The 54,412-nt window shown below is 43.5% G+C and overlaps 3 protein-coding genes across 6 annotated transcripts; 2 read left to right on the forward strand and 1 right to left on the reverse strand.

The window, feature by feature from the left end:
- Positions 1-4,777: 4,777 nt before the first annotated feature.
- igf2bp3 (insulin-like growth factor 2 mRNA binding protein 3) lies at positions 4,778-25,780 on the forward strand. Of its 2 annotated transcripts, none has more exons than XM_086193693.1 (15): positions 4,778-5,440; positions 6,316-6,376; positions 11,380-11,428; positions 14,399-14,450; positions 15,184-15,247; positions 16,002-16,280; positions 16,379-16,513; positions 18,682-18,804; positions 18,898-19,033; positions 20,568-20,699; positions 21,784-21,903; positions 22,044-22,118; positions 22,266-22,397; positions 22,512-22,625; positions 22,867-25,780. In XM_086193693.1, exons 1-15 carry the CDS (start codon positions 5,266-5,268, stop codon positions 22,966-22,968), a joined length of 1,749 nt encoding a protein of 582 aa, XP_086049819.1. In that variant the 5' UTR covers positions 4,778-5,265; the 3' UTR covers positions 22,969-25,780. The 2 variants fall into 2 exon arrangements, with proteins under 2 accessions (XP_086049819.1, XP_086049817.1); XM_086193691.1 differs by having other exon boundaries at positions 4,779-5,440; positions 21,781-21,903.
- A 606-nt stretch (positions 25,781-26,386) lies between these two features.
- gpnmb (glycoprotein (transmembrane) nmb) lies at positions 26,387-32,827 on the reverse strand. 3 transcript variants are annotated; one of them, XM_086193099.1, is made up of 12 exons: positions 32,671-32,827; positions 31,053-31,208; positions 30,815-30,979; positions 30,538-30,711; positions 30,304-30,465; positions 29,903-30,226; positions 28,914-28,973; positions 28,549-28,764; positions 28,077-28,179; positions 27,770-27,990; positions 27,607-27,697; positions 26,387-27,129 (listed from the first exon to the last, which is right to left on the reverse strand). In XM_086193099.1, the coding sequence occupies exons 1-12, from the start codon at positions 32,738-32,740 to the stop codon at positions 26,976-26,978; spliced, it is 1,896 nt and encodes a 631-aa protein (XP_086049225.1). In that variant the 5' UTR covers positions 32,741-32,827; the 3' UTR covers positions 26,387-26,975. The 3 variants fall into 3 exon arrangements, with proteins under 3 accessions (XP_086049225.1, XP_086049226.1, XP_086049227.1); XM_086193100.1 differs by having other exon boundaries at positions 26,388-27,129; positions 30,836-30,979; XM_086193101.1 differs by having other exon boundaries at positions 26,388-27,129; positions 28,549-28,704.
- A 4,977-nt stretch (positions 32,828-37,804) lies between these two features.
- LOC147240921 (polypeptide N-acetylgalactosaminyltransferase 15-like) lies at positions 37,805-44,880 on the forward strand. Its single transcript, XM_086193072.1, has 10 exons — positions 37,805-38,504; positions 38,603-38,769; positions 38,840-39,044; positions 41,066-41,233; positions 41,562-41,679; positions 42,696-42,890; positions 42,970-43,101; positions 43,209-43,310; positions 43,387-43,530; positions 43,627-44,880. Exons 1-10 carry the CDS (start codon positions 37,981-37,983, stop codon positions 43,786-43,788), a joined length of 1,917 nt encoding a protein of 638 aa, XP_086049198.1. The 5' UTR covers positions 37,805-37,980; the 3' UTR covers positions 43,789-44,880.
- Positions 44,881-54,412: the final 9,532 nt, after the last annotated feature.

Consider the following 54,412-nt stretch of genomic DNA (forward strand, 5'->3'; position numbering starts at 1 on the left):
TTTGTATTTGTCACACATCAAGAAGGTAAATTGTCTACTTTGACCAAAAAGTAGCTGCATCATCAAAACCAGACACCTAGCGTGCATGCTGATCTTCCACAAACGTATGTTTTGCATGAATTTGATAGCAAGTTCGCTACATTTTTGATAAATCAAACCTGCCCAGAGTCAGGAGCAGGTGCCACCTGAAGCTGTAACGTCAGGTTTTTGTGATTAGATCAAAATTGGAGGCTGCACCCTTACAACACTAGACAGGACCTGGAGGTTTACTAGCTAACAGCCTGAGTTTACATTCTACATGTGAGGACTGGTGGGAGCTGTAGTCTGAGCGTAGCTACATGTGATCATGTGTCAGCTGAAAACACAAGCATCTGTATGGTGTAGCAAACATTAACCCTTCAATCAGCATCTGGTGATTATCTTATCTGACATGGTTTCATGATAATCTTGATTCATAAAAGTACGTTTTCTGAACCTTTTTGCATTTCTGTTGGGACCTCAGTGAGTTTTGTATGAATTAAAATACGGACAAAGATCTTCAGAAAAGCAGAAATCCTTAAATTGTTCAATTGGTTCCTTAAATGAAATATGTCTGTACTGATGTATAAAAGTTTTTCATCAAAATTTGTGATGATTTGTAGTTGTCCAGCTCAGGTTTTAATACCACTGAAGAATCCACACACAGCAGAAAAGTTAATTAATCTCACAAACTATTTCAAAAAGGTTGCTGGTTCAAAAACCAAGTTATTCCATACATCAAATAATTTCAATTTCTAAACCCAAATTATATACAAAATCAACTAGTTCAGGGCTATGAGCCCCCAACAATTTTAACTCAAACAAATAGTCATATAAAGAAAATAACAGTTTTAATTTTAACAAAAAATTGCAGAAACTTGTCCAACTGAGAGAATATTAATTCCACAATCAATAAATCACAAGATAAATAAATATAAAAAAGGTAAAAATAGATAATTGAAAAGCTGAGGCACAACAAGTCACATTTCTCTCTTATTTCAAGAAATAATTAATTAAGACATGAATTGTTTTTAGGGCTGTTTACAGAGAAACTCAAGCTACTTTCACAATACAAATTACAGTTTTGCAAATCAATATGTGGCAAACAGTGAACAAGAGCAGTGAGGAAAAAAAAGACAAAACTACAAGCTGTAACATGGCCTTGTGTAACTGCCATGTGTGACCAAGTCTGCAAATATTCCAGTGACTGTACGTGAAAACACACGTTCATCAGACTTAAGTGCTGCAAAAACCTGCTGTTTATTTGACCAAATACTCCAGAACAATAAAGAAAGAGCCACCTTCAGGTGACAAAAACACTAATCAACAGATGTTTCATACAAAAACTACATTTAAATTGAATTCATCCAGAAATAAAACAAAATACCAATTTCAAATTATTTCTATTCCACTATGTGCAACTTAGCAAACGTGCAAAATTTGATCAATTTACCTGCCATTTCACAAATATTCCATGTATAAATTACATTTGCTGTCACTTGTGCTAGAAATCATAAGCATGTGTTGCTATTTATAGATTTCCTGAGCTATTTTCAACAAAACAAAGGCCTCACTTATTTCCCTAAAAATATACTCACATTAAAACAATCTTTTTCGGTTACAATTGACCCAGATTGGGTCATAGCTTTCATATCAATGGTTACAATAGAATTTTGGCACCAAAAAACAGTACGAGTTACGAGAAAACAGTAAAAAAAAATGGCCTGCTTCTATCCAAGTAGAATTATTCTTTTTTTAAAAACAACAACAACAACACTATTACATTGGATACATTAATGCTTTCAAGTGTAGGTATTAACTAGTGATTTACTGTTAAAACAAAAGCTCCTGGCTTGTACTAGAGGGGGCTCAAACCGCCATTTTCTAATGAGATGAGGGGTGTCATCTCATAGGAGAATCTCAGGAGGGGGAAAAAAACTATTGTTTTTTTCCACACATATTTTGGGAGTCTTCGTGAATCCTGTTGATATCAACAGAAAGTTGTGTTTCGAGTCATTAGAGACTTGATCGATAAGGATTCAGTTCCATCCGTTACTTTAACTGTAAAGACTCCACATTCTCCTCAACATGGCGTTTACCGCCACACTGTCTGACTCTGTCCGAGGCGGTCAGCCAGGGGATTTACTGCTCACAAGAGGCAAGAAAACATAGTCAAAGATGCAAAAAAAATCGCCTGGCGATGAATAAAAATAGGTAAAGAAATCTCACCGGAAACAGAATCCACTGATTCAGCTAAAGGTGAAAGACCCTGGCGACGCAGACTAAGAGAGGCCAGCTGCAGCTCAAAAGTTGAACTATAAGCTGCGATTTACCTTAACAATCTCCTGTCCTCACTCTTTGCTATCTAGAGATATCCCAAACTGAGTCTAAACAGCTCGGTTCTGCTGGTTGTGGTCCTACACTGCCATTAAACCGCCGAGATCTCTCCCACATAGGAAGCAGTCTCGTCTGAAACTTTATGTCAGTTTTGCCCCTATGGAATTAGTCCATAGCGAGGAGTCCTGGTACTGGGGGGCGGGGAGACTTTCTGTACATTCCTCAGCGATACATTCACTCCTCCTGCAAAGCCACGCACACACACACACACACACACACACACACACACACACACACACACACACACACACACACACACAACCTCACGCACATACACACATGAGCTGCAGCCATGCATGATTTCATTGAAACCCACACAGCCAGAGGAGCTCTCACATGACTGCTTCGGCCGTCTCTATACGTCCTTCTATAAATGTATACACCAATAAAAACGAGTCTTTATTGCGTTTGCGGAAATCGCTTAAGTAAAAAAAAAAACAAAAAAACAACTTAAACCAAGAAAGCACGATAAAGATAATTATACTACAATCGAGAGGGATACATGGCTTTAATTAGCGACAAAAAGTTAGAAAAAAATAAAAACGTTTGGGATTTTAAATTTTAAACAATTTCTAAAGTGAATAAATTAACTTTTTAATCATTTTCCCCGCCTTGTTTTAACTATTTGTGTGTTCCACTCCTTAATTTTCATCACAAGCGAAACTTCTTGAAAAGTTGATAGCGCGACCTCGGACCTGATCGGTGACTGTCGTTTCGTTTCATGTGTAAGTTTCATGACAAAGCCCGGCCACAGCCGGGGGGACACGGGGAGACAGAGATGCATCATTGGCGCGCTGATTCATATAGAATAGTCGAGCACGGCAGCCAATGAATGAGCGCGTTTAGGCCGAGCCAGCAGCAGTAGTACGGAGCGAGTCTGCCGCGCTCTGATTGGTCAGCCGTCTCAACCAATCAGAGAGCTCGTTGTGTTTGTTCAGCAGCAGAGGAGTAAAAGCCACTGAGGCAGCCATGGCCCCGGTCTGATCCAGTAGCTGAAGGGCCCACTAAACCAACTCTGCCTTTGTAACCTGCTTAACATGAACGTGCAGACCAGGTCTAGCCTAACACACCATCATTCCAGCATTCAAGCTACTTATTAGCACCGGAAATGGTACGGCTGCAGTGGCTACACGTAGCTTCCCCTAATATTTGTCTTTTTTCCGTCAATTTAAAAAAGAAACTGCATGATGGAGCGAGAAATGTCACCAACAGGTTGTAATGACGAGGTACACTTAAGAGGAAATGAAATTAAAGCCAGTGCAACATTTTATAGCTCAGATGCAGCACAGTTGATCCTTAATTTAAGACAAAAAACTCATCAAAAAACCATAAGGACGAGATGGATAGACAAACAGAAAGCACGTATCACGTCTTCTTTTGAGACTCATTGAGAAGCGTTTTCATCTTCGTGTCCTCGCCGTCGAAATCTCACTCGGTGCTCCGCAGCTCTGGCCCTCGTCTGACATTTGCTAAATACGTTACGTTTTGCAATAATATTTTCAACAGTGTCCAAGTTTATACGCATTTCATATGTGGTTCTTTGAGGCTATACGTTACATAGGACACTAGGGGCACCTCTGCGTATAGGACCCCTCCCTCTTCCAGCAAATGCAAATCCATGCCGGCGGAGTAAAGCAGGGAGGATTCGCCATGTGCAGTTGACGCACATGGTCAAGTCTTCCTGGATGCGTCAAGCGGTCTGAAAGTTGCAGCAAAACTATAAATGTGACGGCACAGAAACGTAGCAGTAAATTTAGTGCGGCTATATGTGAGTCAGGCCTGCTGGTGGACCTTGAGTGGAGGATGGGGGGGGGGGGGAATGGCGCCAGCCTAGTTGGGGAAGATGGATGCCGTCACTTGGATAGTAATACGTGTCATTCCCACATTGCGCGATGGCCCAGAGAGAAGCACGTGGATCCTCCCTGGTCTACATCACCTCAAAGTGAATCCTGAATGTCCAGCGTACAATTTAACAATATAGAGCACCATCATTTATGAATGGCCACACCCCCTCTTCCTCCTACTGTGTCATCAGTACAGCGCACTTAGCACAGCCGTGCGCACAAGCCCCCGCAATATCAGCGTCTCCCTGCTATGGGCGTGCGTGCGCGCACTGCCGTTTTACTATTCCCCAACCGACCAATGAGAGTCGAGGCTTTGCAGAGAAAGGCATACGAATGTGATTCTAGTAAAGATACACTTGGTTCTCACGGAATCCCTTTACGCACATTGCTGGCCAGGTTCCCCCCCCCCCCCCCCAACACTAATCCACTCTTCCCCTCCTTTTTCTCCACTCCCCTCTGCTGTCCCCACCCCAGATTCCCGAGCAATTTTCCCCAATCCCAAACACTTAATTGAGCAATTGGGATTCCTCACGTGTGGGCTGATTTGTAGTTTGAACACGTGGCTCATTCAAAAAGCCGGAATAGCAGAGGATTTTTTTTCCTCCCCTTCTTCTTCTTCTTCTTCTTCTTATTCTAGGCTCTAGACTTAGAGGCGGGCGCCAGCCTTACCGTGTGTGACATTCTGTCTCTTTGCCAAAGGGTTTGGAGGAAGACACAAAGTAGTTTCTCCTCCTTTTTCATCTAGCCCGCCATCGTTTGGAGACACCAGATTAATAATTGAGCATTTATTTATTGCGCGATAGAGGCAGAGGGGCGAGGGAGCGCAAACGCACTGTGAGGCTGCCAGTTTAAATCTATCTGTGGCTTGAACGACCGGGAAGCACGCCACAGCCACTCCGTAGTAGTAAAGGCGATTTAGGCTACTCCAAACACTGCACATCCGTGAGGGCAAACAGCGAGCCTATCTCTCCCTCAGCGTAAAGATTGTTCCTTTTCGGCACAAAATATGAATAAGCTATACATCGGCAACGTGAGCGCAGAGGCGAGCGAGGAGGACTTCGAAACTATCTTTGAGCAGTGGAAGATTCCGCACAGTGGTCCATTTCTTGTCAAAACTGGCTATGCCTTTGTGGATTGTCCGGACGAGAAGGCTGCAATGAAGGCCATCGATGTTCTTTCAGGTGAGAGATTTTTTTGCTTAAAAGTGATATTTAGAAAGATTACCAAACTGCTACAATTGTGTAAAGATTGCCTTAGGCTACTTCAGGGCCCCTGCGAGAAAATGCATGTTGGGTGGGGGTGTATCCATGCGTTTCTTTCTCTCACACAACCTTTACTTGGCCTTTTGACACTGAGCTCCGAAGGGAAAAAAGCAGCTCGGGGTTTGAGTGAAATTCTGCTCTTGTAATCTCACTGAGTGTAGCTTGATAAAATGGTCGACTGAACACTAATCATGAGGATGAGAATACCAAGGCGTGCAGGTTATGTACCGTAGAGGGGGACGCCGTGAAGTGGGCTCCAACACACAGCCCACTAGGGCAAGATGAGGGTTAGAGGTCATAGTGTTGCTGCTTTTTTTTTTTTTTTTTTACCTGCTTCCATTTGAACTCACACTCTTGTACAGGTTACAAAGTCTAGGCTATCTCCTGTGGTCACAACTCGCTACGTTGTGAAGCCATTTTGCCCATGCTGACACACCAGGTGGTTTAATTGTGCTGGTCAAATGTAGGCCAACTAACCGAACACCCCTCTTGTGTATTCACCTCGTCTTCTTATATTTTTTAAAGCGAGGACACGTAAAATTTAGCTCAACACTTCTAATTTTACGACGTGTCTTCTTCACGTGTATCCTCGTGTTATTGGAAGCTCACCCACTTTTTTTAAAAGGGCCATTTTATCTTTCTAATATCACACTGCTTCATATATCACGCTGTCCATTAGCTATATTTTATTTCCTGTAACACTCGTCATAAATACACCTCCCTCCTCCTCCAAAGAGAGACGAGGCCTGTATAGGAGGTCAAAAGATTAATGCAATTAAATGTTTGTTTTCTAGGTAAAGTTGAACTTCATGGGAAAGTTCTGGAAGTGGAGCACTCTGTCCCTAAACGTCAAAGGTAGGTCGAGTTTTATTAAATAGTGCTTAGTTGGTTCAACTCGTGGGTGCTCCATTTTTTTCCTTCCCCCTCTCCCCCCTCAGCCATTTTTCTACAAGAAGCCTCGTATATTTTTCCTTGTGATAAATTAAGCGTAGCTGTTGACTACTGTGAAATTCAGGTGTTTTCCCTAAAAAAACAGGCTAAATGTAAATTTTTTCTCCCCCTGGGGTCAATGAAAGGGGCGTATGTTGCACTCCCTCCTTTCGCCATGACTGTTTAGCTCCTAAAAACCGTCGTTGCTTTTAAAGCAGCACATGCCTGCGCTAGTATTTCCTACACGAGCAAGTACTTGGTGATATTTGTGCTCCAAGCTCGGGGCGACGAGTGGAGCCCGAGTGTGCTGGGGCTGAAATGTGTGTTGAAGGAATGCAGGCTGGGTTTGAGGCGTACAGGCCTTTATGGAGTCGTCCATTTGAAAGCTGTGCCCGTCATTCTGCCTGCCTGCCCTGCGCTTCCGCCCTCCTCTTGTGCACATTGTGCTGCTGTTGCACGAGATGGACTCCTAAACGCGAGCGGAACGGCAGGTTTGGGGCCCAAGTCGTGAAAAACCAGTTACAGTTACACACACACATAAACGTAGCCATGCTTGTGTTACAATTAATGATTTTCATGAACCCCCTAGCTTTAGGTGCTGAAGACGTATAGTACTGTGGCTTCCTGGCGTCGCGTGCGTATTTGTTCTTTTAGGTGGTGACGTATTTAGGTTAATATGACCTTTTAGGTCTTAAATGTAAATATACTTTCAATTTTCATTTATTCTAACGATTTCTAAGAATAAATATGCTCGTGTGTGGTTTGATTCTGGTATTTTATGCCACGTAGTCATTTAAAAACAGAAAACACGTAATGTTTAAAACTACAAACGTGGCTTCAATTAGTCTGGGAAGTGTTTAGACATGAAAGGGAAGCAAGCGGGATTTTTTTTTGACGCATTCACATGAAATGTATTCTCTACCTGAACTTCAAACAAGCTAGTTGGTCTAAATGTCAGATTTAAAAAAAAAAACAAAAAAACGGATCAGGTGAACTAGTAATATTGCATCTGATATTATCCTGATCACGAATAAACTGGTGACGTTACTTTGTTTTTGCTATGGAAGGGTCTCAGCCACACTTGAGAAAAAAATAAATAAAGAAGTAAAAACGTGCCCTCCTTTTTTGTAACATGGAACATAACAGCAGTTGATGGGAAGAGAATTCACAGTATAGGCAACACACACACACACACACACACACACACACTTCTGTAATGGGGCCCCTCTTTGCATTCCAGCCTGCAAATATCAGCTGGGGGTTTGGCCAATCACTGTGGCTTAACCTTTGAACTCATCAGGAAAGGGAAGTGCTGGAACAGGCAGGGATCATGGTGGGATGGCTCCACTTTTGGGCTTCGTAAAGACACTTCTATGTGTGCATCATGTTCTCATCCATTCATCTGAGCATCATGTTCAAAATCCCACGTAAATGATCTCTACTGTGTCATCAAAATGTCTGCTGCAGCCTGCAGTGACTCCTGAAAATATATGAAGCGTCATTGATTTGGTAGGGGGGAAAAAAGTTCATAGCATTTAGTCCAGAGATCTTTTCTGTGATTAAATCTTTAAGATGTCCCGTAAACATTTACACATGACTGTCTTAATTTTGGAAAAAGCTTTTTTTTTTTTTTTTTTTTTTTAATGCGAGTATGACATGAGAATTTTACAAAAAAATCCAGATTAAATGTAATTTAATTGCATCTTTTTATTGCCACAGTTGTCAAAGCTGTTTAAATTAGTGATATTAACTTTGGCCCACCTTTTGTAAGATTTTCTGTTGGGGTAAATAAACTACATATTTAGTGCTATCTGTTTATCACTGAGCAGTTTTTTTCATATCTTTTAAAATATTTAAATTCACTGTGGAATTCTAAGCCAAAATCAGTGGCAACAGTGTCATGATTGCATACGGTTTGACTTAACTTCCAGGGTCACGTTTGTGTCTGTCTGAGGGGGGGAAAAGATCATAAAAATGTAGCTTGCCCATCCCCACAGACCCAGTCAGTCACATGCACAGGAAGGGAAAAAAAGATGGCTTTAAGAGGGGTGGCCCTGTGTGTGTGTGTGTGTGTGTGTGTGAGAGAGAGAGAGGAGGGAGGGAGGGGACTCTACACACTTTTATTTGTAGGTGTACAACTAGTGATTTTTTTTTAAATCACACATGCTCTTTTTAATTGCAGTGTGTGAAGTTGGAGTGATTTTTGTATGTAACTTTTAAATGCACGTCATGTATTTTAGAAATACTGCAAGACAACTGTGTGGATATTTTTATAAAAGTAGAAAGTGCTCCTGATTCTAAGAATTCTGGGTCATAGGTTCATCATGGGGCCCCACCTGCAAACCCCCCCCCCCCAAAAAAAACGGGGATTTGGAACAGAGACTTGGGGGGTGCCAGAATTATGAATGTGGCCCCTTGTTTTAGCTAGATTGCAGGCAAAAGGCTCCTCCGCTCTGCTCCAAGTCTCCCATCAACATGGCCATTGGGGTGGTAGTTTTTTTTTCTTCATACTTTATCACATTTTATTGTGAATGAAGTGGGGAGGTAAAGAGCGTGCAACTGTCCTGAGTCATTTCTAACTGTTGATATTCAACTCATTGGTTTGGAATTCCCTCAAAAGAATTCCAATCTGTCCAAACGCAGGGCTTGAACGTGTAGCGTATGGGGCTGTGTAGTCGAGGCCTGGGAGAAGGCAGTGGAAACCGGACTGTGGAGTTCAGTCATTCAGAACCTCTGCATACTGAATAGTCAATGGGTGGATGAGCGTTGAGCACAGATCTCATGTGTCCCACACCGTCCCTCTTAGTGTTGACGTTAGTGTGCCTCACTGTGTTTAGATGAGGGAGAGACAAAAATGGATGAATGCAGTTTTTTTGTTGCTTTATTAAAGCATTTGCATGCTTGCATATGTGTGTTTCACCCGCTTGAGTGAACACGTCCAGGCTGCAGACCCACTGGTCGCATCTGTGTGGCAAAGGATGTGTAGAATGTTGGTTCATTTTAAAAGTAAATAAGGAGCCGACCTGGTCTTGATCATCACATGACAAACCAACCCTAGTCACTCCTGGACACCCCACCCCCCCACCCCCCCACTTTTAGCCCTACTCTACATGTTCCTGTCAGTGGACTTGTCCGTGTCCATGGCAACAGGGCCCCACCCCCACAGGGCAGAGTGGGCCCTTGTTACCCTTGCCTGAAACACGACTAGTTCCCCCACCACCACCACACCCCAATGACCCCCCCCCCCCTTCCCCCAATCAAATACCGGGACTAGGGAATGTATACCACCCGCACACCACCCCACCCCAACCCTGGCTGACTTCTTCTGTCTGTGGAGCTATAGGTTGGTGCATTTGCACATTTCGCATGGCGTTCCCACCGCAATGCAGAGCATACAGAGTGTGTGTGTTTGGGGGGGGGAGTGGTGGTGGTGGATGGATCAGCCGGGAATGGCACAGCAGGCCGGAAAGGGCTGGAATTCTTCTTAGAAGTTATCTGTGAATTTTCTTTTAAATTTGCCAGTTTAGAAATGACCATGTGACATGATTGTGGTCATCAAGAAATCCTTGTTGCATGAGTAGTGTACTTCACTTCATAGAAGGGGGTGTGATTGATTTCTACATTGCGCTCTTTTTGAATTTTGAATGTCCCCCTCCAAGTTTAATCTGAATTAAGAGTTTATGGATGCTGCATCTCAGAATGTGTTATCTTCTACACTGGCAGATTACGAAACATTCATTTGCAGTGGAACACTTTCTAGAAGTGGATGAGCTACACTTTTCTCCTTTTTTTTTTTAAGTCTATGAACAGCTCAATGAAAGGATGAGATGTGTGTAATGTACATATTTTTTTCACAGAAGACAGAACTGTCTGCTCAGAATATAACTTGAATGTAGCTGCATTTATCAGGTATGTGCAAGAGCGGGGAGGGACTGGTTTGGTGTGTGTGTGTTCATGGGTCAGCTCCCAGCCATATGTACATTATGGTCCTTCAGATTTGCGCGTGTCAACAGGCAGTGGACTTTGGAGTGGCCTGTGCTTTTCTCACATTTTTATACCACATCCACATGCAGGGGAACACTTGTGAAACTGTGACTCATCTGTCCGCAACTTCTATTGTCTGCGTGACCTCCACACGTTGCTGCTCGTGCTGTACTTACAATGTACCCAAAATGCTTTAACATTTCTCTGCTGGTTTGTGCGTTGACGGAACCCTCCAACTAGTCTCCACTTGACTCTTTCTGAGCACAATTTGCATTCGTCCTGTTTGCTGTGACTCAGTGGAGATCCCCCCCCTACACACACACACACACTTTTTTGATACAACAGCTGGATGCTCCTGGTTAAGTGTCTGTTTTGGTTGAAAAGTGTGGGTCTGAGCCCTGCAGTGGTAGAACCCTCATGATTCAATGCTCCAGGCTACATGCTTGACTCAGTTCCTAGACATTTGGGTAGTGTATCATAGCTGCCTCCTCTTAATGCCTCTTTCTTTGTGGGTTTTTTTTTGTTATTTTTTACTCTCCTGCCCCTTCTTTTCTTATCTTTCATTCTCTGTGTGGCTCTAGGTGTGGTGCACTTAAGCTCTTTTTTTTTTTTAATTTGTAATTTTATTTTTGAGCATCCTTAACTCAAGTCAACCCCCCCACCCCCACAGTAGTGATTCCAAATCCCCATGTCACCTGATTTTTCTGCCATCACATCCTCCCAGGTGCACCTGCTGGGTTGGGAGTGGAATTAAAGTAAAGTTTAAATGTGCAGCTCTCTGCCTGGGTCTGTCTCACAAGATAGCAGAATGAGGACTATTTTTTTTTTGTTTTTAATATTCCATTTACTCTTATTTGTGTCATTGTGTTGCTGGTTACTAAATACCCCCCCCCCCCCCTTTGCCCTTCCTTCTCCATCCATCCCCCATCTTCCTCCCTCTCCAGGAGCTGTAAGCTGCAGATCAGGAACATCCCGCCTCACATGCAGTGGGAGGTGAGTGCTAACAGGCTGCTAAATGCTTCCAGGGTGGGGCACCATGGGGCAGCCCAACTGGGCTTTCATTCACTGGCCTTTGGAGTCATCTCGCCTCCCTTTCGATTTAGCACACGCACGATACGTTTGAACAAGGATGGTTAAACAAAACCATTGTGTTGTACTGTGACTTGCAGGTATTCTGATTTTTTTTTTTTGATTTGTACAGATGTGTAAGGTGACTGCAACAACTTTGGAAGGCCAGATTTGACTTAAAAAAAAAAAGGGACAATAAGGTTCTCAAACTGAATAGCTCATGTACATGCATCATTTTGTGATCTTTGGTTGCATGCCCACATGTGCCATCGCTACCTGCGAGATGTGAATATATAATCTACCCAAAAGACTTACTGTTATTTTTAATTCATTCTTTTATTTGGCTGAACAAGATTTTAAGTGTTTAAATGGGGAAATATGACTTGATTGTTATGTCGTGGTGTCTTTTGACACTGGTCACGTGCTAGTTTCAGTCACTCTCACCATGTGTGTTAAGAAAAAAAAATAGCTGTGGAGATTGAACTGTATTGTCTGAGAGCGTTGTGAAACAAGCGACGGGGTTTGAACTGCCATGTGTAGGATACCCCCCCCCCCCATACAGTCTCAATGCCATTTTGTAATTTTTGCTTCTCTTGTGTACAGTGCAACAATTGTGAATTTGATTAAGCTGTGTTCCTTGTTACAACAGGGGGACGGAATACAATTCCCACCTGTAAAATCCATTAAATTTTCCCTGAAAACGGATCAAATCAAGTTTCAACTGTACTTAGATTTAAGGATGTTTTAATTTAGAATTTACAGTTTTAATATGCAACTTATACATCTATTCATTAATGGCAATCCCAAAAAAATCTGAATTTGACAGGCGTTTAAACTCAAATCCTGAGTTTAAGGCTACAGCAAAAGGTGTGGTGTTATACATTTAGTCTCTTCAAATTTGAATAAAAAAAAGCCTAAAGTAGCACGTGCATTCGTAAAAAAACCTAATTTGTGTTGCTATGCATTTCCTACAAATTAAAGCTGTATGCACAGTAAAGCAAACATTACATGTAGTTGACGTAGTCTTGGTTGTTCATAGATTTCTACTGGGAATTGTACAAAAAATTTGCTGTAAAACTCACACTCAAGGTCAGACTTAAAAATAAAATGCTCAGCTTGTTTTGTTGCCTCATAAAGGGTTAACTTCTGAAAATGAGTATCACTAGAAACTATATGGTGAAGCAGAGCGTGGTCAGATTTCAAGGCCACTGCCTGATTAGTGAGAAACGTGTGTGTGAGAGAGCATTGAGCAACACTGTGTATGTGTGTGTGTGTGTGTGTGTGTCCGTGCTTGTTTCCCTTCTCTGCATGTAAAAAGCGTTAAATTTCAAGCTCTAGTCTTCAGTATTATTTGTGTACTACTAAAATTACACACTAATCTACTGGGCACTCCTAAACATTTTCTGAGCCTAAATTAGTTATAAAACTTGCATCAAGTGGTTTAATTTATTTAGGATAATTTTTGTGTGAACCTCAGGATCTCAACCTTAACCTCATCTGGAATCTCATGTCACGGCTATACATGACTCCCCCCCCCCCCCCCCCCCCCCCCCCCGGGTTGTAATGGCGTATGCTTGTATTCTTTTAAATTCTCTGCTCCATGAGGAAGTATGGTATTCATATTGAGTTGCATACTTGTGCAGCATTGTGTTAAAATCTAAGATGAATGCATGGATTTTAGATTTCAGCCTGATTCACTGGCTGTGATCAAATGGCTACGGTGGTACAGACTCGGTGTGTTTTGAAATGGTGGGTTTGCTTTGCCTACGCATGTTCCTCCAACTGCAGATCCACCCATGTTACAAGCATGTAGCGGGGGAGCTGTTTGCTTTCTCAAAAGGTGACATGGAGGTCTCTCCCCCTTGCTGAGGGGAGGGGTTAGAAGAATGGAGGCGTAGAATAAGCTAGGATCTTTTGATGTGAAGGCCTCATGTATGCTATCAGGTAGATAAGACGTACGTGTGTGTTTGTGTGTATATGTATGTTTGTAGCCCTACATCGAGAGAACGCTGGTGAGAATGGTGGCGTGTTCACAAGCTGTAGTGGGTGGGCCTGGAACGTTTCCCCTTCCCATGTGCTCCGATTCACAGAATGTGTAGCATGAACTCGCACCCCTCCCCCAGTCACTGCTTCCTGCTGGAATGTACCCCACCCTTTCCTGAATGGCCTGGATTCCCATTGGCCAGCCCTCCCAGATGGACAGGCAGCGCAGCCAGCCAGCAGCTAGCAACTCTTGGCTTCAGGGAACTCAAATCGGCGGAGGAGCAGCCTATGATTCAGAGTGGAAATGGCAGAGAGGCGGGAGGTTGCTTGGTTGGTGGGTTTGTGGGGGGGGGGGGGGTGCAGTCTTGTTGGCTGGAAAGTGGGGTTGAGCTCTTGGGGGGGTGTGGCCTCAGGTTCAACTGAGCATGGTCAAAGGTCTTCGCTTAGCTTACAACCCTCGCTCCCCCTCTCGCCCGCATCTGATCACATCTATGAATTAAAATCCGGTGGCCCCTAGATTTGGGCAGCTGGCCAGTGTGATGAGGCTGAATTACTTTAACATGCCTTAACTTCTGATGATGTGGTTCTTTCTTTTATGTACATGAATCATTTGTTGTCTAATAATAATTTGTGAGGGGAAACATTTGGTGCAACATGCAAAAGCAACCATTTTTATTAAGCTCATTTGAACTGCCCCTCAACACCTGGAGCACCATACAAGAGCATTAAAGGCAGAGTCAGGCTTTTACAAGAGGGCAGCAAATTTTCTCTCCACATAACTCAACATCCAAGTCTAATAATGGGCTCAGAGCTGTGCTGGTTCCCATGGATGAGCTTATGCTCACTAACAAAGGTTCTAGTCAAAGCTTTAAAAGTCTTAGTAATCATGGCTTTTCTGTTTCTTTCTCTCAGGTTTTGGATAGTATGCTTGCTCAGTATGGTGCTGTAGAGAGCTGTGAACAAGGTAAACACAGACTTTTTGCTTAAAGGGACAGCTCGCATCAAATTAAAACTCACATTCATCTGGAGTGCCGTTTATCCATCCACATCATCTTTGAGAGTTGCTGATTTCTGAGATATCGGCGGTAGAGATGTCTGCCTACTCTGGAGTACAACTGTGGTGCTCAAAGTGACAAAAAAGTACTTTCAGACCAATATCTCCTTCCTGAAATCATGGCCCGCTTCCTCAAGCCAATCCTGACCGGTTGATTAAAAAAAATAGTCCAACACGCTCACAGCACGAACTACAAACCTAAAATCTACATGTCCCTGCTCAGGTCTGCGGATTGTCTTGAGTCAGCGGGCCGTGAGACACTAATGTTGAGTTAGTAAAATGTGTATTTTTGGCATGTTCAGCTGCACCAGAAAAATGCCATCCAATTACATTTTATTTGAAAGGGGACAGATATAGATATAAGATGAATAAACTGCACAACTTTTTTTGGGGGGTGGTGTGAACTGTCCCTTTAATCTTCGTTGCTAGTTTGCTTCAAATATAATTCCCTTACCTCACCACATACCTTTTTTATTTTATAAAGTGCAATATCATAAGTGGATGAACTGAAGTTAATTTGTAAAATACACAATGCATCATTGAAGGTTAAACAATTGGAAATGAGCTTGAGTGTGAAAGAATCCCACAGTTATGTCACTTTCATTGAATGTGAGTGAATGACTGTGCTGTGTGTTCTCCACAGTAAACACTGACACAGAGACTGCAGTAGTCAATGTCCGATATGCAGCCAAGGACCAGGCCAGGCTGTGAGTGTACACACACACACACACACACACACACCACATCATTAAGCTCCAACTCATCTTTCTTGATTCTCATCTAGAAATCACATCAACATCGTCTGTCTTGTTTCTTAAAGTGGCACCTGATTTTTTTTTCTCCTCTCCAAAAGCCAGTCAAGTTTAATTTGAAATGCAATGATGACAGGAGGTGTTAGAGGGGGGAGGAAGAGGGGGGTTAAATTAGCCATATGGTGCCCCCTAGTGTACATGAAATACACTCACTGGTCAATTTATTAGGTACATGTACATCACAATGATACAACAACTGAGCTGTTGAGTGGGTTAATGAGCCGTTTCTGTCTCATCCATAACATCCCATTAATCTCAGTTTGGTTTTAACAAAAAAAAAAGGAACACCTAAGTATGACTTCGTTCTGCAGCATCAATGAAACATCACAATCCTCAGGATTTATCGACTGTATTCTGCATAAATTGGTGGATGTGTCATAAAGTCTTGAGGTATAATTGTTTTTAAATGTGCCTGTTACACAAAGCAGTTGAATGTGCAGCTATCTTGGGGTTGAAGTAGAAGTTCACGTGCACACATGAGAAGAGCCCTGGTCCTTAAGTCCGTTGGCCTTGTTTGGAGCTCGTTCCTCTGTGCTTGAGAAAAATGGTGTCACTTTGACTCTTCGCTCCATTGCTTCTGTCTAAAATCCTTCCTGTTTCGTGTCAATCAAGTTGCACCCAGAAACTGATTCGTTTCTCTACTCTCTAGGGCGATGGAAAAGCTGAACGGATCTATGATGGAGAACTATGCCTTGAAAGTGTCCTACATCCCAGATGAGACAGCTGCACCAGAGGGTCCCTCGCCAGGGGGTCGGAGAGGCTTCAATGCCCGCGGGCCCCCACGATCTGGCTCTCCAGGTCTAGGAGCCAGGCCCAAAGTACAGTCGGACATCCCGCTGCGCATGCTAGTTCCCACACAGTTCGTAGGCGCGATCATCGGTAAGGAAGGAGCCACCATCCGAAACGTCACCAAACAGACCCACTCAAAGTACGTACGATGAGGTCAGAAGTGATAGTGAGCTGTCTTTTCCTTCACTGTCCTGTGCAGCGTTACAACCCTTTAAAATCCACTCGTCTTCGCTGCAGGATTGACATTCATAGGAAAGAAAATGCAGGCGCGGCAGAGAAGCCCATCACCATTCACTCCACAGCTGAAGGTTGTTCGAACGCCTGCAGAACCATCATGGAGATCATGCAGAAGGAAGCGCTGGACACTAAGTTGTAAGTTTTGAGTAACTGTCACTTTTACACTTAAAACTAGACGGCCAGCACTCTTGGTTAGAATATTTAAAGTGTTGTATATTTTAAAAAATGCTGCTAGAGTATTTTTTTACTGATGCAGTCGGTCAACACAGGGGTGACGTTTGATTTTTAGAAGTGGGTTGTGACCGGTGACGAAGGCCATTGACTTGACAGTTTGTACATGGAAGCTTTAGAACTGGTGCATGATGAAATGACATTGGGTCTCATTCACCAACTGTCCATGAAGTGTCTTTAAAGTCACTTGCTCAGTATTGAGGAAGATCCCGACATTCTTCATTGGGTTAAATTTGGATTATGTGAACAGAATATACACACACTTCAGTGTGGTTGGTGATTGCATTTTCTTCAGAGCTGGAGATGCATTTAAATTTTTTTTATTATTTAACGTGTATTTAAATACATCTTTCACTTTTTTTGAAAATATGATTTATGACTAGTTGACATAGCGTTAAAGTTTATTAAAATTAATCAGTTCCCATCGGTGATGCTGATAGTTTGGGAAATGAGATGACTTGAGGAACCGTTGGACTCTTCAAAGTGTAACATCCACTACTGACCACTTGCTGCTGTTCACCTGCACTGCTGCTTCTCTGCTGATCATCTTTAAGTTCACTCTCCTCTTTCTTTGACTGTGTGTGTGTGTGTGTGTGTGTGTGTGTGTGTGTGTGTGTACACACATCCCCGTATATGAAGATTAATGGGGTGTTTACATATGCTAATTGGGTGTGGATGCACCGATTGTGAAATTCTGGGACTAAGTGTCATCCAGGGTATAGACATCAGTTGTCTTTTTAGTTTTTGTATGTCTTTATTCACCCTTTTATGGTTAGGGCTAAATTATCATCGACAATAACTAAAATATGCCTTTGAGCTTTCTATGAAACATTATTGGAGGACAAATTCATTGCTTCACATTTCAGAAACATTTGCTCAGATGTTTCACAATAATCACTGGCCACCGCCATCTGTCAATAGCGTTTATTAGCAAACCATGGCAGTGTAGTCGAGGGATGATATAGCTGTGCATTCCTATGAGGAACAACTGGAACTGAAGAGAACTGTGGGATTTTTTTTTGTTTTTTTATTGTGAGAACACATCGTGAATCTTGGGTAGAATTCCTTCAAAAAAATATTTTGAAGACTGCTGGAATCATCCTTTCAGAAAGATGTTTGTCAAAATGATCAAATTACTTGAATGGTCCTATTATTGAGCAGCTTTGTTTGGCAACTGTTGCATCGCACTCGTGCGTCCGCTACAGATGTTTGGGGTTTTTTTTGGTTTTGTTTTTCGCCACAAACCACACAATGGCAAGGGGATATTTTAGTATCAGTGTCTTACACCATCATGGAGAGCACCCCTGCAGAGATGTGGCTCGTTGACCAACTCCCAGCATCATTCTGATATCTGCTTATTTGTGGTATTGAGAGTTGTTGCGTTTATGCTGCCAAGCTAACACAACAACTTCAGCTGATAACCTGACCTCCACTCTGTCTGTAGCAGTCCCTCTGCTCGCAGAACTGCTTTTTTTTTTTTTTTTTTATTCTTAAGCTTTGTAGGGTTTCTCTTTTGACAGACAGCAGTCAATCCCGGTCAATATAATGGCTGCACAAGATGCAGCTGACAGTGTTTTCATTCTTGTGTTGCACAGGTGGTTACAACCCCCCCCTTCCAGGTTTTCAATGAAAACTTTGACAATTGCTCTGTGAGATTCTGCCTGTAGAGACTCACACACGTTTTGATACACAAGTCTGCTGATACTGACTCAGATGCCTGAGCGCTTTCTTTTCCCTTTTCTTCATAGATATCATATATCGATATCTCTCTCAATATATAAATGTGAATATTGCAGTACCAACACCAGCTTCTGATATTATCGATCAGATATCTCCTCTCCATCATGTTGCCTTCATTTTTATTGGTCAGCCATAAAGCACTCGTTGAATATTGTAACCACTCCTGTAGTTTTTGCCCCTATCCATTATTTTGTGGCTCAGGCTGAAGAAATATTTATATTATCCTTTTAAGAGCTTGAACACACTTTTGAGGTGAAATGTGCCTTCTCATCACAATGGGTCACATTGACTATTGCCCCAGTGTTAACTTGACATGTTTCCATCCTGTGCAGTACTGAGGAGATCCCCCTGAAGATACTTGCACACAACAACTTTGTAGGAAGACTAATTGGGAAGGAAGGACGCAACTTGAAGAAAATAGAGCAGGACACGGGGACCAAGATCACAATCTCACCGTAAGAGCCAACATGCTCAGTTCTTTGGTACTGGTTCTGAGGATACTTGTAGTGACTGTGCATTTACTTGTTATGGTTCTGTCTTTGTTCTAGTCTCCAGGATCTAACCCTGTACAACCCAGAGCGGACCATCACAGTAAAAGGCTCCATTGAGGCGTGTGCACGAGCAGAAGAGGAGGTGATGAAGAAGATCAGGGAATCGTACGAGAGCGACATGGCTGCTATGAACGTAAGGCTTCATTACGTTTTCCTCCATGAGGACTAAAAGTTCTCCAGGAAATGGGGGGGGGGGGGGGGGTGTAAAGATGCATATAGACACATTGACTTCTGAACGGTATGATTTCAGTCAGATCAGACTAACATACCTAAATAATGTGGTTTGGAAATTGATCTAGTCTGAAATGGATACACTTCAACTGGCCTGGTGTTCTGAGTGTGTTCCGTAGGTCTCGCTGAAATGTTTAACCTGGAATTCCAACAGTCGAGGGAGGATCATCATGGTGTCCCTGTATTTCTGGACAAACAAAGACAAAGTTGATGCTGTCTCAGCTTAAAGAGTTGCCCCCTTTATTCTTATTCCCTCTTTGAATTCAAAGCTAACTTGTTTGGCATGTGACACAGAAGGTGACCCGTGAACTCCCGTGAGTGAGAGGTGACTGTCTTCACTAGTGGACTATTACTGTAGGTGACTCTGAACAGCAAACATGGCTGCCCTTTGCAACACTTCCAGTACACACCTAAGGAAACTGTGGTTTTTCCAGTTTAAACTACAACTGAGGACAAAAAACTCTTACCTATAAACAAACCTTCCTCAGATTTCAGTGTACAGCGGCTGCTAAAGGAGGGTGTGTGTGTGTGTGTGTGTGTGTGTGAAGCTGTACCTGAGTGTTCTGAAAGAGGAGTGTTTTACACATTGTGGGCATGTTTATAAAGTGGGTGTATTAAATGTCTCAGTGAAAGAATGTGGAAGGATACGCTCACATTTAGATCCTCCAACTCTCCGTCTTTCAATCCTGCTGCTGTTCTATTCAATCTGAAGTTCTCATGTGTTAAATAAGCGTGATAGCGATCTTGTGGGGAGGTTTCCCTCCCCAAAATGGTCACCGTGGTTGACATTTTTATTTTTTTTATGAGTACGTGTCAAACTTTTCCCCAGCCATACTGTGTAATGAGCAGCTGTAAAACACCATGCATGACTCCTATAAAACCTGGATGGACATTTGATTGTATACTTAAATGTTGAGAGAACAAACTATAGATGTAACGGGACTAAATCCTTCAGTGAGATTTAATTTGGCTCTGAATTCTGCATGTAAATGTTTTGTTTATACAATATTCTGGATAAGAGGCGCTGCTCGGCCCCTGTAAAGGCTCAACGTTGGATATGGATGTTTGTCGGTTCTCGTTTCGGTTCTACTTGTGCAGTTCCTGCAAGCGTGTGGACATAGCGCTACCACCAGAAGTCATGAGGGCAGTGCTGGGCAGCGAAAGACGATTGCTCTAAAAATTTTCGAAGATTTTTTTCTTAAGGAGTTTGTGCAGATGTACAAAACTAGAAACCTATTTGATGCCTGCTCAGCTTTGGAGGCAACAAAACAGCTGGAAAGAGAGGACTTTTGACTGAACTGCCCCCTAGTGGACATACTGTTCAAATGCAAATGTAACAGCCACAGGGAAGTATAAAAGTAGTGGTGATGTCATTTGGGAAATGGTCGCATTCGTAGCATGAATGCTGATGACACTGTGCTTTTCTGTCCCACCAGCTGCAGTCCAACTTGATTCCAGGTTTGAACCTAAACGCTCTGGGTTTGTTTCCCAGTGGGACACCAGGCATGGGACCCTCCATGTCCAGCGTCCCCCCTCCTGGAGCCCACGCTGGATGCTCATCCTTCGGCGTAAGTCCCCTGTCTCCTCTTGTCACAGACTCTACAGTGGTTTTCCTGCTACACTGCCATTACATTATTAATTTGAACTCCCTTCAGCTCTTGGGTCAGGTCATTTAACTATTACAAAAACTCAGTCTTTAGCAACTCAGTTTCATGTTTGTTTTTTTCCTTTAGTGCAGTCCTTATGGGGGTGAGGGGCCATTTTGGGCCTCTATGCTGTCGGCGAGCAGCCAGCCCCTCCCTGTAAGTCACCCGTCCCAAAGTGCTTTGCACGGCTTGTGGCTGCTCGCTGCGGGATGACTTGGCGGGGTTTGCTGCATCTAACTACCTCTCTAGCTTCCCCCTTGAGCTCTTACTTCGGGGTGTAATCTGTGTGCCGTTGTCAGCCTGGTTGGCGGGCGGGCGGATGTAGTAACAGCTGCTTGGCTACTAGATGTATTTTAGCAGATTTCTACCTTTTCACTGACGGAAATGAGGCCGTTTTGGAGGGAAGGCGGCGAATGTTTGTGGAAAACTCAAACATTCTCAGCGCTACAAAGCCGCTCTCCTGATTTGGAGTCAGTCGAAGCAAGTTGTTAGTGTGCCCTCAGCTGACACATTGACTGGAATATTGGTCACAATCCAAAATCAATAGTGGTACTAGTGTTTGTGTGTGATTGACTGGAGCTCTGGAAAGAGGTGGTTGCATTGGGAAAGAGGAACAACAAGTGATGCTCTGTAGCATTTTACAACCTGGCATCTGTAAATTCCTGGACACTCCTGTGTGAATGGCTCGTACCTGAGGTTTGTTTCCTCTTTGTTTGATGTACACATGTAGCAACTACGTGTACTTTCTTTTCTTTAGAAATGAACCCAGTGGTGTATCAGCTTCACTCTGGACAGGATACAGATGATATAGCATCTTTTTACATTAGAGCCACACAGATATGCCAGCTGGGGATGTCAAGTGGATGGTTTGAGCTCCAGTGCAGCTTAAAGAAGTTAAAAGCTTTCCCAGTCTGCGTTGGCACATTGTTGGCTGGAGTTGGTCTGCGTTTCACTGTTTTGATTGCCCTGGTGGTCACGATGGTACTAATGTGTTTATACCCAGCAGGGACACCCAGAGTCGGAGACAGTTCACCTGTTCATCCCTGCACTGGCAGTGGGTGCAATCATCGGAAAACAGGGTCAACACATCAAACAGCTGTCGCACTTCGCCGGAGCCTCAATCAAGGTGAGTGACGGGACAGTCGCTGAAGTTGAGAATCTCCTGTGATTAAGGGCCGGCTGTCTTCCATCACTGTCACTTGACTGACGGGAAGTGAAGGCGTAAGGGAAGGTTGTAGTATAACACCGTCTGTCTGCTCTCCCCAGATTGCCCCTGCAGAAGGAATGGACCCCAAACAGAGGATGGTCATCATCGTTGGCCCTCCGGAGGCTCAGTTTAAGGTGCCACACGTTCATAAAGAACACTGTGATGGGCTGTTGTGCACTTTTGTCTGTACAGCCACTAATGTAATGGGACGTTTTATTCAGGAATAAAAGATTTCATATGAACAGCACAAGTAATTGCTATTCTAACTTGCTCGGCTGCAGGCTCAGTGTCGCATTTTTGGCAAGCTGAAAGAAGAGAACTTCTTCGGGCCCAAGGAGGAGGTGAAGTTGGAGGCACACATCAAGGTTCCCTCGTTCGCTGCTGGCAGAGTCATTGGAAAGGGTGGAAAAACGGTAAATACCTGCATGAAATCCAGGAAAGCTGTATAAGCACAAGCGTCCAGTTTGGTCAGATTCATGGAAAGTGATGCTGCAAGTTCCTGTCATGACCTGCGATTGTGCCTGCAGGTAAATGAGCTGCAAAACCTGACCTGTGCAGAGGTGGTGGTACCCAGGGACCAGACGCCTGACGAGAACGATCAGGTCATAGTCAAGATCAGTGGACACTTCTTTGCATGCCAGGTGGGTCTCAAATAAAAACCGTATTTAAGAAATGCCAAACCTGTGGGTCCAGTTTTCAGATGACCCAGAATGTGTTACCCAGCTAAGTCCAAATGTCTTGGAATAGATCTTTTTGAAATATTGGCTACTTGAATTTCAGAAGGCAGTTGCTCCTCTGAGAAGCGCTCTTTCTGGGGGTCTTTTCAAGGATTCCTGACGCTCTAATCAGATTTTTAAGGTGGTCTTCTCTGATGTTATCTAGCTGGCCCAAAGGAAGATTCAGGAGATCCTGGCCCAGGTGAGGAGGCAGCAGCAGCCAAAGCCCTCATCTGGAGCCCAACCTCCATTGCCCCGCAGGAAGTAAAGCTCCAGCGGACCTGGAGGAACGGTGACTGGATCTGTCAGGAGTCTAAGACAGTTGGACGGATGCAGCAGAGTCCAGGGGGAGAAGACAAGGTGTTAAAACGCTCATCTCAGGGGTCAAAGGTTAATTAGAAGCCTACCAAAACATCCACCCCTCCTTGTCTTACTTGAACTTCCAAGTGTGGCTATAGAGACCCTACGCCGCGGAACCTCCACCCACCTCACCTCTCTGCATCTCAGTGGGAATGTATCTCGGAGGGCTCCCAGCATCACCTGCCCTCACACGTACGCACCTCTCGACCGCTCTCCTCCTCCTCCCCCCACGGGTGTGTTAAATTATTTTTCTTTTTACACTAGAAACACAAAGAAGAAATAAGGATACCCCCACCCCCTCCCATCACCTCTTCAGTGTGGTACTTCAAACCTGACAAGATGTTTTTGGTTGACTTCAGATTTAGTTTAGATTTTTTTTTTTTCCTCAGTGTTTAATTGGTTGATGAAGCTTTCTCCTGAGTTTTCTGTGGAAAAGAAAAGGCATTGCTATCAAGGTCCTGGTCAGACCAACAGAGAGGTTTATTTGGGGGGAGGGTTGGCTCAGATTGGTCGGGCCACGTTTGGGGGAAAGATTCTTGTTTCAGGACAGGACCCCTGAGAGGGTGGATTGTACTGGGTGTCCTGCCCTTGTAATGATAGTGGCATTTTATAAATTCGGATGCATTTTATAGATAGACCTATATACATAGATGAATATATATAAATATATATTTAGAGGTGAGGGCAGCGCCGTGACCGACACTTGGGAAATGGTGCTGAACTGCTGCTGCCCAGGAAAACCAATTTAATATGCATTTTACTTAACTACCTCAGGATCTAGTACCTCAGAAGAGAAAAGAAAATGATTATATATATATGAAAAAATGTTCCTTTCTTTTTTATTTTGCTTTTGTGGTATTTTGTATACTTTATAAAGCTGATAGTCTTTGAACATTTTTATTTTTTTAAGAAAATTTAAAATTTGGTCAGCTGCCAACTGACCTTGCCTTCAACTCTGGTGCTTTAGGTGGCATTGTACATGTGTATGTGACTAAAGATGACCCTGTACATAAAGTCTATTTGTACATAGCGGCCCCGGAGCGAGAGTTGGTGCCCCCCTCAGCTGGCGGCTGACACGAGTATCCAGAGAAAATCGCCTCAGTTTTTCCCCTGAGGGTCCACCATCTTTTGAAACAAACATACAGAACAACTACGACATGCAAATAATGCCAACCGTATATTGCAGCAATGCCATTTAGTTTTGGGATTGACATTGTTATTGGTAATGGTACTTTAATTTGTCAAGAAAAGGATTCCTTTCTCGCCTTCCTAGGAGGGCTGTGGTCAAGGCGGCGTGCGGCGGATCGTCACGGTTCTCTGTCGCTGCCCTCGAGCTAGCAGAGCGTCTGTTTGTCCGTTCTGTTCCCAGGCCATCTGCCTCCATCTTGTGTCTGAGCAAGCCCGACTAGGTCTCTCTTCATCAAGCAAACTTTGTCAAGTCAATGGTATCATGTTAACGTCGATCACTGCATGGTGAGGGTAGGGGGAGTCGCACTGATGGATGCTTTTTTTTTTTTTCTTTTTGCTATAGCAAATTGATTTAAACATTCTCTGTGACCCACAAACTTGATATTTTCAATTTGTTGTTCGTACAGGGAAAATGAGCCCAAAAAGGTGCACAGAATAGTCAATGAACCCTCGCCGGGGTGAAGAAAATGAGAAATATACAATTTGAGTTCATTTGTCTCTTCATGCCGAATGTAAATATGTTGATTGTGGTAAAAGTGCTTGAGTGTATCCATGCTTCCACAGTAGAACGCCATCTACCTCAGCTGTGGGGGTGGGGGGTTGTTGTGTCACTAGGCACCCCCACCCCCCTGCCCCCACTGAGCGCCAGCGCGCACTGATACCTCAGTCCCCCCGAACACTTCTTTCTACATGGGCGCGCCATCTTAACATCGCGCTTAACTGAGTGGCACAAGTGATACTTAAATTTCTCCTGACACTCCTCCCCCCCAGCCCACCCTCACTCCTCTTGCTCCCTCTTCGCAGTTTGTTTTGATCTACCTCTTTAGACACGCATTTGAAGTAGAGGCATTCTATTTGTTAGGATTTAGCCCCCGCCCACCCCCTTCCTCCTCCTCCGTTTGTGCGTCCCCATGCTTCCCCAGATATGAATGAAACTTAAAATAAAATCACGTTACTCTTTAGAATTGAGATAATCGAAAGTGATCAAACTATATTCTTTTGCCAGTGTTTATATATACTCTTTTTGGCTTAATTGAAATCCTCAAATGATGGTTAATTCTTTCTGCTTTCTATTTTTGGTGGTGTGGCTTTACATGTATTTGAACTTTTGCTTGGGTTTTTTGTGAAAGGTCAAATCACGTGTTGATTTAGTATCCAATAGTAAATAAAATGAGAACATGGCTTTTTTTTTTTTTTTTTTTAAAGGGCCTACCTTTTTTTTCTGATTTGTAAGATGTCAAAATAGTTTTTTTTTTCTCCCCCCCTTTTTTTTTTCCTCTTTCATAAATGCTACTCACTTGCTGATTTGGTAGCTACTTTCTTCTGTTAGCATTTCTTGGCTGTGTAACATTCTCTTGGCATGGGACAGATTTCAGGGATTGGGGTCTCTGAGTTTTTGGAAAAGTGATCGAACTTCAGCATGATATTCCCTCCTCCCCTATCTGCAAACATGCTTGTGCCCCCTTCACCTGCCCCTCACACAGTTCCACTTGTCAGATGCCTCTGAATAAAGGAAAAAAAAAAATTTAAACTGTTGCAGCTGCTCCCTCATTGTTTTTTCGTCCCAGGATTTAAATTTTTTTTTTTTTTAATTTGTAAGTAGGTTGAATGATCTCTACTTGTTGGCCATCACTCTTAAAGTGGACAAACGTATTGTCTGAAATCTGGATTGAGACGTTTTGGTTCACCTCTTAAAGAAGTGATTTAAATAAATCCAATTTGTAACATTTTTCTTGACCAGAAACGTAAAGCGGCATTGTTTTGATGAAGGCGGTTGGAGAGAGAACGCCCTCCTCAGTATTGATCTACACTCTGAGGGCTAGCTGGGGTGCTACGCTAAAGCAGCCTTTCCCACACTTAAAATGGCGACGCAAACTCTCGTCATTTGGTTTTAAATTAGGAGCCTGCGAAAATGCAGTTCATTTTGTAAAAGAAATAAAGCTCAAATCTTCGATGAGGACCATATTCTTGTTTGACAAGGAAATATCCGAACCGACATTGATGTACTTGGGAACATTTTATATTTAATTTCAACTTTCACTTCAGAAAATGAAGGCTTTCTCTCTCCATCAGGGCACTTGCACTGCACTAGAGAGGTCTCGCCGTGGAAGTTCCTGTGTTAATAAGTTTACATTTCACATTTATTCAAGTTAAAGTTCAACGCCTGTAGGTCTGTTCAGACTGTGTATTTGGTGATTGATGGAAGATTCCTCCTAAAAGAAGGCCTTAAAGAGATGAGTGGTTAGTTCACAGCTTTTATTGAACGAGTTGTCAAGGGTCCATTTAGTTGCTTGACTTCAGTGTCCAATTCTTAGTTGGTGAATTTTCAATAGTCCACTTCACTGAGAGGGTTATATTGAGGAAGATGAGAGTGTGTGTGTGTGTGTTACTCCTGTGGGCATTATTATAACAGCACAATCTTGTATAACAGTTCTCAACTCACACAATCATAGCAACATCTTTGTTAATCTCCTAGCAACTAGATGAGCTACAAAAATATAAACAAAAAGAGCAGTCTCTCAGACATTTATCAACCTGTAGAATAAATCGTCTCTCTAGTGCTTCTACTGTAGTATTCGCTCTGCTTACAGCAGACAACACACGTAACTCAGAACACAAACATGGTTATTGTGTATATTTGCAAATGGCAAATTGTGCTTTGTCCTTCATGATGGTATTAAATGTAGAGAAGTAGCACTTTTATTTGGTGTAGAACCCACAGAGAGTCTAGAGAGTGCGTCTCTCAGTCAGCAGATGATGACTCTCCTCACTGGAGGGGAAGAGTGCCTCCCGCAGGCGCACTACACGACCTCCGGCCCCGGCGTGGCTGGAGGCGTCTTCCACCAGTGACCTACGTATGGGCCGGTACACCTTGTAGCGCCTGGGAGAGAAGAAACAGGAGTGTGAGTTCTTCCATATGAGCACCACACTGCTCAAACCTTGACTGGCCAAACTTAGACACAGGCAAAGTAAAACGTTGTGTTGGGAGAATGCCTGCATTTGAATGTTATTTAGGTTTATAGAGTTTAACGTGATATTGTATTTTCAGATGTACTTGTATTACATTGCAGGTCAATTTGAAAAAATCAGAACCAGGAGAACGCAAATGTACTCTAAGATTAGTGATCAACTTCAGCTTCAGCAGACAGATAAAATGCTGGTGGACCTGCATATTTGAAGTACATTCCTACCTCCACATTTTAAAAGTATCAAAGGTGATTTTTAACATTTTTTAGTTCTGTAGTTTATGGCTGGTCATTTTTAAAAATCATTTCATTCCATCTAGTCAAACTGAACCCTTCCAAGTTCTGGAAGAACATACAGTATGTCCTTGTGCATTGGGAAGTATGTTACTCACTTGTAGACGAGGTATGCAATAAAAGCAAAGACGGCACCCAGCACAGCACTAGCAGAAAGGACGACCTTCGCAGTGTGGGGGGTCTTGGACACTACAAGAAGAGAGTTAGTTAACCTCCAAAGCTGCAGGTAAACAGAGGCTTCGCCGTCAATGTGTCACAAACCAGGTGCATCTTGGGACTGGTTGATAGTGACGGTGGTGCTGGCCCGAGCCAGACTGCTGGAGTCTTCCAGAGTGATGTTGATGCAGTAGGTCCCAGGCTCCAGGAAGGTCCGCCTCAGATGCACCTCACACTCAGAGGACGGAGGCACGTCATCGCACATGATGCTGCGCACTTCGGTGCAGGTGGGGTCGGACACGACGGTGCAGGCTGAAGTAGGGATGCTGAGGATGACGGACGCGGAGATGAAATCTTTTTGCACATACAAACATTGTTTCCATTTATGAAAAATAAACTGTTCTTTCTCCACCTGCCCAGACATTTCACCAGGAAGCTGATATCAGTTTTGGTCACTCTGGCAGCCGACACGTCCACTATGCGACTGTTGGCCTGGCTGAGCGGGTGCTTGGGCTCTGTGGGTCACAGGTCAACGCTGCAATCATCTTTTTGTAGAATTAAAATGGTGACAACTCTGTTAAGGCTTGCACATTGTGTGTGTGTGTGTGTGTTTGTACAGGAACAGAATTAGGCTTGAAAGAATATTCACATTGTTATAAGTCATTTGAAAATCACTTTTTCTGGTTTGATAAGCAACAGAATTGTTTTCCTTTTTCCTCTTTTTAACATAACCTGAATTAGAATAATAAATTATTGATATGATCCTTATTACATATAGGTAAGGGCAGAATGATGATTCCAAAAACCACACACGCACACACAGAATTGCATCATCAAATACTTCTGATTCCACAGCGAAAAGGAAGCCGCAGCCTCCCACCTACCAATAATGGTGATGTTACCCACAAAGGTCCCATAGACGTAGCGGAAACATTCGTCGCTCTTGACTGGGCGCCTGCTGCGGAACCAGTCCAACATGGTTGGTTTGGACTCTGTCACCCTGGCTACAGTGGAGGGGAGGGGCTCAGTGGTGGGAAACCCTGTTGTCATGGCGACGGGAGGATAGGAGGAGGAGAGGGCTGAGCGGGTGCTGGGTAGCACTGACAGGAAACAAGTGGCAAGGCTTGAACTAACAGGTAAATTTTTTATATTCAAGTTAATTAACACTGAGCGAGCTTCTGTTGAGATACACACTCTTCCTTTGTCTGCACACACAAGCATACACACACTGTCAGCTGAGTGACCTCACCCTCGGTGGTCTCCATCCTAACAGTAACGGCATGAGTGGCTGGTGAAAGTGTGGGAGGCTCTGGAAGGAGAAACACACACCCACACACACACACACTTGTGACTTGTTCTCTCAAGGTCAGGATGCAGGACCCTTTTTTATAATGGATTTTGTCCAGTTCTGCTCCTGGTAATTAATCACCCAAATACTGCAGCGAAGAGCTTTTTAGCTTAGCTTAACTTAAAAACAGGAAATCGTTACAACTGCCAACATAAAAGCCTGCTAATTTCATTTAGTATACATTTTGTATGATTAAACAAATAAGAAACATAAAATGTAATTAAGGGAGATTTAAAGGTGCTGTTAGCACAAATCTTTGGACAAAGACAAGTTAGCTAGTAGTCTAGGCTGAGTTAAACTACAACTCCCATAGGAGGCTATATACTGCTGTTTAACACTTACCATCTCAGGTGGGTTTTTGCATGGCTTTTTAGCAACAAGATAACATGTTACTCAGAGAGGTTTAGAGGTGTTGCTTGGTAAAATCTTTGAACAGAGGCAGGGTTGCTATGCTACGCTAAACTTTATATTCTCTGGTTTTTGCCTTATATAGATAAGAGTGGTGTTGATATTCTTGGTTAGCCTGCTAATTGACACTTAAATGATGTCTCTTTTAGTCTCTTTAACTAGATTTTTAAATTAATTAAACTGACAACATGTCATTTAATTAGTTTTAGGGGTGCATTTAGGTAAAATCTTAGAACAAAACCAGGCTGTTTCCCCCAGCTACTTGTCTTTATGCTAAGCCAGGCTAAAGACACCTGGCTGTTACCTGCTATTTTTTTTTTTAATTTAATAGACAAATGTGAAAGCAGCATTGACCTTCTCTCCTCACTCTTGGCAAGAAAGGAAGTTAGTGCACGTCCCAAACCGTTAAAAGTCCCAATTTTAGTGTCTCGCTTTGGCGCCCCCCAGTGGTGGTACTTTGACATGGTTCAAACGTGCTGTACCTGTGGGAGGCGGTACTGTGACGCTGCCTGGAGTTGGTGTGGCAGCTGCAGGTGGACACTCAGCGGGAAATGCGGCCTCCACGATCAGCTTCACACTCATATTCCCCACCGTGCTGTAGGTGTGTGTGGTCACCTCGCGGTGTGTCACCAGCTGGTTGCCGTCTCTGAAGTCCCACACGTAGTCGATGGAGGCTGCTTTTTTGAGGTACCCGCTGGGGTCGTGAAGCTGGACTTTGAAGAGCACATCTTCACCCCGATAGAAAACGTTGTCAGATTCATTGACCGCGGCCTTCTGGGAGATGCTGACCGTCAGGGGGATCTTATCTGTGGGACGAATAATTCAGTGTTTCTGTATATTTGGCTGCACGTGTTAAGAGGTGAATGCGTGAGGTTTTCTCCACCTGTGATGAAGAAAACAGTACTGTCACTACTGAGGGGGCTGTACTTCCTACGCTCGCGCTTCCGGTAGACCATGACCTCCATGACCTCTCCCCCAACAGGGATACTGGACGTATTGAGGGTAATACTGGAGGAGGAGCCATCACACGTCTCATAATATTGACCTGGATAAGGAGAAGAGTCAGTCAGCTTCAGGAATGATTTTGTGTTTGTGTGTGTATGACCGATGGTCTCACCCATCGTGTGCCACACGTAGACGTAGCCCTTGCGTCTCCAGTCGTTACTCTGAGGGAAGGGCTTTCCGTCGGGGAACACGTTGCATTTTGTGGTGTCAGGACACTTCCCAAAGCCGTAGTCATCCAACCAGGACGTCCAGTTGAACACATAGCCAGAGCGCACTTGACCATTAGCTGCTCAGAGAAGAAAGAGAGTGTGTGAAAGTGTATTTACATGATGGTGCGGTGGAGTGTGATGTGTTCAGGGACGTGGCCTCGTCTGGCTATCTGGCAGCACCTGAGGCCTCCAGCTCCGTACCATCCTCACAGTGCTCATCCCATACAAGGTTCCCGCTGGCATCCTCCTTCTGGCAGGGAGGGTACTCCAGCTTGGCAGTGAAGGTGATGCAGGAGCCGTTGAGAGCCGGACTGTCACTGGTCAGACGAACGGTGGTTTTACCTTCTGCGGGGAGAACGTTGTAGATTAGCATCCTAACACACGTACTGGCAAGAATTCAGACGATGACTTGACTCACCTCTGTGGCGCGTGACGTCCTTTGGCTTTGGTTTTAGAGGAGGGTAGAGGAAATAATCCCACGGGTTGGTGTCAGGATCCCAGCCAGGGATTGGCGGGATGGGGAACGGAAACCTACCGGCCACTGAGTGCTTGTGAGGAAACATGTCACCGTACGCTGGAAAGAGAGACGGAGAAATGTAGTTGCCCATTCAGAAACCAGTTTATTTTCATTTCCTTCCATTGAGAAGATGTCACGGTAATTCCATCAAGAGATGTTTCGTTGACCGTAACCTCAAGAGACCTCTCTAGTGCAGCAGCAGCTTTTAAATCTTATTACCTCTGCCAAGGACGCATTCTCTCTCTCTCTGGTTTGTTAGTTTGATACCTTGAAAACTATCAGATGGATCTGGATGAAATTAGATGAAAAGATTGCTAATGTTACAAGAAACACTAGTTCACTGTTGAGGGTGAGCTGTACCTCCTCCCCGAGCCTCATCCATGAAATGTTCTTATGCATAAATTTGTGTGAATGCGCTTTAGGACTTTTTAAGCCCTCAGTTTTGTCTTACAGTCAGTAGACAGAGCCTGAAGATTATTTCCGACCCCTGACATCGACTGCGTGGCTCCTACACTTCTTACAAAGACTTAAACATTACGAGAACATTTCATGAATTCAGACCCCTGAGCTCTTTCTAGTTTTAAATTAATCTTTGTATATATTTCATCATTTTTCTTATGATGATCTCCTGACTATGTGAACAGTTATGAAGAAGAAAAAAAAATCAGCTCAAAACATAAGAAATATGATTTGACTCAGAAGTACAAGAATGCCTAAGACTGGAAGCAAGAATTTAAAGAACCAAGCGATCGAATGCTGGGATGAGCTCCAGAGTTTCTTTGCTGTTTGAAATCTTTTCGTTTTAAAAGGGAAACAACAACAACATCCGCAGACCAGAATCATGTTTTAGCAGTTTTATGAGTGAGGGAGAGACTGAAACCTCACAGGTGGTCAAATCCAGCCCCGTGGACTCGTGCGGTCTTATTGTCTAACAATAACTGTCCGCCAAATGTCTTTAAAGAGTCAGTAAAGTGCTTCTGTGTTTGTCTCCGCCTGGATAATCTGGAGGGTCGAACGTGGACGAGATGTGATTTGATTAAAGGGAAAAAAAACCCGCTGCAGTCGTGTAAATTCTAGACTATACCTGAATATGAAAACCTGCTTCTGTTTCAGGTGAAAGGTGTTTTTTTGTGTGTTCTTTTTACATTTTCAATTGGGATCTTGACACAATGCTGTACATTTAATATTTGTTGGCTTTTAAATGATAAGGATTATTCTATTTTTATGGATGTAAAAGGGTTTCATTTAAGTCTTCTGTTTACTGGGTTTAAGTCTGCTGTTGCTGACGGGACAGACGCCTTAATTAAACTCATGGGACTGTGACTGCAAACAGCTGAAAAAATATCACGTATCAGAAGTGTTTCAAGCTTCTTTCCCTTCATTACTTACAAAGCAGGTCTGTTTGGCGTCAGTGGGAAATTTAAGCAAGTAGTCTACATGTATTAAAACACAATTTTCAATTATTTCTACTTATTTGTATCCAAATATTATAACTGGGATTTCAGTCAGTTCTACTTACTTTTGCGGCCATCCGCTGCGTAAACAAAGCAGATACAAGCAAGAAGAAGAAGATACTGCCAGGCTTCCATTTCACCAAGAATAATTATTAAGAATAGAAGAAGCTCCCACAACAGGTCAAGTCTGCCCCGACAGGTCTTGAGTCCCTCTCTGCTCGTCCAGCTCCGCCAGGACTTCCTCTGCGTCCTGCTGTCCATTAATTAAATCTGCGCGCAAAAACATGTGACGTTTCCTAACCAGACGCACCTCATCCCTCATTAGGACGCAGGAAACTCATGAGAGATGCGCATGCTTCCTCTTCTTCTTCCTCTCCCGAAAGTGATGAAGGGTTTTGATTGACAGAACTGTTGATGTTTTATGGTTCACCTGCCAGAGGCCGCGCCTAAAATTATGTAGAGCATAAATTGTTTTCTGTGTTTCCTTTTATTGTTGTGAATTTGGGCCATTCTATTTGTTCTCATAATACAGTGTCGCATCTGGAAATTGATCAAATGTTTCATTGCACTTGCACTCTTAACTTTTCACTATTAGTCTAAAACATTTTGTAACGAATCCAACAAAATTCGGCCCAGTGTGAGATACAGAAATTTCTAGCCAGGAATTTACGTGCAGTTTGTGTGATAAATCCAAATTTTGCCCGGGGCTGTTTCCACTTTGCTCACATGTTCGGTAAACCTCGGGACTTCCGAAAATTGTCGAGACATTACCTGCGAAAATATACACGAGAGGTAAGGAAAATGTGGGCTGTGACTGTGTTCACCTTTGACGCGTCACACGTCTGTAAATTCTTGCAAATCTCGGCCAGAGGGAGAAATTAGATGAAGACTAAATGTTCATTTGAGACACAGAGCCTCAAATATAAGAGGCAAATATAGTCCAATCATATCATGTAATTAGAAAACTGCATTTGAAACAAATCTCTTGAGTGTGAGTTGCTTCATTTTCATCCCACTTTAATAACATTAAACGTCCGTGTGTGTGTGTTTGTGTGTGTGTGTGTGTGTGTGAGAGAGAGAGAGAGAGAGAGAGAGAGAGAGAGAGAGAGAACTGACCACATGACGGCCAGTTTTCACAGTAACAGCTGCGTCACGATGAGATACACACACACACACACACTTCCCTGCGCGTGTGCGTATGAGGGCTGGAGGTCCGTGCAAAGTTGCGTAAATAAGCAGAAGGAGAAGCGTGTGTGTGCCAGACAACCTTCAGCATACGGTGGCATGTGATTACCGTCATTCCTGAAACACAAGGAGAGTTTGGAAACTGGAACAAAAGGCAACGTGACGCCTTGATCCAATCTTTCAAATTCTAATTAAAAAAACACTTTTCATCATTTGTCTTATCTGATTCAAATAAACTTTGTAATTTGAGGTCTGATAAACAGCTCTTTATTATGTGAAAACCGTGTCCCTTGAAAACTGATAGTGCTGAGTTGCTGGATATAATCTCTCCTGGATTATTAAGAATCAAAGATGGCTGCTATCAATTATGCTTCCCATTACATTTAAAGAAGATTTCACGGGGGAAAAAACGGTCATTTCACTGTCAATTAGACAGGAATTGTTCATTAGGGCTTAAAATTCAAGGTGATGATCAGAATCTCAGAGCACTTTTACACCACGCAGCCAAATAAATCAAAGCCCCCCCCCCCCTTATCTATTAATTGATTGTGAGGTTTCATTGACATTTAACTCATGTGTGACTTTTCCTCTGATCACAAGTTCTCAGAATAAAACAAGATTAATGAAAAAAAACGTAAATTATGTTGTTTGTTTTTTTTTAAAAAAGAATTCTTAAGTATAAATGTAGAATTTACAAACAATGGTGCTTTTTAACCAGCAGAGGGCGCCACCACTACGCAGCAATTTACCATGAGCAAACACCGTACTGGCATGTTGGCTGTTGACAGTAATGCCGTGACATGCTGTTACACATACAACGCAAGAAAATCCCAGATAATGTCAAAATAACAACGCACTCGAAATCAAAAACACAACAAAGGTTTCATCTTTGGTAACGTGGATACACAGTTAGTGCAGGATGAAGCTGAAAAAGAGTTTTAACTGCTTCCTCCCAAGACGCAGGGAGGTTTATCTTCGTTTGTGTGAGAGAGGGTTCTGTTTGTTTCAGAGAACTTCAGACAAGAACAGCTCCGTTCTTGCAGGAAAACTTTTGAAGACCCTCAAAAGTTCGTTTGTCTCCTCAGAGGGACACTATCGGTCTTCAGAAGTGCAGCTTTTAACTAACAGAAAGGGTACAAAGTGAACTCAAGTATACAAGCAACAAATGTGCGTGTGTGTGTGTGTGTGTGTGTGTGTGTGTGTGTGTGTGTGTGTGTGAGAGAGAGAGAGAGAGTTCTAGATTAGACCAGACAGAAGATTTCAGACGCTGTAAAAGAGAAATATTAATGAAAAATAAGTCGTAAAAACCTGATGCAAGTCTCTCTCTCTCTGTCTGTCTCTCTCTGTCTCTCTCTCTGTCTCTCTTTCTCTTTTGGTTTGTGTATGTGTGTGTGCGCGCGCGCGTGCGTGCGTGCGTGTGTGCGTGTAGTCCTGCCTGCTCATTTACAGCTCTGGCTCCTAGTTGGATGGTGGAATGCAGGCACATTCCTGGACCTTCTGCATTTGTGTGTGTCTGTGTGTGTGTTCTTCCGCCGCCTGTGTTATGTGTGTGTGACCTGAAAATGTGCTGGCAGTGGAAACTTCTCTTCAGTGTGTGTTTTGGCTGTGTGACGGCACATATGGGAGTGTTCACTGGAAATACATGAAGACCTTCTTTCCTTGTGTCTTATAAAAAAAATAATAAAAAAAACCTCCCACAAGAGCCCAGGAGTCAGGAGGCGGTCACTCCTTCTTTCTCTTCTTTCTCTCCCTTTCTGATCTTCCATCCCTCTCTCTCTCAGACGTCACCTCCTCCTAGCGCCATCATCTATTTGCTCATCTCGCCTTCTCAACCCCTCATTTGCCCGTCCAACTACTCAGTCTGTCTCTCCAGATGTCTCCCGTCCTCTTTTCTGTACTGTAATCCTAACCATCTCTGCCCTGTCATCCTGAGCACAGGGAAGGTAGGGGGCAGCTAATCCCTCCCACTCACTCAGGATTACCTGATTACAGACACGCAGGCTTCCAGGCTCATTTGGCCTCTAAACGCCACAGGTTGGACTGCCAGTCCAGTGGCCTTTCACAGCTCCGGTGTGCGTCAAGCCAAGTGACGTTGAAAGGTCTTCAGGCAAACACACTGAGCTCACTTGGAAAATGGATCATGGAAGTTAAACGCGCCCGTTTCCATTGATAAACTCGTGATTTGTGGACATTATCTCATTGGGTGCCACATTTAGGTTGTCCTCAACTGACATCTATAAAACCAAGTTGAGGCAAAACAGTACGACGCAACTTTCCATGTGTCCACTCCGATGAAAACAGCAGCACCGGCAGCCAAGATTTCTTTGGAGAACCGGGGGGGGGGGATCAACAGACGGGCTGCGGCGCGCCGCCAGCTGGCCGGAGAGCGCGTCTTTGAAGTGTGACGAGCCAGGGAGACGCCTGCCCGCCGCCGAACCCGCTCTCACGCACAAATCCAAGGCAACATAAACAGTCTCATTACGCTGCAACGTGGGTTTATTTATAATTCGCTGTTGTTACTGGAAGAAAATATATGGCTTTTGTAAATGGACCTTTGCTCCACTTCTCCACGTCGTATTACAAAGACGCTGAACAGTCCCGCTCATTGCGTGCGACACGCCAGTGAAAAACAATCTGGAAGTAGTCTGACGGTTTGGGAATTGCGCGCCCAGAAGAATTTGTTTTCCCCCCATTAATGTTCGTCTAGAATGCTGGAGTCCCTGCTATCATCTGGACTACTACACGGTGTTATGAAAATATTACACCAGAAATGTCAAATCAACGTTAGCTCTCAACTTTAAAGGACGATGCCAACAATTTGTGACATACGTTTATTGTCAATGTTTTTTTTTTATTTAGTAACAAGCGGAGATCCCAGTCTCTCCTGTCTGGTACAGTTAAGCTAGTTAGCTTAGCTGCCATGAATGCTAGCAGTTGTACAGGAGTAAAAACATTCAAAATTCATTCAATAAACCTTTGACCAAAAAGAGTCTTTGTCTTGGAAAGAAAAGAAATTAAAATGGTGAACATTTGCTGAGAAAAAAAAGATAAAAATTACGAGCTGTCATTATTATGTCAGCTATAAAAGTGAAACTACTTTTCCTGCCTCAACTTCCCGTCCTTTCTTGCTCACTGGGCTTCCTAAGCCTGCAGTTCCTCCTTTGTGTGTATTCTGGTTCAGACACACCACGGCCGTGCAGAGTAACACTCCCCATCTCTCTTACAAGGTCAGCAATGACCGTAGCAGCAGTAGCCACTTCTGCTTGTTGAAGGTAATGTTGGTCTTGATCACCAAAGTTTTGAAGTTTGTTTTTTTTTTTTTTTGAGGTGCGGCTTTGAATCCCTGCGCCTGGCCAGGAAAGTAGTTCTGGCTTTATACTGGACTTAGTCATGACAAAATTTTAACACTTTCACTTTCACCTCAAAACATTTTTTTCATAGCCATTGTTAAACACCAAACATGAACTATTCATGCAGTCAAAGTCCCTTTTGAAGTAAAGTCTATTTGATGACTTTTTACTCCTGTACCCACTGCTAGCATTCATTGCAGCTAAGCTAACTAGTTAGCCGTGGGGTCTGGAGCTCAAGTGCACACAGAAGAGAGACAGGTATCTATCTGCCTGCCTGGCACTAAAAATGATGGACAGTAAAAGCATCTCTCCCAAAAGTAGGTCTTTCTCTTTAAAAGCAGATTTTTACTCCTGTGTGTTGAAGAACCCTCTTCAGGTTCTCGTCAGAACAAACAGCCAAAGACTGAAACATCTCAGTAACCAGAGGCAGATCTATTCTAAAAATAAAACTTTTCTCCATATAAAACTATCCAAGAGTCAAATCGTTCTGTCCTGTGTGAAAACGGAAGTGCCACAGTGTGATGCAGCTGCAGGAGGTGCAGGTGGGTGCATCAGGTGCATCTTCATGCTGTTTCCAGGAGGGTTGCAGCAGGCTTTAGGACCGCGGGATGAGCTGGATGACAGACAAACTGCGCACCTCCACGGGTAACAAGTTGCGGGTTTCTCTCTCCTCAACCTGTCTGCTCCTCATGTCCCGGTCTGATGGATGCAACTTTACTCACCGGGAGATCTGAGGATGTTTCTTTTACTGTTTCTAAAATAATCTTTGCACAAATTCAGCAATGGGTTCAAAGTTGATGCGGCGCTTTAACATGGTTACATTCTGAGCCTCTCTCCAGTATGAGGCTGTGGGGCAGAGCTAAAGTGCTCCGGAGGAGGATGCTCTGCCTCTGGCTGCTGCTCGTTGGGTTCGCCTTGGTCACGCTGACGCTCTCGGACCTCTTTAACAGGGACCGCTCTCATGAGAAACCCAGCTCTCCCCGCCGACCCCTCCAGCGGATCCCCAGCCCACCAGACTTGGAGTTCATCGTCGAGTCCCGGGACCCCGTATTGGAGTTTGTTGTCGATCTCGCCCACCTCAGCTCTTTGCAGGAGGACCAGCTTTTATTGGTGCCCTCGACGCAGGGCACCAGGAACCCGCTTCAGAAAAGAGGGAACTACCGGGTGGTCCTGCCGGGAGCAAACAAGGATACCATCGCTCCTGCGCCCCCGACGCTTGGCGATTTGGGGAAAGCGGTGCGGCTGCACCTGGAGGGTCTGGAGAGGGATTTGGAAGAGGCTGCAGCGCAGAAGTACGGCTTCAACGAGGTAGTGAGCGAGAAGATTTCACTGCATCGCCGGCTGCCGGAGGCGCGCCACCCCGGGTGAGAGCATCGAGCGCACAGCTGCACACACTCGGGATGAAACGAACACACTTTTAAGCTGTTGCCTTGATAGTTAGTAATCATTTCCCATCACACAGATGCATGGGGGAGGAGTACAGCGAGTCGCTGCCTTCGGCTACAGTGGTCATCTGTTTCCATGACGAGGCCTGGTCAACGCTCCTGCGCACGGTGCACAGCGTGCTGGATACTGCACCCAAACAGCACCTGCGGGAGGTCCTGCTGGTGGACGACTTGAGCCAACATGGTATACTCCACTTCTACACATCCATCCATCCGTCATCCATCCATCTTATCATGTCATATTTGTTGTGTAGGTCACCTGAAGAGTGAGCTGAGTGAGTATGTGGCTCACCTGGATGGGGTGCATTTAATTCGCAGCACCAAGCGCCTGGGGATCGGAGGGTGCCGTAACCTGGGAGCTTCCAGAGCTGCAGGGGAGGTGCTAGTGTTCATGGACTCCCACTGTGAATGCCAGGATGGCTGGCTGGAGTCGCTCCTGGAGAGGGTGGCCCAGGACAGGTGCCACACACTCAGACACAACAACGCTGCAGGCTTGTAAATCAATTACATGACAAAAATGTAACATGAAACACTTCTCTGCTGTTTGGATGTCTAAACTCTATTTTGCTGATGACAGAAACGCTTAGAAAAGTGAGAAGGAGGTGCTCAGAGTTGTCCTCACTCATTAGTAAAGCTGGGGATGCGTGTCTGTGTGTGTGTGTGCGTCTGTGTGTGAGTGTGTGTGTCTGTGTGTGTGTGTGTGTGTCTGTGTGTGTGTGTGTGTGTGTGTGTGTGTGTCCAAAGGCCAGCTCTCATGATTTGGCTCTAGTCTTGGGTCTCAGACTGCCTGCAGCGTGCCTCTAATTAGACTAGATAATTAGGCTGGACTCTCAGGCCTGGAATCCACAGCCACTCGACTCTCTTGGCCACATGTTTGACCCTTCTCCTGTTTTTTTTTCCTTTCTTTTTTCTTTTGCTCTTTTTCTTTCTCCCCCCATTAATATTTTCCTTCCACTTCCTTTGAACATCACACCGCTCATGACCTATTGGTAAAAACATCTCAAATAACCAGAAATGAACCGGAACAGACTCACAACAAGAGTGTGTGTGTGTCGCTAAACTTGGCTGAACCACACACACACACACACACACACACACACACACACACACACACACACACACACACACACACACACACACACACACACACAGCTTTTCCAAGAAATGTCCCAGCATTTTCCCTGAAAGGAGGTTATATGTGAAAAAGAGTCAGTTTGCCGGTAATCTGCTCAGGCAATTTACAAACCTAGAGACTAATAACATTCCAGGGAATATTCTGGGATGGCTGTGTTAGGAATGAAAGCAGGAACATTACCTGGAAGGGTGTGTTTATGCCCTCCCAAGGATATTATACCCACCTACTTCGCATTGCAATGTATGTGTGTGAACAGGTGCTGACGACAGGAATGTTCTGGACTGGTGTTGCTCTTGTGAATGAATTAGAGAATTCGTGAATTTACTGGGAACTCAGAATGAAAGGAGGCAGATGAGGTAACACATCTGGCATTGATTCGCACAGACTTTGAATAATGTGTGAGAATGTAACTGAGGAAAACTGGTGAAGAATGTTACGATAATAACTCATTTTATTTAATATTCTGCTGCTTCTAATCAACTGAGAGGATTGTAAAAGTTTGTTTCTTTTTCCCCGTCACACCGTGTAATTCATTACATGGCCCAGTTCCGTTTAGGTGGGCCAGTTCCGGTATGGTGCATGCTGACTGTTACATGAAGCACAGTGGGCAGCCACCTACGGCAACCCCATTTGGACAAACAAATGATTGAGCTTGTTATGGTTAGCTGTTGGTACATGATATTGGAATTAAAATTGAAGCATTAGAGTCACATGTTTAAGTCAGTTTTGCTCATTTTTTTTAGGTTTGTTGTATAAATTGGATAATTAGAGTTGAGTTATGGGGCAAAATAATAATAAAAAAAAATTACACCCATTAGCATGTGATGTTTGAATAACTGATAAAGTAATTTACCAGTTAATTAAAGGCTAACCAGTAGCCAGTGCTAACGGGATAATCAGGCACTCTCTGCCGCTTAATGAAACATCTGGACCCTGTTTCCAAGATTATAATTTTAAAAATTTATTAAGGCCTAAAATAATTGGAAATTACTGTGTCATACAAGTAAACATATTTGTATAGAAGTCTGCAGTTTGAAATTGGCAGTATCTACCTTGTGCATACGAGTGCTGCCTGTATTTTTTGTTGTGTTTGTTTGTTTTGCTTTTTTGATGCAAATGAAGTTGTGACAAACTCATTCAAATGCGGTTTGAAAAGTTGTTGCCTCACTTTGCCTTCCAAGATCATTGACCCTCTTGAGCACGCGCGAAGAAGAGCCTGAGCTAATGGCAAGAGCTGACACGTCTCCAAATGACAAAACGGAATCAGTACCTGATGAACACGAATAAAAAGACACATCTGAATGCAAGTCATCCTGCTATAGATGAGTGTGGTGTTTCTGTGCAGGACCAGAGTTGTGTCCCCCATCATGGATGTCATACACTGGCAGACTTTTCAGTACAATGCCACCCAGTGGCCAGTCAGGGGGGTGTTCAACTGGAGACTGGACTTCTCCTGGGAATCTAATCCAGAGGTGCAAGACGAGGACCCAGACTTGGCAGTTCAACCTGTGCGGTGAGTTTGCAGCTGCTCTGGGGCTTCAACTGGGCTTTCATAACTTGATTCTACCTAAAACGGTGAAACTGCACCTAAAGTAATGCTGAGTAAACCTCAAGAGGAAGCGCTGATCAAATAAACCTGTACCCTTTATGCTGCTGCTTGCAGAATTTAAGCCTCGAATGAAACATCCCATTTGCAAAGCTGATTTCCGTCCTTCAGATTAGGTATCGTCTGGCCTTGCTATGTTAGACTATAAAGAAAATCACGATGTCTTCCAGCGACACCAAGAGAAATTCCTGTGTTCATTCTTGGCCAGTAAAGTGTTATGGTCTGACTGTGACAGGAGTCCAGCGTTAGGAGGTGGAGTTCTGGCCATCGACAGGCATTTCTTCCAGAGTGTGGGAGGTTACGATCCAGGGATGCTGCTGTGGGGAGCGGAACAAATTGAGTTGTCAATCAGGGTAAAGGACGTATTATTTTGTATTCTCAACTTTCACTGTTAAATCCTGAGCGATACGGTTGCCGTCTGTCGGCCTCTGGAATGTTGTGAGTGGAAAGCTCAGGACAAAGAGTGGTCTGGGAATATCTTGGCATAAACACTCAGATGAGAGTTTTTAACGTGACCACCTGAATGATGTGTTTTGTGAAAGATTCAAATAAAAGATGGTGTAATGTGCAGAGCAAAATATCATTGGGGAGCCACTTGCAAAATCTAGATGGGATTGGAAATGGTATTGTTTTCTAGTGGTACTAAAAGTGATACCAAAAAGTGTATTTTGCTTTTCTAGAACTCAAGTTTTTAGCTCATGAAAATAATTTCCCCCGTGTGTATCACTTCTTTGTTACTCCATAATGCAGAAAGAGCCAGCAATGTATATTTAGCATGAAGCTAATAGCCCATCCATCGATTTTCTTCCGCTTGTCCTGTTCAGGGTCACGGGGAGGCTGAGGCCTATCCCAGCAGCTTTCGGGGTCGAGGTGGGGTTCACCCTGCACGGGTCGCCAGTGGAAGCAAATAGTGACTGCTGCTATTAGCGAAACTGCCCAAAACACCTGTTTAACAACACTGACGTGTAATAAAAGTTGTCTATATCCATCCTCAGTAATTCCTGAAAACTTTGATTCAGCCAAAACAAACTCTACAGAACTATATTGCCAATGAGCATGAAAAAGCACGAGTGATTGGTTCGGCTGAATGCACTTGCACTACCACGCACCATATCTGAACTTCTATAGTTGTTGTTTTGCCGTTGCTTGGTTGCTGTAGCTGTTGTTAGCCATAAATCACCATGAGCTACTAACTAAATATACATGGCTGGCTCTTTCTGTATTTTGGAAACACAAAGAAGCAAAGCATACACAGTAAAGTACTTGGAAGTAACACTTTATGTATTGTTTTAACCTTCCTGTGTTTAAAAAAAAACAACAACTTGTCTTGAGGCTTAAAAACCTGGTGATATTGTTTGTGCGATCCAAGGTGTGGTCATGCGGGGGTTCTATGGAGGTGGTTCCCTGTTCCCGTGTCGCCCATCTCCAACACCACCACCTGCCGTATCATTTCCCAGACCAAGAGATGCTTGATAGGAACAAGATCCGCATTGCTGACACCTGGATGGACGCGTACCGTAAGATCTTCTACAGGAGAGACACCCTTGCTCATTTCATCAGGCAGGTAGGTGTGTATGCATGTGTTAGTGAGGTTATACAATTTTTTTGTACTTTATACCAAAAAAGTATTCTCTTCTGTGCAGTCTGAGAGTCCTAATATCACAGAGCAACTGCGACTGAAGAGGAGTTTGGGCTGTAGGAACTTCCGTTGGTACCTGACTACAGTTTATCCACAACTTTACATCCCGCAGGACAGACAAGGACTGTCGGGCGAGGTAGTGGGCGCGCGCGCACACACACACACACACACACACACACTGTTCATACTAAATTTAAAATTTATAAGATGGAGTGTGATTGTCACATTTTTGCCTGGTTGAAGCTGTACAATGTGGGCACCGGTAGCTGTGCAGACTACCCTCGAAAGCAGGGACTGCAGGGTGGCCTTATGAGCATAGCACCATGCAGCGGGACGGGCAGCCAGGTAACCATGACAACAGCTTCCTCACAGAGGCGCAGGTACCACAGAATGTCAAAGATGATCTCCCTTGTCATGGCAGCACTGTGACCTGAACTCTGGGGGAGAAGTGCGGTGGGGTCCTACGGGGGCTTTTTGTTTAGATGCCATGGGAGAACAGGTGATTCTCTCTCTGTGCCCGAACCACCAGCCAACCACCAACAGACTCCAGTGGAAGTTTATAAAGGCAAGGCAGAACATTGTGGGGTTTTTTTCTGTTGCATGTGTGAAAATACATGATCAGTGTTTTCTGGAGAACTCAGCATGTCTGTCCACCCTTCAGCTGAGCGGCCAGCTCGTCCACCAGCAGTCCCAGTTATGTCTAGAGGCTGTAAAGGACGGAGGGTCTCGCCCCACAGAAGCTGGCGAGGGAGGTCTCTTCTTGCGCCCCTGCACACATCACCCCAGACAACAATGGCACTTTGAGCAACTTGTGACTCCCTAAGGTGCCTGAATAGATCCTCATATATGATCATGTATGGGTCATTCTACAGGACCGGTGCAACCTGCTGTCCCACCAAAAAAAAAAAAAAAAAAAAAAAAAAAAAGGTATAAAACACACTGCTGTGAGTAAATCTTTCGATGAATTAAATAATAAAAAAGTAATATCTGAGATAGCAGTGAGCTTCAGCAACGTCCAAAACCACGAATCACAAGTCAAATCATGATCTTCAGGATTTCTTTTCTCCACAATTGAATTTCAAAAACAAAAGAGGGAAACACTTTTTAAATATTCTTTTAAATAAGATTTATCGAAAAAAGGCCCTGCATTTTTATGTCACTACCCTAGCACTGATGATGTCATAACAATTCGCTAAAGGTTAATTCCGTGACTTTATGGCGGAAGGTTGGTGGCGTGATGTCACTACTGACCCCAGCGAAGTTTTACTAATGAAAAAAAAAAAAAAAAGAAGGAACATCTCATTCTTCTTCACTGTCAATTATATTGAGGAGTGTTTTGTTCACCTTGTATTTGAAGTAATCTTTGAAATTAAGCTAATCAGTTTAATGCTCTCTATGAATAAAGGCTGTTACAATTACGTTAATCAACAAATAACAAGAACAATGAATCACACTCGTAAAAAACGTGTTAATATTGTAACTGTTGTCGTTTTACCAATGAAAATGTTTGAAGAGAATTACAAAAAAATGTAACATTTACAAGGTGGACGTCAGAAATGAGTTGTTTAATAGAATTTGTTTCTTTTCAAATGATAGAATAGTCTGTGATTTGGTAGTGACGAGCGACACTTTGCGGAAAAGAAAGTAACTTTACAAACTTTACGTAAGGTACGATGTGAAAGTTAAGCGTACAACTACAAGAAATTTTTTTAAATGTTTTATAGGAAAACCAACATTTATTTTAAGACCTATAGACTTTGAACCAATTCTATAGAATGACCCATACATGAACAGAAGTATTGCAAAAAAAATGGTGTAGAAAAATATAGCAAAATTTGCTCCATTACAGCTTTTTTTGTTCCTGTTTTAAGGATTGCAAATATCATTTTATTTTGAATAATAAAAGCAACAATATAACCAGAAACACTTTTTAATATCTTATTGTTTTGTATTTATGTGCGTTTAATTGTATATTTGAAAAACTGTTGGGAGGATTGTTTTTCCGTGTACAAAATCACAGAAAAAAACTGCTCAGTATTTATAATTTGAGCAACCGTTGATGTACAAAATCATGTCAAAACCTTCCACTGTAGTCTGAAAATATTCCTGGAAAACAAAGATGGAGTGGGACGGAAATTATTCTAAGTCATCATGGTGGCAGCATGCAGCGCCTCGTGGTGCCCTCGTCCTGTGACATGTTCCTTAAGACACAGCTTTAAATTTAATCAAGTTTATTAATTTATTTATTTATTTAGTTTATTTTGAGTTTGTCCATCTTGTGAGTGTTAATCCAATAATCAACTCACGGTTTTTGGTCTCCACCCTCCCGAGGGAAAGATCTGGCTCCGCAGCTGCTTTATGTTCCCCAGATAGTTGCTAACGGTGTCAGTGTGGATTTTGGGGCTGAGCAGGTCTGATTTTGTCGGTTTTTGGGAACTTTTTCTTCCGCAAACGCCTGCTGTTACGTCCAGACAAGACTCGGGTGATAAGTCCACATATAACCGTCGCACACAAGCAAAGAACTAAAGACGAAAGGAAGTGTTGAGACTGAAGTTAAACTTATCTAAATTCACACTAAAAAGATCAGCGACGGCAACTGCAACATTAGGAGGGCCCTTTCACCCTAGACTGGAGGAACTTGACTGACCCGGGATGACCTCATGAAGAAACGTTCCCGGGAAAAAGGAGGCTGTTACCCTGGTTTGGAAATACTTTAGACACACACATACAGATGCACTGCATGGTGAGTTCAGCCTGAAGCTGGATTGAGTTCTGCGAAGAAACTTGGATGTCGCAAACTCTAAACATATTTTAACTTGTCATCACAGGACAATCCCAGCTGTTCCTGGTAACATTTACTCTTGATCCCGCCTGTTCAAGGGTCCCGGTGGAACCTGACAAGAATGTGACACGAAGGCAGCAAAATGGAATCAAGCCATTACTATCTGTTCTCTCTTTAGTGAGTGATATGTCCGAATATTACTAAGAAATATTAGAATGATGGATGTGCTGCAACTCCAAGAGATGCTGCTAACATCTGAGTGTATTCCAAAACATAAGAGAAAACACTTGTATCTGTGAATGAAGCTCATTTGTTATGTCCCTCTTTGTTTTTTGTGGTATTTTTGCAATCTGTGGAAATGTATTTTCCTACTTCATCAGCTATCAACAGCAGAGGGAGCCATCCGCCTTCATAATCCAGTTTATTCTCAATTGATCACTTTATTTCTCTCGCTGTAATTCGGCCGTGAGCCTTTGTGTGACGGTGCTTTCTTATGAAGCTAACGTAACAGCGGTTCTTGAGAGAAGTTCATGCCGTTTATAATGTCACTAGCGTCCAGAAAATGATGAAGTTGTTTTTTTTAAGCGCTGGAGCTCATACGGTGAACACTGCGAGCGGGGAAGACACTGAGCTGGTACGCTGTCATTAACTGTCCTTGGCCCCAGGCGAGCAGTGAATGATAATAACTGCCTATACTGACAGTAATGCTCCTCTTAACCCCTGATGCACTTAGTCCAGTCAAGTACACAGCACCTTTTCAATAGAAACCCAGGCACACGGTACTGTATGTCTACAGCTCGGAGGCATGGGTCAAAGACTTGGACAAACAACGTGGGTGATTAATACGGCTCTGAGTTACGTAACTGTGGGCTACTATTAGATTGGAGAGTGATGACTGTCTTGTTAGTGGTCAAAGCTGGCCGGACATAGTGTGGGGTATAAAGTAGCTTAAAGCAGCTGCAGCGAACAATATTGTTCCCTTTGTATTCTCTCATCAGTCCTTAAACTGGGCGTAAACAAAGTGGTTAAACTGCCCAAACACACAACCGATGCAGTCTGGTGTCTCATTTCGACAAAGCTCAGTGCGTGAAGTGTCATGAGGCTTTGACACACAACAGGCTAACTAGTATGAATGAATCTTAACTGACAATCACTTTTGAATGTAAAGGGGAATTTTACTGATTTGTCATGGCAGAATTGATTTGTAAGAGGGCGGATGCTCTTCGTGAAGATGCTCGACAGGTTATTTAAAAAAAGAAACACCCTCCAGCTCTGATATAATTGATACTGGAGCACCATGTAAGCTGAGCACTTCGGGAGCCGCCAGTGTTGTTTTGAACAGTTTCGCTGTTGCCGCGTCTGAACCACGGCACTATCTCTTCGATGGATGCTGATTGGTTCTGACTCAAGAATAATTTAAAGCTGACAAAACCATATTTCTCACATGGTTAAGCATTTTTTTCTGCGATCAATACAATCATTTATGTGCAAATATTCACCCACATATTTCCCAACAGCTACACACTGACTCACATGCTCTTCTTTAACTACAACCCATAATAAAGCCATGAAATGTAGCCTCTGTTATGCCTTCAGAATTGAGTGGGACTACAGCCTTAAAAAGTCTCAGATGATCACTTTTACAGCATTAGTTAGCATCACCATGGATTCTCTCAAGGCAGCACGGTGGTGCAGTGGTCAGCACTGTCCCCTCCCTGCAAGAAGGTTCCAGGTTCCAGTCCCGACTCCAGCACGGGATCTTTCTGTGTGAGTCTCCATGTTCTCCCTGTTCCTGTGTGGGTTCTCTCTGGTACTCCAGCTTCCTCCCACAGTCCAAAGACATCAAGAGGGGACGAGGCTGATTGATACTCTAAATTGACTGTAGGTGTGACTGTGAGTGTGAATGGTTGTCTGTCTCTATGTGTTGGCCCTGTGATGGACTGGCGACCTGTCCAGGGTGAACCCCGCCTCCCACCTGAAGGCTGCTGGGATAGGCTCCAGCCCCTTAACAGGATAAGCGGAAGAAAATGGATGGATGGATTCCCTCAACCAAAAGCTAACAGGATTTTTGTCATTGCATTTTGGATTACTGCTGAAAATAAGATCTGTAGCAAAGTGACACTTAGATGCTCTGTTCAGCGAGGTAATTTTCACAAGTGAACACAACAGTGATGAATTTTAAATACAGTCAATGCAAGCACAAAGAGAGGGGCTATGAATGAATCACACCAAGGGTGGACGATTACTCCGTTAGCTTTGTGCCTCCTGTGCTTTTAGTGTGATTGCGTCTGTACTCTGTGACACTAACACTTTGAAATTCACCATGGGTTGTGCAACTTGCATGTTTTATTTCATAGAACAAAACCATATATCTAAAGCAAGGTTGAACCACTTACCTTGTTCCAGCCATTTATATATGTTAATTTTTTTTTTTTTAAGTATAGACCTTGAGATAAGGGGACCAAACATTCAACTATTATTTTTGATTTGTAGGTTTTTATGAGTGACTCCTCTCTCTCTTTATGTCTGATGTGCTGTCATAAAAAAAATAGCTTGCTGAGTGGCAACCGTGAGATTATCAACAATCTATCCTACCAGTTGCCAGTTTTACGAAGGTCAGAGCTGGACAAGTGGTCAGAGTTGTAGTAGTGTTATAAGACAGATAGTGGGGGTTTTTTTTCCCCGGAGCTTCCACAATGACAGCCTGACAGGCGGCACAGTGACAAAATGAGAATACGTCAGGAAGGTCGCGGGAAACCTGAGACAATGCTGGTTGCTTTTTTTCAACTGCAGGCGAGCCACGCAGAGCCAAAGCGTGCCGCTAAACACCCGTGTCGCTTGCAGGGTCGGTGGACGCGGGTCGAAATGCTGAGTCGACCCTTTCAGAGTGCCCAAACACCCGTGTTCACCCGCGCTATTGGTGCAGTGTGAAGAGCGCTGCAGACATCAAGACATATCACTTGATATCAATGTGTTTATGCATTCGGCTCAGAGATCCTTTAGTGTTTGGCACCCATCTCACTGGAATGTAAATAGTATGAATGTTCCTGAGTGAAAAAAAAAAAAAGATTAAATAATGTTTTCAGGGCTTTGATGAATTTCTGGTCAATTTAGACTTATTTTCTGCACCCTTCGAAAACTTCTGTTGATGTATTATCATTTTCTAATTATTGGAATTATTCAAAGTTTTTGTCTTTTGTACCTTTAACTCCCACATCAAATGCTGATGGTTGTTGGCCATTTCACATTTTTACTCTCTCACTCACACACACACACACACACACACACACTTGGCTGACTCAGATGGATGTCACCGGCTGTGGTGCAGGAAGCTGTGGCCTCTTTATGAAGATCCATGGGCCTATTTCATCCAGGACTGAGGTGTCTGTACTTACTGTGCACACCTCAGAGAGTCTTGGGTCAACTCAATCTGTTGCTTTCACCGATACGTGATGTGCTTTCTTCATAATTAAAGGCACAATGGACAACATTTACACCTCCCAGGAGGTGTCTCACTCTTTCTTGCTGCACTAGTCTCTTCTACTGGTTGCCAGGTTGACATAGCTAAACCTTATGGCCAGAGTTGGAATAGCAGCATTAAGTCAGATGATCCATGTGGTCTATCTCGTCATGATACATTTCGTGATGTTGTCACACTGTAGCAGTAACAACATGACACTGTTGGAGGCTAAAGTTGGCACCTTGTGGAATTGCTATTGTTAGTTAGCAAACGTTAGCTTACCTATCCAGCAGAAAAATGGCCACCTGCTTTCTGTTTAGATCAATGTAGAAATGCTGAATCAATAACCTTCGTCCAGCAACACTGATGAGATCCGGTTGTCAACAAATGTAAATATTGTGACATTTAAAAAATGTTGAACCCAATATATTTTCTTCAAACAATTATTTCACCACTATATTTTTTTTTAGGTAAATTTAGACTTTCATTCTGCTCTTTTCTCTTATTTGCTTTAATTTTGTTTGCTTAAAGTTGTTGTCTATTGCACGTTTAAGTTAAGATGGGATGAAATTTGGGTGGCCATATTTTTAAACTTTCCAATTGGGACACTTTAGTTTGACTGCATACCCACATATATGAGCTTATGGTGCAACTTGATGTTTCATCAGTGCCACTTTAAACACCATGAAAAGCCCCTCAGCAGAGAAAAAATCACATAGCCTGAAACTTCATTAGTCGACGTAATAGCAGCAGTAAACACGAAACGCAAGGTTGCACCGGTGTAAGAGACCATATTAATTTATTTATAATCAGGTCAGTGGCCTGTGACACAATTTTTGCCGGCAAGCTTGTGTTTTGACACCAGGGCAACAGTTTACAATGCAACAATAAAATAAGCACATCAGCTGCTTGTAAACACTCGTCAAAAGAACCACTCGTCGCATCCGGGCTCCTTCACCAGGCTCTTTGTCACAGACTTGCTTCGTTTTTTTAAGCTTGTTGTTTAGAGGTCAGTATGATTGGGGGAGATGATGGCTCCTGGCACAGTGTTTGCTAGATGAGCAATGATCGGAAGGATGTCTTTTACCTGCAGGTTCTTATATTTACAGGTTTGGAGCTTGACCAGCCTCACAACGAGGTTGTGCATCAGACTGCCGGTCAGTTCCTTGAGTACCTCAAATGACTTGATAGACGTCGACCGGTTTTAACGCGACCATATCATCCACCTTCAGTGGCTCCATCGGCCCCTACAGGAGACCCACCAAGAGGAGTGAGGCTTTCCTCTTAAAGGTGTCCCCAGTTCCTCCATCATATGTTTGGTCTGGTGTTTATTAAGTTATAATGGCTGTGTTTGTAGACCTTTTGCTTGAACTTGGTGTTACTTGTCTTTTTAAGTGTTGCTACATTCTGAGCCCCTATACAAACCCCCGGCCAGAGACATTACACCCACGGATGTGAGGCTGCATGTGGGTTATGGGTTTGAGGCAGGCAATGCGACGGACCAGGGACCAGCAAACTAAGATCCATGCAGAATCCGTGTGAAGCTAGTTGTGACGACATTATAGTCGTGCATCCATCATGTAGTTCCATCACAGCATAACGTTAGCTTTACGCTCCTAACAATTGCAATGCTACTTCAAATATCACAAAAGTGGTGCTCAGCTGGGATGATAATGTTCCGATGGGAAAAAAAACGTGCTGGCTTCAAAGTCTTTTGTTTGAAATATTCCAAAATTTTATGTAAAAATCCCATTGGCTTTTGATGGAGGGAACCCATGGCGATTCTGCGATGAACATACTCTTTGAAGCCCGCTAGTATTTGTCACTCAATTAGCAACCGCTTGAGCCACAGCAGCATTAACAAATTCATTTTTATCAGTAAGTGCTACTCTTCATTATCACACTGGTTTAGCCAGCAGTTATAAAACGCGACTCAATATTAAAACCTTATATTCTGCACTGTGTGCACATTTGTAGTGTGATCACTTCAGAGGCCCTTTTCACTGTCCCACCATGTTTTGACCCTTGGGATTTAATAAACATGCAAGATGTGCAAAATGACCTTTTAGTATTTGGAGACTTCACTTATCACTTAAGCACAGAGAACCATTACATAACCCATTCTGGCACAGGACCAGGAGAAGAGTTAATATTTTCTTAACCACATTATTACCCATAAAGCCTCCGTCAGGAGATGACTTCTCTGCTTCACCTTTCCTGTTAAATTATGTAACACAATATAAAACTTTTTTTTTTTTTTGGATAAGGATCCTTCAAAAAAAATCATATAATTTTGCTACTTGAAAATAACCTCATTTTCTTCCCTGTAATTCTTGTCACCAACTGTCGACATGCATTAGCTTTAATATGAACCAACACGTGTGTGTGTGTGTGTGTGTGTGTGTGTGTAGTGCCAACACTGAAAAGCCATCAGCTAGAAATGTGCCAATAATGCTTCAGTGAAAATACACAAGGACATTTCATCCTTCCCTGCTCACCTCAGCTCTCTGCCTCCGTTTTAAATGATTCATAGAAGTGTAAATGTTGTGTTAGAGATGGTAGATAACAGTGTTGTACAACTTGGAAGGTGACTCACGAATACCTGGACTGTATGGGGCTCAAAAGAAACGCTTTGTTGGTTAAGTCCTCCTTACCTGTTTCTTATCTTGTAACTATTACATGGCAAGACAAGAAGCCGCAGACCTCCTGAAATGCCATATTTGACGTATTTATTCTAGAAAACTCATCACAGCACTTATGTTTGTCTAATAATGTTTCTCCGAAGGTAAAATGCTGCCTAGTGTGCACAGACAGAAGGTTACATTCTGTCTTATTCTGTAAACGTCGGGGCATTGTCGTCCTGTCATTTCACCAGGGACGTCACCTTTACATTGTCCCAATAGAGGACAGCTATTTACCGGGAGCGCTACAAGGTGGCCGTCCTCCTATCTGGTGATTAAAAATGCCGCAACACTTCCTGTCAGGTGAGCAACAAAAGAGATAATTCAACAGCTGTTTGTGTATCCCCACTTGACGGGCATAGTCGGGACCTCGAGAAGAAACCACCATTAATCTCCACTTGTGACATGCGCATTGTTTCAGCGCCCCTCCTGCCAACTCCGCTTGTGCTGTAGCATCCGAGGGAGCAGCTCGGACTCATTTATCAAACACACAGTGTCCTGTAACCCCCCCTTCACCATTCAACCACTGGATGTGGAACTGTAAAGCTCTTGTGTTGAGAGCTTTCTCCATGTTTTGTGTGTTTGTCACATGCGCACACTTACACACGGGTCTACACAACCATATAAACATGCAAATCAGACTACACACCCACACACATTCAAACACACTCCTTAGTTCGGCACACAGACCCTTTCTTTGAGCAAGCAGCTTATCAGAGCGTAGCAAAGATTGAATGCACCACCACAGCAGGCAGATTTCAACACATCTCAATTCTGTCTGTGGAGGTGAAGCAAGGAAATAGACGGATTTGTACTACCTGGGAGAAGTTCTCACCTCCTGCACGGCTGTGGGTTGTTTTTTTTTTTAGTGCTGCAATCTGGGACGAGAGGGACAAGTGAAGAGGCTCTTTTCACTGGGATAAAGTGCTCATTTGAATGGAAGAGTGAATGTGTGTGTGTGTGTGTGTGTGTGTGTGTGTGTGTGTGTGTGTGTGTGTGTGTGCTGCAGATGAAAAGAGTGGAACAGGATGAATAGTTGGTGTATTTGGGTCAGGGCCATCATGAAACAATGTGAAGGGAGGGGATGCAACACAAGCAATGCAATTAAAGTGTAATGACAAAAGAGTGATCAAACCAGGTATCAAGTCGGCACACACCTCCTTCTGGCATTCCTACGTTAGCGTCCGTTTGAGTCTGACAGTTTTAATCAAAAATTTGAAGTGGTGGCAATCAAGAAGGTAAAAGTGCAAAGGAGGAAGGCAGATGGGCCTCAGTTTGATAATGACAGATAAAGTGGAAAAAGTGGTGAATAAAAGATGAGTTGGCTAGCAGGTGGATAAAATGATGCATAAACAGCCGGGACGGTATTGTCTGTACACTATTAAATATGGATGGGTCTTCAAGACACCACCAGCAAGCCCACAGATGTGGGAAGTGCAGCTAAATACACAAATAAACATCCTAAATGCAAACACACCCCCACCCACCTGCAGCTCCCTTCTCGCTAAAACACACAAGAAATTGTCTGAATGTTGTTGTTTTTTCGCTTCATTTTTCAACGCCCACTCTAAAAGCACACATGCATTAATTCAGAAACACACACACAAACACACACACACACACAAACACTGATATGGCTCTAACAACGCTGGCACTATCTTTTACCTTCATCTCTGTTGAACACACAGCAAATACACACGCGAGCACGCACCAGGGCAGCGCCACGCCAGGTGAGAGCAGCTGGAGCTTTGACAGGTGTGTCCACGGGATCCGTAGCACGCATACTTACTCAGCTTTCACCGCCGCTGATGTGATGATGTTGCACTTTCACCTCAGATGACTGGTATCTGCAGGTAACAGACACACAAAATGAACACACCGTTTTAGTATAAACAGAGATTGGACGATCAATGCTCTTGTTAGAGGCTCTGGCGTTATTGTACAAATGTGTTGGTGTATGAAGGGTCCAGGAACAACGCAGCTAACACACATGAACACTGTCGGAACAATACAGAGTTGCGTAATATTTTTTGTTGGCCACCGGTCTGAGATGGCCACCCGTGGGCTCTTTGCATGTTTAATTCATAACGTTTTGAACCACGCTAGCCGTGTGGGCATGTCAGCGTTTGTCATTCGGTCATTACACCATTTTAGCTCCAGACTTAAAATGAATTACAAGCTTTAATGTTTCCCAGAAGATGATTTGACACATAAAATAAAATCAATTTATCATTAATCCAATTGCTCTTCCAGTTCATACATCCGTACTTGTAAGTGTTTTCTTGCGCCGGTTGTGTGCTTGCAGCGTGCCCCAAAGGATTCAAATTAATTCAAACTTCAACTAAGCACTAAATTGCATCAGAGTATGAATGCTTCAAAGGAAAAGAAAAATCGAGCTCCTGTCATAATATTATGAGGATAAACTACTAAATTTGTGAGAATGAAGTCGTAAAGGAGAGGTATCAGAGGAGCGGTCCCCTGCGTTAAAATGAGGGGCGCTTTGTGAAATTGTTCCCCCGTATGG

The sequence above is a fragment of the Aulostomus chinensis genome, chromosome 22, assembly GCF_037954235.1.
Source record: "Aulostomus chinensis isolate RoL2024-O1b breed Wild chromosome 22, RoL_Achi_v1.0, whole genome shotgun sequence".
Taxonomy (NCBI): Eukaryota; Metazoa; Chordata; class Actinopteri; order Syngnathiformes; family Aulostomidae; genus Aulostomus; species Aulostomus chinensis.

Excerpts from the sequence above, each read along its gene's own strand:
- gpnmb (XM_086193099.1), bottom strand. The coding sequence starts at position 32,740 with ATGGAAGCCTGGCAGTATCTTCTTCTTCTTGCTTGTATCTGCTTTGTT. Across the intron at positions 30,227-30,303 it reads TACTGTTTTCTTCATCACAG|ATAAGATCCCCCTGACGGTC; the intron begins GTGGAGAAAACC and ends TTCGTCCCACAG. Across the intron at positions 27,991-28,076 it reads CTGGTGAAATGTCTGGGCAG|CATCCCTACTTCAGCCTGCA; the intron begins GTGGAGAAAGAA and ends CGTCATCCTCAG.
- LOC147240921 (XM_086193072.1), top strand. The coding sequence starts at position 37,981 with ATGAGGCTGTGGGGCAGAGCTAAAGTGCTCCGGAGGAGGATGCTCTGC. Across the intron at positions 43,311-43,386 it reads GCAGCGGGACGGGCAGCCAG|CACTGTGACCTGAACTCTGG; the intron begins GTAACCATGACA and ends TTGTCATGGCAG. Across the intron at positions 43,531-43,626 it reads TCCAGTGGAAGTTTATAAAG|CTGAGCGGCCAGCTCGTCCA; the intron begins GCAAGGCAGAAC and ends TCCACCCTTCAG.
- igf2bp3 (XM_086193691.1), top strand. The coding sequence starts at position 5,266 with ATGAATAAGCTATACATCGGCAACGTGAGCGCAGAGGCGAGCGAGGAG. Across the intron at positions 18,805-18,897 it reads ACCAAGATCACAATCTCACC|TCTCCAGGATCTAACCCTGT; the intron begins GTAAGAGCCAAC and ends TCTTTGTTCTAG. Across the intron at positions 19,034-20,567 it reads GCGACATGGCTGCTATGAAC|CTGCAGTCCAACTTGATTCC; the intron begins GTAAGGCTTCAT and ends CTGTCCCACCAG.